Source organism: Physella acuta, unplaced genomic scaffold (assembly GCF_028476545.2).
Source record: "Physella acuta isolate Inbredline_101_S28 unplaced genomic scaffold, ASM2847654v3 ptg001703l, whole genome shotgun sequence".
Lineage (NCBI taxonomy): Eukaryota > Metazoa > Mollusca > Gastropoda > Physidae > Physella > Physella acuta.
Window position 1 is genome coordinate 36,819 of NW_026733216.1, and position 72,089 is coordinate 108,907.

The 72,089-nt window shown below is 34.4% G+C and overlaps 3 protein-coding genes across 3 annotated transcripts; all 3 read right to left on the bottom strand.

Moving 5' to 3' along the window:
* Positions 1-31,188: 31,188 nt before the first annotated feature.
* On the bottom strand, positions 31,189-35,573 carry LOC131930015 (metabotropic glutamate receptor 3-like). The gene is made up of 3 exons (XM_059286382.1): positions 33,429-35,573; positions 31,574-32,038; positions 31,189-31,308 (listed from the first exon to the last, which is right to left on the bottom strand). The coding sequence occupies exons 1-3, from the start codon at positions 35,571-35,573 to the stop codon at positions 31,189-31,191; spliced, it is 2,730 nt and encodes a 909-aa protein (XP_059142365.1).
* Positions 35,574-44,311: 8,738 nt separating this feature from the next.
* Positions 44,312-44,806, bottom strand: LOC131930014 (metabotropic glutamate receptor-like). Its single transcript, XM_059286381.1, has one exon. It carries the CDS (start codon positions 44,804-44,806, stop codon positions 44,318-44,320), a length of 489 nt encoding a protein of 162 aa, XP_059142364.1. The 3' UTR covers positions 44,312-44,317.
* A 454-nt stretch (positions 44,807-45,260) lies between these two features.
* Positions 45,261-47,492, bottom strand: LOC131930017 (metabotropic glutamate receptor 4-like). Its single transcript, XM_059286383.1, has one exon. The coding sequence runs from the start codon at positions 47,490-47,492 to the stop codon at positions 45,261-45,263; it is 2,232 nt and encodes a 743-aa protein (XP_059142366.1).
* Between the last annotated feature and the right edge of the window lie 24,597 nt (positions 47,493-72,089).

A 72,089-nucleotide genomic window follows, 5' to 3' on the forward strand; every position in this document is an offset into this window, starting at 1 on the left:
TTGTCTCCAAAACTAAGTTGTATGTGGTTCCGTTGACGAAAAATACCAACGTAAATGTTTCGCCGATAGTCGTGTACTGTATTGTAGTTTGAATCTGCAAGATAGTGTTATATTTTAACTCCAGCATATAACTTCGTAAATTTATATTAGTAGGTCCTATATATACACATATATATATATATATATATATATATATATATATATATATATATATATATATATATATATATATATGTATGTATATATATATATATATATATATATATATATATATATATATATAATATTGATTAAAACTATGTTCATGAATAAAATTAATACGCTTTATTCAAAATGACAATAATATTGAGCACGTAAATGCTGGTAAATACTAACCGTAGAACCGGTGGGTATGCCATTTACACCAATAACTCTATTTGATGATTGGTTCTGCACAATGGTCTTTCTGGGCAAGAACAGATAACTCGATGTATTAAACACGAAGCCAGTAGCTGTACTTGCCTCACACGAATAACAAGACTGATTAGCTCCACTGTATACATAAGAGATGCTGGAGTTATGTTCTAGAAATTTCCTTGCGCACCTCATCACTGGCGACACCTCTATATCTGATGAGTTTCCCAGACATCCGTCTAAGTGTACACCACGGCATTCTGGTAACTTTGTGTAACATTGGGTTGGAGGTTTGAAATTGCTACATGCTTTAATGTTAACGGTCGACGCTGCGGTATTTACAAGTAGACACAGGTAAAACAATTTTACATGCATTTCAGTGACACTATATATTTAACTTATTACCTAGAATATGTAAGCTTAGAAGATCCAAAATTTATAACCTATCCGAAAGGAGAAACCACGATTAATGAAAATGTTGATTGAACTTACAATCGCTAAAAGTAATCAATAAAATGTAAATGGAAAACATAAACAAGTTTCCCTCTACCATGGTTATATTTGTTACTGTCTGTTGACTTTGTCCCATTGCCGTGCCAATTCCTTTGATCACCTACATGTTCGTTCGTGTCCTATTATTCCAGGCTGTCAAATATGCATGTAATTAGCTCTGTTTGCCGCGGAAGAAATTTATTTGCATTTCTTCATTTGTTAAAAATATATTAACATTTATTAACTGAAAACAAAATTCCTTGGAAAATTCTAGACTGCAAAATCATCAAATAAAATGCAACTTAAGTATATTTTGATTATCTTTTGTATTTGACATCCGAACTTTATGTCAAGTAAATAAATACGGTTGAATTTCTTTTCTTTCAGCAACTTAAGTAATCATCATTTCAGTTATAAGAACAGGTTTGTCTAATTATATAAAATATGTTATATGATACAAGATTAAAATTAATGTTAAAAACAAAATATGCAATTGTCAAATATTGCTCACATAATCTTATTTCGTTTTGAAACGATTTTCCTACAATAACAGATTAAAATCCAGATGACTGCTTTAGTGCCATACACACTTGAACGACAGCATTAGCCAGTCACTATATGTTTATTATTAACATTTACCATTTGGAAACAAGAAAAAAATGTCTTTGTCATTTTATTTTAAACTGTTTTGACTGAAATAACATTGAAATCACAGATTACAAAGCCTGAAATATAATTTATTCCGTAGATAAAATTCTATTCTATCCAGTCTTTTTCTGCTTGATATATATTTTATTTGATTCAACAATTAAACAAAAATAATTAAGGCAAGGAAAGCAACTGGTGGGATCAAAGTTAACTTGACACTACTTTCTTTTTTTCTATTTGAGAACCATCCGTAGCATTTTAAATTGCACCGCCCAATTACCTCTCCCCCACCCCACCACACACACCAACCCAGATTATTTTAACTTTTTATCCAAGTCACTCTGCACACTCTATTCCCCACTCCTCAACCACCCCAATCTACCCCCCTCTAACACTCACCCACACTCACACAGACTCTTAGAATTCGCTCCTCCTAATACATCCCACGTCAAAACTTTTTAACGCTAAAATTGATTTTTCCTGTAATATCAGGATACTCAGCAGGTCGGAACAAATAATCCCCGCTACGATAAATTACACCCCACTCCCATCCCCCAAATATAATTTCAACATGTTATCGTATCACATGTTATAACATGAAAATAATCTCACCCAACCCATGACAACGCTCCTGTCCTAACAAAATCAATTAGTTTTAACTCTATCCCCAACCAAGAGCGGAGACTTCATATTAAAGACAGAACGATGAACACAACCTATGCAACAAACAGCTTAATCTATATACAAATTGCTTGCTGTCCTGAGTTACCACTATTAAAAACTGTGCCATACAATTGTTGTTCTCTACTTTTGAGCTACACATATAACACGATATAATAAATATATTATTATTGTAAAGTTATTTCACACATAAGTATACTTTCCACCCCCCCCCCCCCCTCACACCCCCACTCGCGCCTTGAAAAAACTATAATTTAACTTTTGAATATCTAAAAAGATACATTTTTATCTTATAGATTCCTTTGTTTCTCATGCGTAGCTAGCGGTAATCAATAACTTGACATATACGGTAACCATACAACTCCAGACTGGCGTTAAGAGTCTTATTATACCTGTAGCGGATTCGGAAAGTGTATTATTTCTATATTATTATCATACTTTTTTCAAAATTTTTGGTTTCATTAATAATTACTTTGAAACGTGAACTTTACAGATAGAAAGACTAGACGATTGCAACTATTTAGTGATAGTTTGTTTTTTTTCAGTATTTATTTTCTAGATATCAACTTTATTTTAAACAGGATCACTTTTTGAATAAGAAATAAAATATAAACTTCAGAGATTGATTCATATTTATGCTATTTAAACAGGAATTCCTTATTGAAAAGCAAATACAACATTTAGTTGTAAACGTAAAACTACTGATTCACAAAAATCAAAATGATAAAGTATGTACGATGTTAGCCTGTTAATGAAATAACCAATGAATTGTTCGGTACCGCAGTAACATAAGGAATAAATGTAAAATATGTATCAAGTCAAACACTGAAAGTGAAGATGTGCGAGGTTGTGTAAAGTGTGATTCTCGACATCAACGCCGTCGGCAGCTCGTGGTTGAAGTCGCAAAAAAACTTGCCATCGATGTAAATTAAAAGCTTGTCACCTCTGACGAAAATGTAGTGGCTGACCGTACGGTTGATGACGTTGGTGTCCAGGGTGCGCACTTTGTTTTGAAGACTCCACACGGAGTTGATTCTGTTGGTCAGCCCCACGGTTAAACCGCCGTTGCTGTTGACATTAGACTGCAGTTTCAGGTTGTAGGTGGTGGCGTTGATGTATAAGTACAGGATCAACTGATCCGTAGAACGGTATTCAACCTCAAGATGTACCTGGAAACGATTGTTATATTTTTAATATTAATTAGTAGTTTTATTCTTTGATTTAAATTATACTCATTGATACATCTAATCTCTAAATTACTGGTATTTTATAGGTAGGCTACGTAGAAAAAAAGTTCCTGCTCTGGTATATAATTACATCGTTGGTCGAGAAGTTAAGTCTAAGATCAGTTAAATATATATCTGTAGGACATACGTCAGATGAAAAACTGCTCATATGGATCATAGACTATTATATTTTGCCGCCTTTACTTTCCCAAACGTGAGTCGAATACCCATCAAAGCAAGGTAGAGTGTGCTTGCGAGTGGGAGGGTGGGTGTAGTCATAAATATCTCTACTTGTATCTGTCGGTTAAGAAAGTCGAGGTACCGCTTCCGTCGCTACCTCCGTTCTTGTACAGACATAACATATCCATACACTGTCGCGTACCAGTTCAGAGCTTGGGTATTAAAGTTAAATGACATTGGACATTTACTTTTGCTTTATTATCCCCTACCACTCCCCTCCACACTCAGAGGAAGAAAGCTGTGGACTGAATTTGAAAACAAGGAGCAAAGAATTTAACCGTTAATAATCTTTAATTTTCTAAATGTGTATGCACACAATGTAGTATTTTTTCATTGTGTCCAAGTAAAAAATTCTTACAAACAATGCTGAGCTGGACAGAACACATATACATCGGTAGAGTCACGTACAGTTATGATAGTGTAAAATATCTACTTACGTACTTACCACCGAACCAGTAGGCAAACCATTAACAAGAATGTATTGGCCTACATATGAAGAGATATTCTGTATTACCCTCTTTCTTGGAAGGAATAGATAACTCGATGTATTAAACACGATCCCAGTAGCAGTACTTGCATCACACGAATAACAAGACTGATTAGCTCCACTGAAGATATAAGAGATGTTAGAGTTCTGTGATAGAAATTTCCTGCCACAACTTAACACTGACGAAACCTTCTCTATTTCTGATGAGTTTCCCAGACATCCGTGTAAGTGTAGGCCAGGGAAGTCTTGTAACTTTGTGTAACATTGTGTAACAGGTTTCACATTGTTACAAGTTTGAATGTTGATAATAGCGGTTGAAATGTTTACAAGTACCCAAATGTAAAATACGTGTAAAAACATTTCTTGGGTCTGCACCACATTACCACTTTGAATAACCAGCCGATAAATGACTCAAATTAATACTTCCAGTTAATGAACTCCCTAATAAAAAGACTACACATAGCCGTATTGATTCCTGGTTCTTTAATTAAGAAGTTTTATTGAGCTGTAAAGTGATATAATCGATTATAAGCTCTTAATAAATGAATGCATTCAATGTTTCAAACGAAAATAACAATGAGCAAATTTTAACTCCAAAAATAAAAGAAAAAAAAATGTAAGACTAAATGTCAAAAGCAAATTTAAAAAATGATTTTTTTTTCTCTTAAAACATTTAGAGGAGCAAATGCGTTATTTCTCCAGCTTTTATTGAAATGGCTAGCAAGGAATTGGAAAAAAAATGTATTAGCAATGTTATACTCAAAAAGTCTTGAATATTGGATTCATTAAATTGTGTAATGAAAATACCACAACTTTATTAAGAAGATTTTAAAAAAATGTATGTATGTGTATCTAAGTTAGGGTACTTAGCGAAAAAGATTTCCATACATCGGAGAGTTGTGAAAATATAGTTGATATGGCAAAGTAGGCGAAATTTAAAAACTTGAAAAATACACTCTTTTATGTAGATCTCAATGTTTGAAAACTAACATATTCTAAACTAAACTGTTCATATTTTGGCCCATGTAAAATGCCATTAAATTTAACTGTCCATTTCAATTAATTTTGAAATTAACGAAATATTTCCAGTGTTTGTGTTATAAAACTAGTCATCGTGATTCTATTAGAGCTAGTATAAAGGAGGATCATTGATTATACGATGAATATATATGTAAGCGTTTGAACATTAAGACCTACAATGTTTTTTAAGATGTTTGTTTTTCAAGTTGTTTTTTAAGATGACCACATGGCAACCATAGTTTCAGAAGAGTCGCTGAAACATGTATATATTTTCTATTATTATAATTAAGTTGTATTTTACCGGTGCATAAACCCTTATAAGCGGTACTTTAGCCCGACGGAGAGGGCAATAGAAAACTTCTATTGTACTGGCTTATAAGCCAGGCTTCTCTAAAGAAGACATTGGCCAGCCCAATTGTCATTTAATTTTAAGTAAATCAAAGTAAATTATCAATTTAATATAACCACTGTACTTAAAACCCTAAATTCATAGAGCTCTCTTTATGTTATACGTTTCCAAAATCAATAATGTAGCCATTGTTTATGTTGAATGTTCGTCGTTGACGTTATTTTGTCTTCCGGTGATTGTCTCAAGGCCCATATTAAACAATAAAGCTCTAAGTTTAGCCAGGAAACACATAACGATCTGATTTAGGTGCTACTATTGTTGTTAGATAAAACATTTTTCTCTATGTATCCAAGTTATTCCGCTGTACTGAATGGTAACAAAGAAACGGCGAAACGGCGAATTTTTTTTACAAAGAACCAGAAAAATCTTTCCTAAGAATTATAATGGCAATTATAATATATTTTATGTTTAAACTTTAAATACTGTGCTTTTTCGTGAACTCATGCATTAGTACATTTATATTTTACCTGTAGTAAAATATTCTAATGCATATTAATATAAATGCATGTTTTAAATTTAATAAAATTATGAATTTCGTTTCTTAGATAACTAAGACTAATCTTATGCCCAAAATAAGCTGAAACTTTGTGTTTAATAAAAATGATTACGTTACTCAAAAAACATCAAAACCATGGCTTAATCTGTTTATTGAAGCAACTTTTTCACAAACTTCTTAGAAAATTAACGTATGAGCAGATAATTTATTTAGCAGCTGTGGAAACCATTTTGACGCATGAGTTAACAATTTCAAAAACATCATTTCAATACAATTACAGAAAAGTATACTTTAATTTTAATTGAAACATATTTCAGATGTTACATTTAAAATTTCTTTCATCTATGAAAACCGCAACATGTTTAAAACATTACGCTTTACTAATTTACTCTTTTAAGTAATACTCTGGTATTTAACCTAAGCATATTAGCTTTAAATAATTTAAGCTTTCGTATTCAGAAAAAATTATCGAAAAACTAAAAGTAGCAACATAGAATGCATGAATTATAAGCTACCAAAATAGTATTCCAATGTTCTTTTATATGAAAATTATGTCCCCATGTTAGCTTAAAACAATTTATTTATCTGTATACCGATAAAATAATCTAAAAACAAATGTAGCTTATTAACGTGAATAAATTATATGCTTCCAACTGATTATTATGTTCTTTAATGTGAAAATTGATGTCCGCATGTTAGCTTAAAACAATTAATGTATCTGTATGCCGATAAAATAATCTAAAAGCTAAATGTAACTACGTGCATCGAGGCCCAAAGTGTCATTCCCGTCGTTAGTGACGTAGACATCAGATGTTTGTATTCACAACAAAACTTGCCAGCAGTGTAAATTAAAAACTTGTCATCTCTCACTAGAATGTAGTGGCTGACCGTTCGGTTGATGACGTAAGTGTTCATGGTCAGAAAACTGTACTGAGGATTCCACACCGAGTTGATTCGTGTGGACAAATCGGCAATTAACCTTCCAGTGGGGTCAACCTTTGATTGAAATTTTAAGTTGTAGGTGGTAGAGTTCACGAGAAAGTACAAAGTAAACGAATCACCCGCACTGTAGTCTACTAGCAGATATACCTTGTGGATAAAGAGGTATATATTTACTGTTTAAAATTATATATATATATATATATATATATATATATATATATATATATATATATATATATATATATATATATATATAGAGAGAGAGAGAGAGAGAGAGAGAGAGAGAGAAAGAGAGAGAGATAAATAGATATATAAGTGTGTGGGATTGGTCCATTGAAACACACATAGCTGAAGCACGATTGATGTTATATATCGTCTTTTAGGATACTTAATTGCTAAGCATATGTTACTTTCATCATTATTACATTGTATTCATATTATTAAAAGTGCTTAACTCATGATTTTTTTGAAATCGGACTTCGTGAAAAAAGAGTTTATCTTCAATAGAAAACTGAATGCTGAAATATTTTACACAATCAATGTTTATAAGTATTTAAAAAAGTAAAGACTGATTGTCAATTTTAATAACCAAATCTTCACCTCAACGAGCGTTCTTTATGTCGAAATAATTTTGTGAGATTGTATCAACAATAAAACAACGTATTCATTATTAGAAAAATGAACTTATACTTTAATTAGTCAGCTGTGTATTCACTACCATATCTGAAAACGAAGGGAGCACGAGTTAACTAGCAATTATCAACATTTCGTTCTGTTGCTTGTGATAGCCTCTGCCTGCTGGAATGTTAAACCTCTCATTTTCAAATATATCCCAACCTATGTACCCTATGTTTCTTTTACCTCCGTCGTGGTTTCAAGACCAGTGGTGTTAATTGAGGTGCTATGCTCTCATTCTCATTGTTTACAGACAACCCAACCATCTCAAGTTTAGTGTGCCTGTATGAAGGTTCCTTTAATCGTATTGTTTTTGTCAGAAAATTCTAAATATTGGGAGCAAGCATATTTCTGGAATACTTTTGTCATTACCAACGAACCCGTTGTTTTCCGACATTCAAAACCTTACCAAAGGATATTAAGTACAACACATTTGAAAATACTTAATTTGGAATCTATGCTTATACTTTACAAAACAACTCTTAAAAGTCAAATGTGTCAGGGAGCATTTTTTTTAAATTTTGGTATGTGACATTCTTAATTCACAGTTTTAATAAAATTTCTTATGAGTGACGGGTTTGCCGGGTATTCATTACTTCACATGCGATACCAATGAACACAATAAAACTTTTTCAAAGCCAAGAAATACATGTTCAATGCACTGTTCTATCCTTATCAATGTTTCACGATCTGTATGTGACCCATTCCGAATCCGCAGTTGCGAAAACAGATCAGTTCTTGCCGCAATAGTAAACTGATAAATGTTAGGCACGAAAATCGAAGACTCGACAAGATATGGATGTCTAGTAATCCTGTATAAAATTGTGTGAGTACAGCTACTACTATATAATAAATATATAGGCCTATAATTGACGTGTAACGGGTACAGATAGTATGTATAAAATTAACAAAACACAGCAATAGATGTGGATTAAACCTTAGTTACTAGATTTGCCTCAAACGCAGAATCAAACTAATATTGGTAACCAAGTAAAAGCTTATTTAATTGTACTTACCACTGAGCCCACTTGTAAACCTTTTAAACTTACTCGTGCAACAGTTGAGAAGTTCTGCAACACCGCATTTCTTGGCAAGAACAGAAAACTCGATTTGTTAAATATTATACCAGTAGCAGTACCTGCCTCACACGAATAACATGTCTGATTGGCTCCACTGTAGATATAAGAGATGTTAGAGTTCTGTGATAGAAATTTCCTGCCACAACTTAACACCGACGAAACCTTCTCTATTTCTGATGAGTTTCCCAGACATCCGTCTAAGTGTAGCCAGGAAAGTCTTGTAACTTTGTGTAACATTGTGTTACAGGTTTCGTTTTGTTACATGATGTAATGATGACGGTAGCGACTGAGATGGTCACAAGTAGAAACACAAGAACCAAAGTTACACACATTTTTAGTCACTCTGTATATAGGACCTATTAGGAAATTATATATATATATATATATATATATATATATATAAATAAATAAATAAATAAATAAATAAATAAATAAATAAATATATATATATATATATATATATATATATATATATATATATATATATATATATATATATATATATATATATATGTATATATATATATATATGTATATATATATATATATATATATATATATATATATATATATATATATATATATGTATATTTATATATATATATTTATATATATATATATATATATATATATATATATATATATATATATATATATATATATATATATATATATATATATAATCGGTCCTGAGAACAAAATGAAGGTTCAAACGATGAGTTAATATCAAAATTACCAGATAAGTTGCATGCAGCAGATCCAAATATCAAATATCACGACTTTTTCCTAAAAGAGAAACAACGATAAAATGAAAATGTTAAATGATTTACAATCCTGACATTGAAATCAATGGAAAAGACAATCGACTGCCACTCTCTCTCTCTCTCTCTCTCTCTCTCTGCAATGATAAGGCGATTGTGGAACTAGTCGCAGAGCTAAGCTGGCCACGACTCTAGATCCTCCTGTATTTCCGCTATAGGGTACAGCATCCTGTGATTGAATACTTCAACAACAGAAAAGCGTTATTACATTTGCATTAGCATTAAGTAAATAGGTTGAATGAATTTGTTTTATAATCAACAGCATCATTTATTTTGGTCTAATATCTGAAATATGAACCGATATCTATAAATGCATTATTTAAATATGTAATCAGCATACATCTCTTATTTACTACGAATATATTATAATTTTTCCCAATAACTGTTTAATTTTTCCCAATAACTGTTTATACTTTGAATGAGCCTTATTAATCTTTTTGTCAACCGTCACATAAAATTATATTGAGAGAAAATATGTCCAAACTAACCGTCCACATTGTTTCACAGACATTGATAAAGAGTAGACAGAAACATTGTAAAAATCGAGCTTCACTAGCCCAATGAACGCTTTACTGAACGTTTGAAAAAACACAATAGCTTCGTCTTGTGTTTAATTTTGCATTACATTTTGCAAGCATCGATTTTATATATTATTGTATAGGGATCAATTGGAGCAACTTCAAGTTACACTATGCAATATTTCTTTTTCTATGCAGTCAGCCTTAAAACTGTTGATGTTTCTTTAACTTAACTGAATAATATTAAATTTAAAATATTGATTGTTCATATGTGATGCTATTATTTTCCTGAAGTTGTTAATTTTTTTATTGAAGTTGTAATAAATGTATAGTTTTCTAAGGCGCCTTTAATTATTAACAGTGCTTTCTTATATTTTACATGAACTGCAATATTCTCACAGAGGTTGCCAGAAAAGCGCAACGAAAAAATGCGCCAACATAAAAAATGCAAAAATACAAACTAATTATACTAATACAGATTGATTTTGTCATTTTTGTAGAAAATTTTTTGATCCTGCTACAATGTTAATGTGATCACTTTTTGTTAATATCTTGAAATACTCGATTTGAGTAAACTAAAATACTCTTGCGCAATATTTTATGTGCGCAGTTGTCCAATGTGCATTTTTTTATTTGCACACTTTTCCAGTCACCAAAAACAAATTTTCTAAATTTTCTAAATTTTTTAAAATGTCATTATGTCTTTTTTGAGTAAGAAAGTATATTAGAGATTTATTAATATACCACGAGTGTTCCTAAATATTGATATTCGATTATGAATGTATGAATCCTAGGTCTGTGATGATCAAAACAAGAACGCGTTTTAATGGTTAAGTTAAAGCAAAAGTTTATATGACAAAAGATAAAACGTTATTCAAGAAACTATTGGCCTCTATGTTTCAATACAATGCTTAGCCAAGTGAGTTGTGGTACTTAAATACATTTCTTTGTTTTCTCACTATGAAAGAAACACATTATTTCAACATAGCCATTATAAAAAGTTCTACAGTGTTCAGGTCTCAATAAGATCTAACCTTAGGGTATGAATACAGGAAAGTCCTGTGAAAAAGAAATCAATACTTCAGCTTCTCTTACTTTATGTGGTCTAATGATCCTGCTGTCTTGGCTATGTTACATTTATGCTTGAAAACGCGTGCAAATTGAAATGAGTATGTTAAATTAACATACCACATTCAAAATAACCGTTTTTTTAAATTTAAAGATTAACTGAAGAAAAACTTTTTATATTATTTTAAATTTGTTTTAATGTTAAAGATTAACGCAAGTAAAACATTTTACATTATTTTTAATTTGTTTTAATGAAAAGTAAAGAGTTTCCAATTGTGCAGAAAAAATTGGAATCATCTCAAAATAAAGAGAAAAGGACGAACATTGATTCCTACTTACAAACTATGAGTCGGGATTTTAGAAAATCACATAATTATAAGAACATTGTAACATTTATTCCAGTGAGTTTTCAATATAGTTAAAATATAGACATACATTTTGATCTTACTACTAAAAGTTTTTCAAACCACGTATAAATATTTGATATAAAGCATGCTAAGAATTTCATTGAAGAAATGAACAAGTCAGTGTATTTCAATTTAAATAAAAGGTGCTTTAAAATACATCAGTTGCTATAATATTTTTTACATACAGAAATATCAAATTAGATTTACTTCAGGTGAATACATTTTGTTTTTTACTTGTCGAACATATGAAAACAAAACAATCAAATTATTTATTCACCTATTGTGAATCTTCTTTACTCCAGGTTGTGTAGCATGGTAGCTTGGAAGAAAATGTTAAGTACTTTATAGTTAAACTTTTAGAATTCCTTTAAAACTGTAATGTTGTTACATTTTAATAGTTTGAAAAAACTAATTTAGCTTTAGAAAAATAAGTATTTATTAAGGAAAATATTTGACATTGATCTTTGTGAAAATTCATTTTCAACAAATGTCAAGTCGATAATTAATTGGAGTAATAAGACAATAATTATTTTATAAGTTTATATAGCACGAACAAAAAAAGTAGTAGAAAAAAAGAAAATGTATATTTGTTTCAAACATCTATGCATTGTGTCTAAGTGCATATACCCGCACAGACACACTCACAGAAATTAAATGTCTATATGCAAAGATGGACATTTGAGAAAATAACACATAAAACTCAAACTAAATCTAACTCTAACTTTAACCCTAACAACCACCAACCAAAACCAAAGCACAAAAACAAACGCATACGTAAACACATACCAGTTGTTCACACACAGATTATATATATATATATATATATATATATATATATATATATATATATATATATATATATATATATATATATATTCTAGACAGCAAACATAATGTGGTGAACTTGGTGCTACTTCTGCTGTTAGATAAACTATTATAATTTTTTCCAATATGCTTAAAGGTTACACGGACATTGCAAAATGTTTTTTTTAAAGTACAAGATAAATCTTTGATAACATGTTTAAATGCCTAAACTTATTATTTTTTATGTTTGAATTTTAAATTTAGTAAATGAAATATGCATTCAACCTTGGCATATTAGCTTTAATAAAATAATTTATGCTTTTGTATGCAGTGAAACTAAATTTAGAAACATAACATACAAAAATTATAAGCTACCAACTTACTATTCTGTTCTTTAATGTGAAAATTAATGTCAGCATGTTAGCTTAAAACAATTTATTTATCTCTGTACTGATACAATAATCTACAAACTAAATGTAACTACGTGCATCGAAGCCCACAGTGTGATTCCCGTCGTTAGTGACGTAGGCATCAGATGTTTGAATTCACAACAAAACTTGCCAGCAGTGTAAATTAAAAACTTGTCATCTCTCACTAGAATGTAGTGGCTGACCGTTCGGTTGATGACGTAAGTGTTCATGGTCAGAAAACTGTACTGAGGATTCCACACCGAGTTGATTTGTGTGGTTAAATCGGCAGTTAACCTTCCAGTGGGATCAACTTTTGATTGAAATTTCATGTTGAAGGTTGTGGTGTTCACGAGAAAGTACAAAGTAAACACATCACCCGCTCTGTAGTCTACTAGCAGATATACCTTGTGGATAAAGAGGAATATCATTGCAACATAAATATATATTTATAATTTTATATATATATATATATATATATATATATATATATATATATATATATATATATATATATATATACACATATATATATATACATATATATATATATATATATATATATATATATATATATATATATATATATATATATATATAAGTGTGCGTGTTTGTGTTACTGTGTGTGTGTGTGAATAGAAACGTAAAATGTCAAATATTGGTTCCCTGAAACACAAATACCTGAAGCAAGATTGTAATATATGGTCTTATTGGATAATTAATTAGTATTATATGGTAATCTCATCATTAATAAATTGCATTTATAGTTTTAACAGTGCTTAACAAATGCGATAAAATATTTTATCTTCAATTAACTATTGCATTGTCTTCGAAGAGGAAGGTATCTGGAAAAATAACAAATAACTGCAATAGAACTGGCTCAAAATTAAGTTACAGGATTTGCTACAAAAACAGAATGAAAGTAATATTGATAACCAAGTAAAAGCTTGTTAAAATTGTACTTACCACTGAGCCCACTTGTAACCCTTTTAAATGTACTCGTGCAACAGTTGAGAAGTTCTGCAATACAGTCGTTCTTGGCAAGAACAGATAACTCGATGTATTAAACACGATGCCAGCAGCAGTACTTGCCTCACACGAATAACAAGACTGATTAGCTCCACTGAAGATATAAGAGATGTTAGAATTCTGTGATAGAAATTTCCTGCCACAACTTAACACCGACGAAACCTTGTCTATTTCTGATGAGTTTCCCAGACATCCGTCTAAGTGTAGGCCAGGAAAGTCCTGTAACTTTGTGTAACATTGTGTTACAGGTTTTGCATTGTTGCAAGAGTTAATGTTTACGGTTGCGGCTGAGATGGTTACAAGTAGAAACACAAGAACCAAAGTTACACACATTTTTAGTCACTCTATACGGTGGACAAATTTAGAAATTTACCATATATATATATATATATATATATATATATATATATATATATATATATATATATATATATATATATATATAGTGTGTGAACAAGACGTAGATTTCAACGTGTGAGTTAATACCAAGATTACTAGATACGTTTCGTTTCGCAGATCCAAATATCACGACTTTTCCTAAAAGAGAAACAACGATAAAATGAAAATGTTATATAAATTTACAATCCTCACATTAAAATCAATTACAGTTTAATAAAAAAACACAATCAACTTCCTCTCTATGCACTGATGACTCCTGCTTCGACGCTTGTGGAACTAGTATAAGAGCTAGGCTACCCACGACTCTAGATACTCAACGTGTATTTCCTCTATACTGTACAGCATTCGGTTTAAAAATATCTTTTTCTCATAAAGATGGTATGAATTTCATATTAAAGCAATAATGTATTTTTTGTCATTAATTTACTGTGTCGGCCGTCAAAGATTGCATGGAGTAATTTGAATAGGCTCATAATTGCTCAGCTCCATGTGATGCCTATACAATTAAATTGATGTTTGCAAAATGCTTTTAAAGCACTTTTGTAACTTTAATATTAACGTTCAGTAAACCGTTCAATCGACTATTCAAGCTAGTTTTTTTTTACAATGTTTTGTTCTACTCTTTAATAATGTCTGTGAAACTAAATAATACTTCTCTTTCACGTAACAGTTTGTTTCAAATAGCTTTGTCGAAAAATCGTAAAGAAAATAAAAGAAGGTAGCTTAGAAAATTATGCTACGCTATTGCTCATGTCCAAAATTTTTTATTTGACTAATTTTCAAACAATACTAGTTGACCAATTTATTTTTAAAATTTAAACATAGATATAAGCTTTTGTCTACAAAGAACACACTTCAATTTATATAACCGTTTTACTTAACCTTTCGCATAATTCGTGCGAGGTTTGTTTAAATGTTACTTGGTGTCGCTATTTTTAATCTAACTTTTGTTCCGAATTTACAGATATTTCTATAGGTTTTATATTTTGTCATGTTTTTTTTTTGCATGTTTTCTCCTTTTCTATGTTAGTACAAGCAGCCTTTTTTTTACGGGTAGTATCCGGGGAAGTTCTATGAAATACACTGGGTACGTAATGTTATTCATATTGTTGTTTGTCAGAGCGTTACACTTCACACATCTTTTTATTTTAAGTTTGCTGAATAGTGTACGTCACTAGCTATATCTTTTGTTTCATGATGAAGAGCAACCACATTTTGTATTTTTTACATTTGACATTAATTAATAACTGAATAATATTTCATGTTATATGTTTTTTTATTATTTCGGATTTACGTTTTAATTTTCTCCATTCATAATATGATATTTTTTATGTTTATTATTAATTCAGATTAACTTTTAAACTTTGCCCATTCATTACTTAACTGAGTAATATTAAATTTAAAATGTTTATATTCAAGTCAAATTAAGGTTTAATTATGCAAATTAACTAATTATCTGAAATGTATTTAATGTTAAATGTTTATTTTATTGTTAATTCAAATCAACTTTCATTTGTTACCAATTATTAATAAACTTAACGATCTTCAGTAATAATTGTGTAATGTTAATTCATATTAATTAATTTTCTGCTTTGATGCAGATTATAAACTGACTTAAATTAGATGAATAATTTATTTCTGTTTCGTGAACATTAAAAATAAGAGAGACTGTGAGAACGAAAAAACTTGAGAAATAATGATAGTTATCCTCGGATAGTTTAAACAGTATTGTGTGTGATTTAAAAAAAAATGTTTCAATAAATAAATTTTTTTCTGAATTCCTACATGATTACGAATCACAATACTGAGACAACAAGCAGATATACGTATTAATTAATTGCAGCAACACCAGTCACTGTTTTACCATTCCGCTTTGTATTCTTCTTGCCCATTGATTATTCAGAAGTGATGCAATTATGTTACTGAAATTGTCATATTTTTATTGATATTGTAATAATGTATATAGTCTAATTTTCTTTGGGTCCTATATTTATTGACAGTGCTTCCTAATATTTTACATGAACTAGGATATTTACTAATATTCCCTGAAAAAAAACGCAAACAGAAAACTGCGCAACGGAAAATTGCTACAATTTAGGCCTACATGCGGTCACTTTTTGTTAATATCCATAAATGCTTGATTTGAGAAAACTAAAATACGCAAATTTTTTTTTGCGCAGTTGTCATATGCGCAGTTTTCCTTCGCGTATTTTTCCAGTCACTGTTTACTAATTTCCTAAAAGTAATTATATCTTGCTTATATAAGAAAGTATATTAAGGATTTACTAATATACCACGCGTGTCTATTAGTTCCTAAATATTGATATTTGGTTATGAATTTATGAATCGTAGGTCTGTAACGACCAAAACAACAACGCGTTATGGTGGTTAAAGTAAAGCAAAAGTTTATGACAAAGGATAAAATGTATTTATTAAAGAAACTTGACTTTGTTTTAACCCAATGCTTAGCGTAGAGAGTTGTGGTTATTAAATACATTTCTTTGTTGTCTCACTAGGAAAAAAAATACATTATTTTAACATAGGCATTGTAAAACTTTCTTCAATGTTCTGTTCAATACGATCTAATTTTAAGTTTTTATGAATGAAATTCACGCAACTATGTCCACCGTATGAATACAGCAAAGTACTGTAGAAAGAAATCAATACTTCAGCTTCTCTTACATTATATGGTCCAATGATCATGTTGGCGGCATAGACACCACTGCTTTCTTGGCTGTGTCATATTTATGCTTGAAACCGCGTGCTAATTGAAATGATCATGTTAAATTAACACATGACATTCAAATTACTGGATTTTTTAAAATTTAAAAATTAACTCTATTAAAACATTTTACATTAAATTAAGTTTGTAGTGTATTGTAAATTCACATTTAACTTATAAATAGAAATGTAATGTCAGTTATTTGTTATTTTTTGTAATGTCGACCAATAATGATATAAATATCTTATTCACGTCGAATATTCATCTCACTCTCACTCGTTTGTGTCATGGCAATTATAGATTTAGCCTTGTTAATAAATGTTTTGTGAGAATAGTCAGAAAAAATTATATATGGAATTTCGTCCCTTACCTTAACCCTAACTTAACCCTAACCCGAAACTCAACCCTAACCCTAACCCTAACCCTAACTCTGACCCTAACCCTGACCCTGACCCTGACCCTAAACCTAACCCTAACCCTAACCCTAACCCTAACCCTAACCCTAACCCTAACAATAACCCTAACCCTAACCCTAACCCTAATCCTAACCCTAACCCTAACCCTAACCCTAACCCTAACCCTAACCCTAACCCTAACCCTAACCCTAACCCTAACCCTAACCCTAACCCTAACTCTACTAGTCGCCACTATTTGATAGAGCTTACAGTTCTTTATATCCAAGCACATTCAAATCTTCAGACGGAATTCGTAAAAAATTGTTTAAATGTTTTGAAAAACGCTTCAAAAAACTTAGACCTGTTTATCAGAGTATGTTTACAACAGAACTTTTAAAAAAAATAACAATGATCGATTATTAAGCGAAGATATATTATAGCTCATTTGTAACAGTTGGAGCTAACGATTTATTGCAACGGTTGAGAAATAATATTCACGAAGAAGTCACGCGTCACATTAGAAATCAATAACACAGCAACACGTATGATTTAACACTACACAGTACTCACAATGTAACCACATTATTAGTTCACTCTCTAATGGGATATAAATAACTACACGGCATTTACTACTTTTATAAGTCGTTTTTATACTGTTTTAGTTAGTGGGTTTTCTAGCTAGTATACAAAGGTATACACCCATATTAATTCTAATACAAACTCATTGGTTTTACAAAGTTATCGCATACCCTGGATCTAAATTTTGTTTCTTAAACTTGTTTACAATCCCACAAAATCAAACAAGGAAGATATATCTTAGGGGTCGTCCATAAATGACGTCACACTCGTAGGGGGGAGGGGGGGCGGTAATTTTGTGACGATGTGGGGGGGGGGTGCAGATGGTGCGACGTCACACTTTTGCTTTATAGATAAGAAATGTTAGAAAACGAATTGTAGACGTTATTTAGCGTTTTGGAAAACAGTTTTAATAAATTATAATAGGAATTGACTAAAATACTCTATTTTGACATATGTCACACACGATTTTGGAAAAATATCGATGTTTAATTTTTAAAAATTTCAACAGCAATTTTGAGGGGGGTTGTAGGCTGAGGTATGACGTCATTTTGGGGGGGGTCTGGCTTTTTGTGACGAAGTGTGACGAACGGGAGGGGGGGGGGGGGAGGTAAAAATCGTCAAAAAAGCGTGACGTCATTAATGGATGACCCCTTACCACTTACACACTATTTATTTTCGAAATCCATAAGCGAAAAGACAGTAGGCCCATCCCATCGCTGCTACGTACTGAGTGCATGATCTTTTTGATAAAAGTTTTACTATAACAGCTAAATGGTTTTTTTATTATTTTACCATTGGTTACGATATTATAATTAATTTTACTGGAAAAGTTTTTAAGATTTGAAATATAATATATTTTATTAAAGCTAATACCCCTTTCTTATAAAATTTTATATAGAATCCATTTTCAATATATTCTGTATATTTCCGTAAATGGGTTTCGAGAAATCAAGTTTGATTTAGTATGTAAAATTTTAAAAGAATATAGATCAGCCTAGCGCCAATATAATTAGGAAGTGTTCATCTGATATTTTGATTACATTTAATTAAAATACGGCGTGAGAACACTTTAAAACGCATTCGGTTGACCCCAAAACATGTTATGAACACAGCCTTCGGGCTTGAGGAATATATTATGTTCAGAGTTTTGGACAATAAATTATTCCGAAATAGAACACAATGCAGTTCTAGCAATCAATATGTAATTTATAAGTCTGCAGGAAGCTTCTTTGAAATCCAGTAGGGGATTAAAGGATTTTGTTGCAGGCTTGAATTGCCTAAGTTTTGGTCGAGCGGTTTTTGGACGGTGGAGTGATTGTTCTGTTCTCTTGAGAGCTTTATGAAAAGTATCCATTTTTCAAATGGAAAAAAATACTGGTTAATTTATTACTATTGTTTCAAAGCTCTTTTTTTTACAATTTAGACTTTTTTTTAAAAAAGAAATGAACAGAAGCGATTTAATTTGAGACAGTTATGACAAGTTCGATTTTTATTATGTTGTTTGGTGTACAATAATGAGAAAAAAGAAATTCCATTTAGTACACCAATACAATTATTACTTTGACACACAAAAAACTGTTACCATCATTTACTACTGTTTTTATTTATTTTAACTCAAACAATACTGCCGTCAATTTCGTAGCTCTTTGAAGTTTAATTAGTAGTGGTTAACATTCGTTATCACAAAAATGTTATGGTTGTTATACAAATGGCTGACGTTGTTGTTCATTACAATGTTTAAAAAGAAATGGTAACTGAGAAAAAATTACATCGGAAAGCAATTTTCATATTTTAAAAAAGTGTAGTTTTTACGGAACATGGCCATGCATACGATCATAAACACAATCTTTCTTGTCTAAGAAAAGAAGAACCTTCAAATTAACTTCAATGTAGACATAAACACACATACATAAACAAAAACCCACACAGGGATAGAGAATTAAAGAACGGGGTTCGTTTTTAAAATTAGTTACTGCACTAAAGGTACTTTTCAACGTCTTGTTTTACTGCATGACTGTACAAAATTTTTTTTTAAAATTCCTACAAATCAAAACAAACTAACACCAATATTTTCAAACACTGAAAGTGATGACGCGCATAGTTGGGTAGAGTGTTAGTTTTGTCATCAGCGACGTGGGTATCACGTGGTTGAAGTCGCAACAAAACTTGCCGTCCACGTAAATTAGAAACTTGTCACCTCTGACAAAAATGTAGTGGCTGACCGACCTGTTGATGACGTAGGTGTCCAGGAGGACCTCTCTTGACTGAGAGCCCCAAACTGAGTTGACTTTTATGGACAGCCCGACTAGCAGCCTCCCTGTTGAGTGGACTTCCGTGTTGAGTTGCAAGTTGTAGGTAGTGGCGTTCACAAAGAAGAAAAAGGTAATTTTATCATTGGCTTGGTATGGAATCTCAAGATGCACCTGTGAAAAAACATTATTTTTCATTTGACAAGTTAGTTTTCATTAACATGGTTAATGTTAAATCAACAAGAAGGTTTGTTATTTACCATCTTGTTTTTATTTGCAGAAATGTCTGTGGTATACATAATATTACTTTATATAATAATATTCTTTTTTTTCTATAAACACTAAATTTACTGTATGTATATCAAATTGAATACCTGGTCCTTGTTATAATGCTAAAATGTATAAGAAATTTCCTGAGCAGCCATAGCAATAATTGAAAGGCAACTTTGTTGTATTTTTAATTTTTTGAATTTATTTAAGGATTTTATATTTGTTATATTTTTTAGTTTTTTTTTAGTAATTTGCTCTTTAAAACGTCGCTACATAATACGAGTAAAATAAAAAAAACAACAAAAAAAACGTGATCATTAGCTCGCGATCTCTGATGGTCCAATTATCTAATTCTTACGAATTTCGTGTGAAGATTCGAATGTGCTTGGATATGAAGAACTGTAAGCTATCAAATAGTTGCGACTAGCCAGCTTGTCCAGCGATCGCTAATAATTATTTTGTACATCTCCCTTTAGTCTCTACATAATTAATTACATTTTAATTCGTTATTGTATATTACATGAGATTATAAATTAATTATTTTTACATTGTCATCGAAATAGAACGTATCTGTGCAGTATAAGCGAAATAGAAAAAATTACCACTAACTAAATAAAAAACAAACGCTGTGAACGAAGTCAAATCTTACAGAAACTAGCCATCGGTACCCGTTTCACGTAAATTATAGGCCTATCTATATATATATAATTCTCTTCTGGGAGACGCTAGAAAACAAGCTGTAAGCGCGCTTCATACAAACCCCCACCCCTACATGGTCTGGTGAGCTGTGGTTCACGATAAATGTTTACAAACAGAGCCGGGTTTAATGACGACTATTAGGCATTAGGGGCAGATAATTTAGTTTGAAACGATTTTAAACGTAGGGGGCGGGTGGGAAGTGGAGAAAATAAAACAACTAAATAGCGGCGTATGATATGCCGCGGGTCGGCTCGTATATTTTAATTTTAAAATGTTGTACTTGTTTGAGAAAAATAATTTATGAAATAGTTATTGGTCAAAACGCAATATGCTTTACTACACAGTGAACGATATTAGTGACAAAACAAATAAATAACTAATTAGCTAAAAATTCGACACATTTAACATAACACAGGCACACACTGATTAAGTGACTTAAATGATTCGTGGTATTAAGTCGTACACTATCATCTAAGCTATTTAGGCACCTTATACACTATGGAGAATGAAAGACATTTAAAAAGTTAAACTTACGCGAATATGCCTATTCTTTCAAATTAATTTTTTTATCCCAAATTAGCAGGTTCCATAGTTAAACAAAGATTTCTATAAAATATGTTTACACCTTTGTCCGATAATGGAATTTTCTTTAAAAAAGGAGTGTTAGGTTACTGATAGTTAACTAACTACACACTTGGCTGGCTAATGTCAATGCTAACCGTCCCTAACCCAACCCTGGTCCTACCATTTGCCTAACCCTAATTTCTAACAATGAAATTAGTCGAGATTACAATACTACTAACAACCCAACACCCCTTTTTTAAAGAAGATTCCATTATTGGACACCGGTATCTATAATCATCCGAGTACTCTAAATCTAGATCTTAGCGACTTAGCGTCTACGTCTAGTTTTTGAGTAGATTTAGATCTAGTCTAGATGTAGAATCTCTAGATCTAGAATCCAAATAGATAAAATAATTTTTTTAAGTTTAGGTCGAAAAAATGGTATTGTTTACATTTCATAGCGTACGTAGATCTAGATGTAAATCAAATTTGGATGAAATAGTTCAATTCTTTTTATTCTAAACTCGGCAGATGACGTCATTAGTTAATGTATAAACATTAGTGACGTCATTGTTTCATAGGTTCTTTTTCACAACTATAAACGCTTTTCCTGTTGCATAATTAAAACTGTTTTTCTACATTCGAATTTGCCTTTTATTTTTTTTATTTTTCTTCTTTAAATAAACGTGTGGTTATACATTTAAAACATCTAACATATTATTTTCAACAACAGTCCGTATAAAGTTCTCTAAATATCGCTGCTGATTCTGATGTGATGTCCGGCGAAAATGTTTTGCGGACAGAGAGAGAGAGAGAGAGAGAGAGAGAGAGTGAGAGAGAAGTGCGCAATTGGGCTTTTATATATTAGGATATTTGTACGCTAAATATATGTTTAGGTTGAGATCTGTTGTTAACATTGGAAAAATAATGTATGTTATGACTAGTGCTATTTTGGCGCCATATAATACAATAGTCGAAATTACTGTAGTACAATAATAATACTTACCACTGATCCGGTAGGTAATCCGTTGACAAAAATGTATGCAGATGAAGTGACGTTCTGCAATACTGTCTTTCTTGGAAGGAACAGATAACTTGATGTATTAAACACGATACCAGTAGCAGTACTTGCCTCACACGAATAACAAGACTGATTAGCTCCACTGAAGATATAAGAGATGTTAGAGTTCTGTGATAGAAATTTCCTGCCACAACTTAACACTGACGAAACCTTCTCTATTTCTGATGAGTTTCCCAGACATCCGTCTAAGTGTAGGCCAGGAAAGTCTTGTAACTTTGTGTAACATTGTGTTACAGATTTTGTATTGTTACAAGTCTTTATGTTTATCGATGTAGCTTGTATTATTATTATAAGTAATAAAATATATGATTTTAACATTTTTATAAAATAACACTAAATCTTACTCAACATAAAGCTAGCTTTAATAATCAAAGAAATGACTTCGGTCTGTAGTTAAATCATGGGCAGAAGTTACAAGAGCATATTTTACTTTCTAAAGCTATACTATTGTGGATGTGTCAACTATTGATTTTATGTTTTAGAATGCAACCAATCCGACCAGACCCAGTAATGCTACACAATTAACACTACGTGCTCTTTTTTTTTTTAAAAAAAAAAAACGTTTTTTTTTTTTTTTTAGATTTTAATCCTAAAATTATTGATGGAAAGGTTCGTATCACGGTTGAATATGTTTTAAAACTTTTATTGAATGTTTAATTGAATGTTTACTTTCGTCTTTTCTTTAATGTTAATGTAAATATTACCCCCATGGAAGGTATTTTATTTTTACAGTCCTTTCATTCTCTACATTTACGCTCTCTAAAACCAACTCATTTAAGGCTATTTCTAAGCTCATAAAAATACGGCTTTCCCGGTTTATCTCATAAAAGATTTCAACCATGAAAGGTTTAGCTTTACACACACTCCTTTTCATGCCTATATGATTCCATATAGGCGCCATTTTCTGAAAGGTTTATGTTTTATGAATACGCTTATGTTTTAAATTGCGCTTGGTGATTTTTAACATTTCAATATCTCTCACAATAAAGGGTATTCGAATCATGGAGCGTATTTGCAGCCTTTTGGTTAATCTGCCTTGAACCGATACTATAAAACAGAATTTACATATGTGACTAATATTCGGACCTATTCTAGACAGTGCGGTTAAATATTAATTTTTAAAAGTAAGTTATGTATTTCGCTTGCCTTGATGATTCATCTCGAACGTCTTGCTATGCATAACATTTAATATAAACTACAATTCTAGCTCAAGTAGGTTTGGGATATCTATCTTACAGTTAAAACTTGATTATTTTGTTTTGGGGTCGTCCATAAATGATGTCACACTCGTAGTGGGGAGGGGGGGGGGGTCGGTAATTTTGTGACGATGTGTGTAAGGGGGGTTAGGGGGTTCAGATGGTGCGACGTCACACTTTTGCTTTATAGATAAGAAATGATAGAAAACGAATTTTAGACGTTATTTAGCGTTTTAGAAAACACTTTTAATAACTTAATAATAGGAATTTATTAAGATACTCTATTTTGACATATTTCAGACAAGATTTTGGAAAAATATCGATGTTTAAAAAAACAATTCAACTGCAATTTTGAGGGGGGTTGTAGGCTGAGGTGTGACGTCATTTTAGGGGGGTCTGGCTTTTTGTGACGACGTGTGATGGAGGGGAGGGGGGGAGGTAAAAATCGTCAAAAAAGCGTGACGTCATTTCTGGATGACCCCTTTTCCACTCTGATTCAGATTATACTGAGAGGAAGCAGACATCTGTTATATTTTGGCCCTCCAACTTCTCTGCTATTGTAAATAATGTTAGCGTACTCATTATTCTTTAATTTAACATCTTTTTGGTATACCTGGCTGTATAAAAAAAAATCAAAATTGTCATCCTACTTCTAACAAAATTATTATTATTTTCTAAATGTCCATATAAGGTAGAACTCGCTGGGCTTGTGCCATTTCTTTCTTTGTACTCTCTTTTGTCCCTTAAGATATTGCTCCCATCACAATGTTAAGACATGTTATTTTTTTTAAAGAGTGATGTGGTGTTTACTAACTTACGTGGGTGCTAAAAGACGCCCCTATTGTTGCTTGACAGAGCGTTACTCTCTAAAGGCCACACAAGTTGAAGCTGGCTGCACCTTTAGACTGACAGAGAAGCTGTTCATTTAACATTAACCAAGCGGAAGTGCATTCAGCAATTACAAAAAAAATATGAAACAAAATATCTCAGGACGACATATGTCCGTTAGTTATGTCTGACTAAATATATCTTGACAATTTATGTCCGTACTTATCTCCGACTTAATGTATCAGGACGACTTATGTTAATCAGTTATCTCAGACTTTAGACACATTTTAGGGGTCGGCGTGGTCGAGTCGGTAAGGCTCATGGTTGCTAAACCGAAAAGTCTCGAGTTCGAACCCTCGGGCAGATGAGGCTCGTTAGCTGGGGACAGGCACTCTTCTAGGAGAGACAACTCCAAAATCAAACGACTGCTGCTATGGAAGCAAAGCCAAAAAGAAAAGCTGGCTGAAATCGGAGTCAATGGCCTCAATGGCGCAAAACCAGTTGACACGTAATCCTTAACTGTGATGGAAGCATGGTCAAGTCGGCAAAGCTCATGGTTGATAAATTCGGAAAATAAATCTCGAATTCAAACCCTCTGGCAGATAAGGCTCGATCCCTCCCAACACTAAAAATGAAGAACGAAGAAGAAGAAGACACATTTTCTTAGTTAAAACGCCTCAGAATGTTTTAAAGTATTTATAAACAAAAACATAAGTCAACAAATAAGTATCAAGATGTATGTTTACTAGTTTTGTTAACTCTGATTATAAAAAAAAAAATGGCATGACTTTTGTATTAAGTTACGTGAAACTTACAAAATCAAAACACTCTAAGGCCAGATATAAATATAACTATGTATGTTCAAACAAACAAATACAGATTTATGGGGTCAATTAGATAACATATATGCTCAAAGAACGTAAAATACTTATAAGTTATTTTATCTTCTTTATTATTATCGTTGTTTTTGTGTCATTACCACTCAAATACGGACTAAAGCCGCATGTCGCTGTCCAGTCATGCTCCAGGCTAACGTTACTCTTGTTGTTTGACATACCACGACAATTGATTTAAAAGTATATTGCCAGCCATTGACGACATTGTTACAGCATAAAGTGAGTGCAACGTATTTTCATTTAGTGTCATTTGATATTTCTTTATCTCGATCTGTCCAAATGACGCGGTTGTAATATCTCACAATCAAAATAACCTAAACGTGTACACATGTAATGGTTTATAATGTAATGTAAAGTTGTGTATTTGAAATTATCGTTTTACTTCTACCTTGTTCTCAAATTTAAGACTGCCAGGGTTATTTATAACTGAACAAAGATTTATATAAAAAAAAACTGTCTCAAAATTCGTTTAATATTCTTTATTTGTGAGCAATGTGGAGGAATCAGAATTTACATTTGTCTTAGATTTGCCAGGCATTGTATTTCTTAACAAATCTATGTTTTCCTCACTCTCATTAGCGCACAAAAGTAGATCTCTTGCTTTAAAGATTCTGGTCTCGTTTAAATAATTCAGTAAGAGGTCAGCATTAAAACTGGAATTTGTTCGGCCCTAAATTTTCAACTACTTCTTGGAGTATATATTAGTTTACGAATCTCCATCAAAGTCATAACAGATGTACATTATCGAATACTGTAATTAGTGCGAACAGATTGTTTTTCTGCTTTTAATTTTTTTAATGTTTCAAATGTTAACAGTGCTGAAAGAAGAAGAATTTACAATACAGGGTTGACACAAAACTTATGCAAGGAAAAATAATTGTCAGAAGCCAATCATTTTTCGGACGTGTGGACTGCAGCTCAATTTCCACGAGTTGTAAGTTGAAAGATGTTTCTTGGATTAACCAAGTTAAACACTAAAGTCACTGACTTGCATGCTCGTTTCAAGAGAGATTAATGCCGTTAGTGACGTGGGGAACAAGCTGATGACGTCACAGCAAAACCTATCGTCGATGTAAATTAAAAACTTGTCAGCTCTCACGAGGATGTAGTGGCTGACTGTTCGGTTGATGACGTAAGTGTCAAAGGTCAACCGCTTACCCTCAGGGCTCCAGACGGTGTTGTTTTTGATGGCGAGAGACAGCCTCAATCTGCCGGAGACGTCGACAGCAGAGGTCATCTGTAAATTGTAGTTACTTTGGTTGATGATTAGGTACAATGTAAAGAAGTCACGTTCCCTGTATAGACCGGTCAGCTGTATCTGTTGAAAAACAAAGTTACTGTTTTATATTTTAAAATATTTTCTCTTTTTTTTTAAAGAGTTAAATCGCTGTTGAACATGTACCTGGTTATGTAAATGCAGATTATTCTAATATGTGTTGGGATGTGCAATGGAGTCTTGCAAAAATCTTTGACTAACCCAAAATATCAAGTTCCATTGTTCGGAGTTCGCTATACGTCACTCAGCCCACCTAAGGGTTACTAAATGGAGTTGGTAAAGCAATAGGTAGCTGGACATAGTATGGGCCTGACTAGCCCTTCTTATGATGAAGACGAAGTTCATATTTAACTCTTCTAATCGATCTACTCTAAACGGGTAAATTGGTTTCAATGGAAATCTGAGTTATTAAAGAATACCCAAAACTAATTGTCGATTACTGAACACATATTCGTATTTATTATTCATAGAATTGTTATTCCAATACAGTGTAATTTTAGCATATAAGATTATATACTTACCATTGTGCCAAGCGGTAAACCATTGACACTTACACGTGCAAGTGTTGAAAAACCCTGAAATACTTTTGTTCTGGGCATGAGAAGATAACTCGATGTATAAAACACGAGGCCAGTTGCTGTACTTGCCTCACACGAATAACAAGACTGATTAGCTCCACTGAAGATATAAGAGATGTTAGAGTTCTGTGATAGAAATTTCCTGCCACAACTTAACACTGACGAAACCTTCTCTATTTCTGATGAGTTTTCCAGACATCCGTCTAAGTGTAGGCCAGGAAAGTCTTGTACCTTTGTGTAACATTGTGTAACAGTTTTCATTTTGTTACACGATGTAATGTTGACGGTCGAGGTTGAAATTTTTACAAGTAACGTAAAGTAAAACAAGTATGCGCGCATTTCTATATTGTAATGTGCTGTGCACAATGAAATAAAGTAATTCAACTAACCCGATGCTAAGTTGTATCAAACTAAATATTTTCCCAACTCGACAACTCAATTATGGTCTTTCTTTCAGTGTTGCGTGTAACAATAACATTTTTAAATGCTGAATCGATATATTCGTTACAATCGATATTTCCCTTTTCATTAAAATATCAAACCGGACACGACGCAATGCATATGTAAACGCCAATCAAACACTGAAGTCCTCTGCATAGTATTTAAATTAAAAGGTTGTGCTACAGAAACATTTATAAGCTGTTTCATCACGGTTGAAAGACCTTACTCTGGTCATAGCCTACTCTTATGCGTTCTTTTCAAATGAATGATAAGTAATGATCTTTATACGTTTTAGTTTAATTTTATCAACTAACCTTTTAACAAAATATTTCATTTATGAAACATAGAGTCAATTGTATTTATATGCTTGTAAATCATTTTAAAATTTCATATTTTAAACTCATATTTTAAATTATTACAAACTTTTATGACATATTTTTATTGTTATGTTGATATACACAATTATAAAGAATTTTATATAGCTAATTGTTTTTTTTATCATTGAAAATTTTTAGTATTAGCAATGAACTCACGTTATTTAACACACTTAAAAACTGCACTGATAATTTTCGCGTGTTATGTAAGTTATACATATCTAACCATCAACCATTTTAGTAAAATTCAAACAAACGCCAAATGGAATCGTCGCTTCATAACATTTCTACAACATTTCTCATTTATCCGGCGATTATAAGCAGTCATTTCTTCTTTAAATAATTCATAAAAACCGTACATTTTTATCATAATAAATGGCAGCTAAAAATGCTGCGATATTATAATTAACTTACAGTAATGAATATTTAGAATAATAATGTAAATGCATGCTTTTTTATGTTTTACTTTGTATACAAGCTAATGAAAAAGTTATAAACTAAAAATGAAAAATCATTGAATACAAAACTAAGTCAATAAAACATGAAAATAAGGTATAGGTTTTCAAAATAATATAACGGCAAGCATGCGCTGGCTTTAATCACATCCAGTTTCAAATTGCAGAGGCGTAGCGACCCTTCCCGGCGCCCGGGGACAAACTTTTCGATTTGCACACCCCCCCCCCTCAAGATTTCGATTAGCACCCCCCCCCCCACTCAAACTTTCGATTTGCACCCCCCTAAACCTTTCAATTTATTTTTCCAACCCATTTTGGCGCCTCCTAAGGTCGGCGCCCGGGGATTTATGTCCCCCCCGCCCCCCCCCCCCCCCTCGCTACGCTACTGTCAAGTTGATTTACGCGTTGAAGCGCTCTTGTATACGCTGTTTCTTTTGAGGAAAAGCTTGTTAAATACTATTGATTCTTTTAATTGTTATGACGATACAAAAAAATTAGCAGCAGAATGTTCACTTTTGTGTTTAAAAAAGGGGAGAAAACCATTATTGTAAAATAAAATTTAGAAAATATAGAGTTAATTCCCTCTAATACACTCTATAAAAATCTTAAAAGTGAGTAAAAACCCTTGAGGCGTAAAAACAACTTTTAGCAAATTCTCAGTTTAAAATATTTTAGACTACTTATTGTGGTGATGTCATGTGTATGAAAGGCGTGCACGTGGGACGGATCACTGCGTGCGAATATGAGTAAAGTAGTGTTACGCAAGGTCGGGTGTGTTGACGTGTATGTTGTTGTACGGAGTGAACGAGGGTAACAAGGGAAGCGACTGGTGTACGTGGGACGGATCACTGCGTGCGAATGTGAGTAAAGTAGTGTTACGCAAGGTCGGGTGTGTTGACGTGTATGTTGTTGTACGGAGTGAACGAGGGTAACAAGGGAAGCGACTGGTCGAGTGACAGCGCAGTGTTGACGTGTATGTTGTTGTACGGAGTGAACGAGGGTAACAAGGGAAGCGACTGGTCGAGTGACAGCGTGTGTGTTGACGTGTATGTTGTTGTTGTACGGAGTGAACGAGGGTAACAAGGGAAGCGACTGGTCGAGTGACAGCGGGTGTGTTGACGTGTACGTTGTTGTACGGAGTGAACGAGGGTAACAAGGGAAGCGACTGGTCGAGTGACAGCGCTCTGTTGACGTGTATGTTGTTGTACGGAGTGAACGAGGGTAACAAGGGAAGCGACTGGTCGAGTGACAGCGTGTGTGTTGACGTGTATGTTGTTGTACGGAGTGAACGAGGGTAACAAGGGAAGCGACTGGTCGAGTGACAGCGGGTGTGTTGTGAGCGGGGAATAGAGGTGTATAGGGATGAACGGAGGGGGGCGAGTTAAAATCTGGAGTAGGAAGTGACAGTTGCTGTTTGAGGAGGACAAGATAAAGGAATAGGATTAAACCGTCTGTTGTTATCTAACTTCATAGAGTTCTGTTGTTCTTTATAAGCGGTGTGTGTAGGAGAGTCCTGAAGCCCTCTTGCGGATATATATATATATATATATATATATATATATATATATATATATATATATATATATATATATATATATATATATATGTATATTTATATATATATATATATATATTTATTTATTTATTTATTTATTTATTTCTGTAAGTAAAGAATTAACGAAGTATTGTAAAAAGGGCGTTACAGTGAAGTATTAAAAATGCATTCATGTACGTTTTTTTTTTATTTTCTGTTTTTTAGTCATGCCATTCTGTTATAATTAATTTTTTTTTCCTTTTAAAAAACTTTTTGGATTAATTTAGATGTTTTTCCACAAATAAAAAATTAGTTCATCTCATCTAACGGTCGGTTTAAAAATCATCAGGTAACAAGAATAGTAACACATTTTTGTTTTATTCGGTTAGCTTTCTAGGTAAATTAGACTTTTTGTTCCAGGTCTACTGCTCATGTAGATGCTGTTTGAAATTTTTTTGTAGAAGAATGAGATCCATATAAACGATCTCAAGGCTCTTTCTGCAAGACTTTATGGCTGCATGATATCCATAAAAAAAGTTCCGCAAAATCTCCTTTCCAAGGTCTTTACTTTATGGCTGTATGATATTCATAAAGGAGATGCTCAAGATCTTCTCTCCAATGCCCTTTACTTTGTTATAGTATTAGATAAATGTAAAAGATCTCAAAGATCTTCTGTCGCAGGCCTTTACTTTATAGCTGTATTAGATCCATAAAAACATCCGCAAGATCTTCTATCCAAGGCCTTTTACTTTGTAGTTGCATGAGATCCATATAAAAGATCTCAAAGATCTTCTGTCGCAGGCCTTTACTTTATAAAACTATGAGATCCATAGAAAAGTTCTCAAGGGTCTTCTCTCCAAGATTTTTAACTTGTAGCAGTATGAGATACATATGAAATATCTTAGAGACCATCTGTCCAAAGCCTTTACTCTGTAGAAGTAAGAGATGCATATTGAATCTTAGAAACCTTCTCTCTCCAACCGTAAGTTTATCGCATGCGCCATACTTCAGGATCGACCTAATGCCTCGTTAAAAAACATTTCAGAAAGCTGTTCCCATACTCTTTGACCGTATACAACCGTGAACTTCCAGCGCATGATCAAACGCCGAAAGGTTTACAGGACTGTATCAAGAGTTTGATCGAGTCAGGCGTTTATTGGATAACTTCTTGAGACGTGCTAGGATCGGAACTCACCGGCACAATTCTATTAGTGGCGAATGCTCGTGACGTCAGAGCTGTGTTGAAGCGTGTCACGGTGACACTTTCCTCCGGCAGGTAGACGGCGGCGAAGACCTTGGGCAGGAAGAGAAACACCAGCGCCACCGTGTGGTTGAGGATGAGCGAGACGGAGAGCAGCAGCACACGGACGTACTCACGTCCAGCCGTGAAGTAGGTGGGGATGAAGGCCAGCCAGATGACCAGCGTGGTGGACACGCACATCGAGATGAACCGGGACTCGTTGAAGTTGTCCGGAAGTTTCCGGGTCTTGAAGGCGAAGACGGAACAAAGGGAGACAAGGACGAGGTTGTAGGCCAGGAAGGACGATAACCCTGGGAGAGTCATGTCACAGTTGAGCTCCACGAATTTTTCTGTGGCGACGGGTTGGGTTTTCTTGGCCGTTGGTCGGTACACGACGTACATGTAGATACAGAGGCCAATCTGAAAAATAAATAGACTTAAAAGTGTTATATTTCTAAACCTATCCACAATTTAAGCATATTTTCTTAATGTATAGGTGTTGAGAATTAAGTAACGCAAGTAATTTCAAGAGATTAGAATGTTACAAAACTTAATATCTTTAAATATACTAATTACTAATACAAGCACACAAACCAAACATGCAGTATTGATATTCAACACAACTACGAGTTTTGCGCAATCAAATTAGCCTGCATTTTATCACACATGTACAATTTTCCATAAAATTTCAGCCAAGCACATTTTTCGACTCTATCAGCACAGCCATGTATTTATAGAAAATAACCGTCAATTGCGGCTAACCGTTTAAACCTGAGTTGACTTGATATAATTGTTATAACCATAATCGTCTCTTCGCTGGCCTGCCATTTACGACATCAATAAAAAATTTCCTGCGTTTCATGGGAGAAGGAAGAAATTTTTCAATGCTAATGATGTCGTAAAAACTAGAAGTGGATTCTACGTCGTAAAACACAGCGGGGTGGCAATGAATACAGAACGTCGCTAAACTGTTCGATACAGCAGTATCGAATTTTAAGCGTCCACAAAATGACTTCAGTTTCGTTAACCAAAAAAAATTTCAATATAAACTCGATTTCTCACATATTGCATCAAAATATTTGACTAGAGCAAGAATTGTCCGATTTTGTTTTCGTCAGCTGTAAAAATCTCACTGATATCTTGACGAGGAAGAGTTCGATTGAAAAATGCCATTTCGCTAACGGGTGTTAAAGGTCGAATGTCAAGTTGGTTTAATGCACACTCACGCACACTAATACACACTCACGCACACTAATGCGAACTCACGCACACTCATGCACACTAATGTACACTAATGCTCACTCACGCACACTTATACAAACTCACGCACGCTAATACACACTCACACACAATCACGCACGCTGATGATTATACACATTCGTTTTTTTTATTCTTTGCAGGCAGGGATAAGAGTTGTGATCGATTGAGTTTACCGGGCAGATAATTGAAAGATATATGTATATATGTATATATTGATTTGTAAATATAGTATCATGAAAATTAACTGTATTCAATACACAACTAATTTTATTTTTTTATTAAGAGGGTTTAATAATATGTACTTTATTTTATGTATGGTGATAGTTGAAATCAAATCCTGAAAAAAAGATTCGTACTTCTGACTAAATTGAAATGTTGGAAAAAAACAAAAAATATTTCAGAATACATCATGAATTTTTACTCTGTACGGTTAAACGGCCAATAGATATTCACATTAAACCATCGATTATACGTCTTGACCAATTCGATTTTAAACCGTAATTATGAAATAAAATGTGAAATATTAGCATAACCAAGACCATATATTTACCTGAATGAGAATCAAAACCATCGACATGATGATCTGAGACTGGGGACTAACGAACCTGGGTCTCTTGTTGGTTTTACTGCTGTGCTGGAAGATTCTGAAGATCCGAACGGCCTTGACCAACAGCGGCGCGTAAAGGGTTGCGAAGCTGAGACAGAACATGAAGTACAGGACACCGCAGGTGTTGGGGGTGGGGTAGCTCTGGAAACTTATGACTGTGACGTAGCCAGCGAATATGGCGAGAATCTGGATCAGGCTTAACTCCCTGCTTGCGGCCTTGATAACGCGGTTTTCGCGTAGATAAATATAAGATGCGGTGACGTAACACGTGACTAATAAAGCTACAACAGCAAAACTGATTTGAATAATTGATAAGGGGCTGGACATGCCAGGGTGACTTAAGGAAATGGGTACACATGTTGTGTAGTTGGTTTCCGGGTCTGGCCAGGTGAATGGCTCGCACTCCTGGCAAGCTGTGTTCTTGTTGATTATCCTCTCATTGTTACGACAAAACCTGCAGTCCCAGCAACAAGCAGGCGTTTTCTGGATCTTGTACTCACCCACAACACACGGCCGGCTACACACAGACTCGGGACGGTTGGGTGAGGGAGAGTTTATGTCTAGAGAAATTATTCTTTCCAGCACTTTAAGATGACTCCAAGAAATATCGCTGTCAGAGTATGTTATATTTCCTGACGACACGTCATAATAAGCCACATCTCTCATTATAATTCCAGCCTTCGCCGGCTCTTTAGGATTTCCGTAACCAAACGGCAACTCAACAGCATCGTACACCATCTGATGTATGACGTACTTCCCTATTGAGTCACCGTTAGGGTCAAAGTTGATAATCCCGCTGTAACCTTTGAACTGCTCCCCTTGTAAATATCTATACACCACATCACTTTTCACGCATTCACGAACGGCAACTCCTGTGGCATTGGGACATAAAGCTGAGATAACTCTGTGTGCTGCATAAGCAAGGGCAAGAACTGAGTCCATGCATAAAGTCGGAAGAGTTAGAAAATCAAATTTAGCCGCATGTAGTAAAATGACATTTCTATCACACGTACCTAAACTGAAGGAGCATCCAAGCAGGCTCTCCCATGTTGAATTAAACCAGGGATTTAAACTACTCAAGACAGACTGTCTCTCTATGTAGGAATAAAATTCTTTCACCAAAGGCGCGAAATAAGAGAAAACAAACGACCCGTTTACGACTTCCTTCACGGCCGTCAGCGTCTCCGTCGTTGCCACGGCAACGGCGTCGCTACATAACCAAATAAACTGCCCAGTACCGTTGAGCCTGTCCACCGCCAAAGCTAAATTAATGAAGGGTGCTATGTCGATAAACACGACGACAACACGCGCACGAGGGTAGGTGAGTAGATCCAGAGCTACGTCGTCCATGTTGTCGGTGTTCTTTATACGACGCCACGTCGCTAAGCAGATGTTGTAGTCCGGAGCTGCTGATTTGATCGTGTCGAACGCCCTCTCTCCGTACGTTCCTTCTGTGTAAACCACAGATATATACGACCAGCCGTTGTCAGAGATAAACTTTAATATGCCCACTGCTTGGTACTTATCAGGACTAACCACTCTAAAGAAATACGGATGATTGCTTTTATCACTAAACTCATCCGATGTTGTTGAATAACCAATGAGTGGTATTTTAGCAGCGGTGTAGAGGAAAGATATCGGAGCAGCAGAGACGCTCAGTACAGGAGAAATAACTCCAAAAACATCATAAGACGGAAGCGGACTCTGCGCTGTGTTTTGCGAAGACTGGTTCGCAATTTCATGTTTTTCGCAAGTACTCTCTAAACGAGGTAAAAACGCCAGCGACTGGGCTATGGCTGTAGATTTGGACGAGCAGTCGTTTAAAATATAAAAGCCCAGTGTGATGTTGGGCAGAAGGTTTTCTTGTTGGTTGATCATCTCGACGGCAAACGCCACGGATTCCGTCAGCTCTATCGTCCAGGATCCCGGAAACACGACGTCTGTGCATGCGTTGTCTGACGAGGATTGTGTCGCCATCATCAGGGCCCCTATGTTGATGTCGCCTGGTTTGGCATACACTCGTCTGTCCAGTCCGTAGAACAGAACATCACTGGTTGTAGGTTCTAATCCACACTGGCATCTAACCATGAATCTTAATGTAATCATCATTGTAAAACACACACAAATATAGATGCATCTATTTTCCATTGTCAACTGCTGTTCGTTAGGTTACTTATTATGAAAACTGGATTTCTTCCGAAACGTCCAAGTCAGTCAACAGTTCCTCCAACATCTTGATCTAAATTTCGTCTCTACAAGCTTATACTTTGCTCATGGCATTCGTAAGAGTATTGATTTCTTCTGAAAGTATAGAGGTGGGAAAATGACATTAATTAGCTACAACACTAAGCCTAATGTTTTTTTTAATCAACCTTGGATGTAATCTCCAATCAGCCTGTTATTATGAACTGGATTAACTTGTTAAATACCTTATTTAAAAAACAAAACCTGCTTCATATTTTTTTTATTATTCAAGAACTATTTCCACTCCTATGAGACTATAGAAATTCAAATTTTGTCATTGAAATGAACGCCCGTAAACCACGAAGTAATAAGTTCGGTGCCTGAGCTCAAGACTAAAGGTTGACCAAAATTCCTCAACCATCCATTCTTCAACTCCACCCCCAACCACCGAGAACGACCCATCTATATGTATAATGCTCTTCATGAGGAACATGCGAGACACTATGTAAACACACGCAGTTACTGACCCGCTCTCTAGGCATATAGCTACCACCCCCACCATCACCATACTGGTGAGCTAATGTTCACCCTGAATGTTTACAATCTTAGAGCAGGGTCGAATTAGTAACGGCTAGTATGGGGCAGATAATTAAGCTTTTAAACGATTTGAAACTAAGGAGAGGTAAGAAGTTCTGCTTGATCTTTTCATTGTCGTCCGTAAACTGTCGTCATGGACTGCTGCTTTCAAGCTGGCAGGAGGGGGGAGTTGGAAGAGAGGATAGTGTCGAATTCACACATTATGAATTACTGAAATGTAGGACAAAAATACTAAATAGCGGTGTATGATACGTCGCGGGTCAACTCGTTGCAAATATAAGACTCATGATCAAGAAAATATACTTTGGCGAATTCACATAGGTCATATCAGGCAACATCGGTCTAGTGGTAACATGGGTCTAGTGGTAACATGGGTCTAGTGGTAACATGGGTCTAGTGGTAACATGGGTCTAGTGGCTGGCAACATGGGTCTAGTGGTAACATGGGTCTAGTGGCTGGCAACATGGGTCTAGTGGTAACATGGTTCTAGTGGTAACATGGGTCTAGTGGCTGGCAACATGGGTCTAGTGGTAACATGGTTCTAGTGGTAACATGGTTCTAGTGGTAACATGGGTCTAGTGGTAACATGGGTCTAGTGGTAACATGGGTCTAGTGGCTGGCAACATTGGTCTAGTGGTAACATGGGTCTAGTGGCTGGCAACATTGGTCTAGTGGTAACATGGGTCTAGTGGTAACATGGGTCTAGTTGCAACATGGGTCTAGTGGTAACATGGGTCTAGTGGTAACATGGGTCTAGTGGCTGGCAACATTGGTCTAGTGGCTACATGGGTCTAATGGTAACATGGGTCTAATGGTAACATGGGTCTAGTGGTAACATGAGTCTAGTGGTAGCCTTGTTCTAATGGCTACAAATATGTTCTGGTTTAATTTTATATTAACACATATTTCTAGAATATTTATTACGTCTTAGTAAAAATATCGGAATATTGATTTTACCTATAACGTATTGTTACATACATTTTACATGCATAATAAAAGTAAATATCTGATAATTCTAACAGAAAACTCGCAAACTTTAAAATGAATTAGTTTTCATACCTCTGAATTTTTGGTACTGTGTTCAATGTTAAATTAAGGTATCCATTTTAACGTAGAAAATGTTCCAGTATTAAAGTACACAAAAAAACAACTCCGAATCAAAGCTACGAAAAAGACAACTAAACACAGCCTATTTAACGGAAATATTTTTTTTTTATTTCTTCAGCTTTACGACACAAGATGTTTGTACACGTCCCAAATTACGAATGTTAAAGCTTTATTCCTTCATATTTTTTAACACACTTCAGGCCTATAATATATGTTCCAAAGTATAACTACCGATTCTGTATCCTGATGAAAATGTATCTTAAAGTTTAGTACTTCATCGTTTAACGGAATAAAATATTGAACACAATCTACGACTGACTGATACGCATTGCCTGTACTCTTTTACTTTACTAACAGTAGAGTCACGATCAGCTATTTTTGAAAATAATTGGAAATTAGGAAATCGAGACTGGCATGACGCTTTACATCAATATCCAAGTTCCACACATTCGTTGTTTTTTGTAACAAACATGCAATTATTTTTATAAAAACATGATTCTTACAGGTTTGGCTTTATTGGTCATTAATATTTATTTAATTCAAAAGTAATGAGTCATTAATATTTATTTAATGAAATATAATGATTGTGTTAAAATGTTGAAACTTACGATTTTTCACGTCTTCTTGTACCATATTTAAAAAAAAAATTACATACAGTTTATTAAGGCTGTTTTGTTGTATTCCCATTGAATTAAGTTCACAGTATTTATAATTGTATCCATAATCTCAATATTATATCTAATGCATGCTATATTACTTACATTTACATTACTTTCAAAGTGTTAAAAGTTTTATAAAATTACCATCAGGCTATTGAAATAACACCTCGCGAATTGTAATGTGGGAAGTTACCATCACAACACACACCTTGCAATGTGAGTGTAAAATAAGCATGCAGTGCATTGACCGCTCTCACTGCGAATGAGAAAGAACATGAACAAAACTACTGTCATCACCTGCGCAGGTTGTGAATGGACCGCTCACCTTACCTATACTCACCCGTGTTTAATTATCACGGCTTATCAGATCGATGGTACTTAGCAACAATCATGGAGAAAATGGTAGAGAACTCGTGGCTGACAAGCATTGATTGTATGGGGCATGGGGATTGTTAAAGCAGTGTAAAAATTATCAAGTTATTCAACACGAGAGTTGTGTAAAGAGCAGCAGCTTTGTTATAGGTGTCAACTCAATCTTCTCCATGTTTGGCTAAATAGCTCACATCGAGTCACAAGGTATGACAGAGTTTTTTCACAACGAATACGCGAGACAAAGGTCAGATTAATGTAAGATGCAAGACAATAGGGGAGGGGTAATTAAACTATTTGCTTGTTGAATGTTGTTAATAATGTTGTTTAAGTAAATATATTAGTAAGGGGAGGGGTATGTGTTATAGGTAAGATAAAATATCGCTAATATTATAAAGAGCTGAAAGAAAACAAATGTTTTCTTTTCGTTGATAAATAAAAAATACAATAAAAACAATTATTTATAAAAAAATAATTTTCTAAAAATCTATGGGAAGAAATCAGTTTTTAAAAATGCATTACAATTTATTCTAGGAACTTTGACTAGTAATTCCGTGCGCTTTACAACTTTGAAAAAATAAATTAAAGACATACCTTGTATCTACACTATCTTACCTATCATAGACCTTGGTAGATGACAAAAATTAACACTAGGTTTGTCAAAATGTTAACTAATCCAAATCAGTTTAATCACTTCGGACTTAAAGACGTGCCGGTTATTAAAACTTCAAAATTCCCTATGTTAGTCTCGAGGTGTGCTACTGTAAAACAGATTCTATTTGATGTGCAGAAATATAAGAGAAAAATATTCCACTCCTTCACATTTTAAAATTATACAGTTCACAAAGACGTAATTTACAGAGTACTACAGTAGGAAAGAGTCCCTGTAAAGCAATTACAACTTAACCACGAACAATAAATATTAGATGAACCGCAAGCGCAATATTTAGATTTAATGAATTCAAATAGTGATGTTCTGCACTAATTCTACTCTCAAATCTAACGCTAAATGCACTTAACTTCCTTCAAGCTCAGAGGCAAATGTTGTTGCCTATATGTATACGTCTTCTTTCCAACTTTCTCTCTTCCTCTTATTTTTTTACCGTTCTTTAAAATATTCATCAATCGATTAAATTTTTACCTGAAGCCAGGAAACTGTATGTGTGTTGACAAGCGAATGATATATCTAGCTAATGGATTCATTGAATCTATACAACCGCCTGATGTACGCTGGCAATGAGCTGTTTGGTTCACCTCACTAAAACCTAATCATAGCCAATTTGTGCGAATGATATAAATTAATTTTATATTAGTCTTTCATTTATGAAAAAAATAAACCAGCTTGAAATAAAAATCATTTTGCGAGACCTATTCATCGAAATGGGTGATGTTTTAAAACGTTACTTCGAGTTAATGGAATCTGCATTGAAAATATTGCATATATTTTACTGTATTTTTATGCTCAATGTATTTCTTTTCATTTAAAAAAAAACCATCCAGCAATTTGATGTATAACTATCTTGTATGGTAGTCAGTATGTTGCTGAGTGTAAACTGCTTAGATAACTCCGCATCTTGTTAGAAGGTCGTTAGTAGAGGTGTACGTGTAAATATCGTGTTGCAAGTACACTTCTGTTTTCAGACCTAACGATCCACTTGGCCAATGAAGTATAGAATGTTGCTTGACCTTTGCAAGTGAATTAGAGTTCAACTGTTTGTGTGACCTCAGCACTATAACGTTATTTAGGTACCCGTCAGATGTGCGTAGACTCAGGGATGTTCTACTGACTCGAACACGGATTCGAACTCGAGTCTTTTGGGTTAGCAGTCTAGCGCTGTACCGCTAGACCATTTAAACTGTCAGGTTAGAAAAGAGAAGTTTACTTTACTACTACGGAGCTTGTCAGATGCACAGCCGCTCTTATATCCCCTAACGTGGTCAGGTACCCATCAGAGCTGAGTGAACTCAGCGACGGCTTGCAGACTCAAGCCCAAAACCGAGATCAGAACCATAAATCTGTTACTAGAGCAAAGTTGAAGTAACCTTCGATCTCCTTGGTTGGGATTTGTTATAGATAGACTAGCAGCTGGTCATAGATTACGGATTGGCCTTTTCGCACTAGATCAAGACTAAAGCAATGCGTCTTTTAGCTCAATTTTTATGATAAAACACGATAAGATAAACACTAGAACCATTCTAAAGTTAGCCATTGATCACATAATACCTAAGTTATCTTCAAATCTTTCCTGGCTTCGCCTTTGTGTTGCTAGTCATGTTTGAATGTTAAGATCGTGCCTTCAACCCTTCCGTACACTACGATTTTAGTTTAGACTACAATTTGTTTGAACAACGCAAGGAGAGTATAGATTTTTTTTAGATTATGACGAGAACGAACAAAAAAAATCGGATGATGAAATGATGTGTGGTTAAGTCTAATCGTAAGTTGTAGTTCAGTTCCTGATATGGCATGAGGGTTGGAGCGATAGTTTGTTTAATGCGATGTTCAGACGGTAATTACAATGAAGGTTACTGTGAGATCTAGTTTAATGCAGTGTTCATCCGGTAATAACAAAAATGCTACCGTGAGAATAAGTTTTAATGGGATGTTTACACAGTAATTACTTATTGAGAGCCATCGACATCTCTCAAACAAAATTAAACAGATATAAATCTATTAGTAATTATGATCAGTATTTATGAAAACAAGTTATACATGTAGGCCTATATTGGATTAAAAAGATTTTACAGTTTGAACCAAAAATGTTAATATGGCTATTTTCCCATCCCCTCCCATTCAGTATTTTCAAGGTTAAAACGAATTTCTATAGGAAATAGTAAAAAGCTTTGCAATATATGATCAAGCCTAAACTAAAACTACATTTTGGTAACATTTTAAATATTACAATTTTTAAATTTGACTTAGGGATATCATTCGATTGTACATTTTTTTAGACTGGAATTATTTTAAACTGCCTTCAGCCGATCCCCATTTTAGTATAAATAAGATCAGCTCATGTAAGTTTGTTATAATTTACCTAAAATTTATTCAAAATAACAATACATTTTACAAGCAACTGAAAGATCAGCTATATCGAAAACTTTGTACAATTCATAACTTATGCTTATATATATATATATATATATATATATATATATATATATATATATATATATATATATATATATATATATATATATATATATATATATACTAGCTGCAAACCCGTGCTCCGCCACGGTAAATCTTTGGAAAAGTGCCAACTTGGGAACAGAACAAAACGCAACACAACACAAACAAAAAAGAAATCACAAACACAACACAACCACAAAAGAAAACACAAACACAATGCAAACACAAACGAAAACACAATGGCAGCACACAAACACAAAAGAAAAAACAAACGCAAATAAAAACACAAATGAAAACACCAACACAATGCAAATACAAACGCAAAAAAACACAAAAGAAAAAACAAACACAACACTCATAACATAAACACAATTTAAATGCAAACATAAACGCATAGTGCTCACAGTTTAGCCCATGGCGCCAAATCGCACCCTGAACAAGCGCCGGCGGACGCGCCTGATTCAGTGAATGACTATAAAAATCCCAGCTTGTCCGCAAACGGAAAGTTAGATTAATAATAGTAAAGATTACGTTCAGTGTATAAAATAAATAAATGGCAGTATTTAAAATATCCCTTTTTTACCTACCACATTGCACTTAATCTATGCATGCATTTATTTTCAGAATTTTTTAAAAAAAATAACAATAGAATTACATGACTAAAACCATTTTTTGCACACTTAATGAACGTTATGACGCGTCTATAACAGTGCAGAATAGTTGATTAAAAATTATTTTTAGTGAACAGGACGTTTGGTGAATAAAATAAATAAAAGATAGCCTTTTATCAATCAATGCAAATTATAATATTCCAACAATAATGTCCTCTGCACATTTGCATTCATATTTTGCTAATTACATTATTGCAACAATAATTCCTTCTAGGAGGACCATAGATTTTGGAATCACATTTTTTTTCAATTTGCGTTAGTTGAATTTATTTTTAAATTACCTCCCTTGGAAAATTACAAAACAGTTTAATTCGTTTATTCGACCCTATCATTATTAAAATGTATCGACTTTTTCTAGGAATCTAAACGAAAATGATATTTGACATTGATCATTTTAATATGTTTTAGCAATGTGTGTGTATTTAATATTTTCTTTACGTTATGCAAAAGAGTAAAAACAGCGGCAACTATAAAATAAATTTATTTAAGTCGTTATATAAACAAACCCTACTCATTTACAATAAGTCAATGCAATGCACTGAAAAGCACTGCATGGTGCGATGTTTACTTTTATAGTTCAAAAATCTATAGCGATGGCAGACTGTCACACTACCTAGCCGCATATATTATAAAAGATATATGCAGCTATGTTAAAACTGTTCTTAAATGTACTACGTAATTGCACGTTGATGCATATATGCGACACATTTTTTAAATCAAATAACAGTTGTGTTTTTATGTAATGACTGCATTTTGAATGTATATTTAAGCTCGGAATAAGCTATATAGCATTATATAGGCCTACATGAATTATTATCTTTCGAAAAAAAACAATGTAGGTTGAACGGATACATTTTTTTGCAAATACCAGTGAACTATTAATTTATCATTGTAGAACTAACTGACAATTAAAAATATTAACATATTTTAGATGACAATAAATTGTGTATGTTCATATGTAAAAGCAACACAACTGCTTAGTATTTATAGGCAGCCTGCACAGATAAATCTAGAAATAGCACAATCGCAATGATGAAGGAAAGGACGGAAACTTGACAAGGGAAATAACTCCAGATTATCAAGTTGTTTATATTCATCAGTTTTTATTTCATCCAATTATGCCACAAACCCATGTTTTTTTAGAAGCACGTCAATAAAGCATCATTAAGATAATTAGTGCATTAACGAAATGTTTTTGCTTGACCGAGAAACCAAATTATGGTCAATGTTGTCTGTGAACATCGGCATACAGTGACATTACGTTTGATTACATGATATTTTTATAAGCTTGTCGCCGGTTGCAGAGTATACAGACAGCTAGTTAACTATTTCACAGGCGCTAATTAAGCATAAAATCTCATAATTATTATTTTATGAATTTCAGATCAGGTAAAACCGAACCAACATCCAATAAAAACAACGGACACCGGGATAAAAAACAACTACATGGGCCTACAACTTAATTTTTTTAAGAAAAAAAATATGTTAGTTTGCCTAATTCTTCGTTTGTGTTTGGTTTTTACAGTTGAAATAAATAACATGAACCAGAAAAGTATTAAAATTTACCACTTAACACAATGTTGATATAGTAAATGCATGTGATTCAACGATGGACAATTATTTGTCTGTTCACATAGAGGTAAATACATTTTTTTTTAAAAATAGCCTTAATTTTTGAATGATTTGTTCATATATGGGTAATTACATTTAAAAAAATTAATGCTTTTGATTTTCAAATTATTTGTTTGTATATAGGTAAATGCACGCTTAAAATATAATGATTATATGTTTCAATAACAATATTGTCTATGTTGTGACCCATATTATAATATATTATTCTTTATATCCATAGAGACTAGCATTGAATTAGCAACTTACCCTTCTAGATGACAATGATTATTTTATATTCCTTAATGTATTTCCTAAAATAATCTTTACAGATGTTAATGAACATGCGATTAAAATTTCAACTATATTACGATGATTGTTTTAAAACTTATGTTAAAAATATAATGTACAATGGCGTTTAGATAAACCTAATGTATTGATTTATAAATACTGAAAACGGTATCTAATATAATGCAGTGAAGAAAATAGTACAGGGTATAAACAATATTAAAATCCTTCAAGCGATGTACTAGGGTCAGAGTTCATGGGTGCTATCCGGTTGGTAGAGGTCAACGCTCGTGACGTCAGAGCTGTGTTGAAGCGGGTCACGGTGACACTTTCCTCCGGCAGGTAGACGGCGGCGAAGACCTTGGGCAGGAAGAGAAAGACCAGCGCCACCGTGTGGTTGAGGATGAGCGAGACAGAGAGCAGCAGCACACGGACGTACTCACGTCCAGCCGTGAAGTAGGTGGGGATGAAGGCCAGCCAGATGACCAGCGTGGTGGACACGCACATCGAGATGAACCGGGACTCGTTGAAGTTGTCCGGAAGTTTCCGGGTCTTGAAGGCGAAGACGGAACAAAGGGAGACAAGGACGAGGTTGTAGGCCAGGAAGGACGATAACCCTGGGAGAGTCATGTCACAGTTGAGCTCCACGAATTTTTCTGTGGCGACGGGTTGGGTTTTCTTGGCGGTTGGTCGGTACACGACGTACATGTAGATACAGAGGCCAATCTGAATCGAAAAAACATAAAATGTATAATTCATTGTTTCAAAAATTTCCATTTTATGCCATTAATTTGTTTTGCAAAAATATTTCCGAATAAATTCGATAGCTTTAATATCTTAAAAAACAAGAATGGATTAATATTTGATTGCATAAAGACAGTAAGATGCGTATTGCTTTTCATTATAATAAAAAGGAAAAATGTAAATCAAAATATGACTTGATTTTCTCGTAATCACTTGATATAATAATTTTTATGTTTATAATCATGAGAATGTTTTAATTATTCAATTTAGTAAATAAATTCATTAGTTTTGTATTCCATTTAGAATCAAACAATTTTTCAAGTGCTTTTCTCTGTAAGCTAGTTTGTGAAAACCTTTTTAAAACCTGATGTCAGCGTAAGCAAAATGTTTATATTGAATTAATAATTACATGTTCTGACTAAAAGTAAAATAAAGTTACCTGAATGAGGATTAAAACCAGCGACATGATGATCTGAGACTGTGGACTAACGAACCTGGGTCTCTTGTTGGTTTTACTGCTGTGCTGGAAGATTCTGAAGATCCGAACGGCCTTGACCAACAGCGGCGCGTAAAGGGTTGCGAAGCTGAGACAGAACATGAAGTACAGTACACCGCAGGTGTTGGGGGTGGGGTAGCTCTGGAAACTTATGACTGTGACGTAGCCAGCAAATATGGCGAGAATCTGAATCAGGCTTAGCTCTCTGCTTGCGGCCTTGATGACGCGGTTTTCGCGTAGATAAATATAAGACGCGGTGACGTAACACGTCACTAATAAAGCTACAACAGCAAAACTGATTTGAATAATTGATAAGGGGCTGGACATCCCAGGGTGGCTTAATGAAATGGGTACACATGTTGTGTAGTTGGTCTCCGGGTCTGGCCAGGTGAATGGCTCACACTCCTGGCAAGCTGTGTTCTTGTTGATTATCCTCTCATTGTTACGACAAAACCTGCAGTCCCAGCAACAAGCTGGCGTTTTCTGGATCTTGTACTCACCCACAACACACGGCCGGCTGCACACAGACTCGGGACGGTTGGGGAAGTTAGAATTTTTATCTAAAGAAATGATCCTCTCTACAACTTTCAGATGGTTCCATGAGATATTGTTTTGAGTGTAGGTTATATTTCCTGAAGACACGTCGTAGAAAGCCACTTCTCGTTTTATAACCCCAAGCACCGTTTCATTACCCGTAGATCCATAGCCAAAAGGTACCATAACTTTGTCATAAGACATTTGATACACTACATACTTTCCTATAGAATCCCCGTTTGAATTAAACTCTATTCGCCCGCTGTAGCCCTGGAACTTTTCCCCTCTCAGTCTCTGGTATAGGTCGTCACTTTTGACACAGTCGCGGACGTCAGTTCCTGTCGCGTTGGGACACAAAGCTGAGATAACTCTGTCTGCAGCTTGAGCAAGGGCGAGAACCGAGTCCATGCTTAGCGTAGCGAACGTTTGAAAATCAAACTTAGTCGAGTGTAGTAGGCTGATATTCGGATCGCACGTTCCCGCGTCAAACGAACAATGTTTTAAGCTTTCCCATGTGGGTTTGAACCAGGGATTCGAGCTTGTCAACACATTTTGTCTCTCAATGTACGAATAAAACTCCTGTATAAGCGGGGCGTAGAACGAAAACACAAAAGCACCAGAAAAATAATCTTTGATCGAAGCTAAACTTTCAGCAGTGGCAAACGCCATAGCGTCACTACACACCCACACAAACTGGCCCGTACCATTCAGACGGTCTAACGATACTAGTAAGTTTGACAATGGTTTCTCATCAATGAATGCCACTACTACTCTAGCTCGGGGATATGTGAGGAGTTCATAAGCCGTCTCGTCCATGTTTTCAGTGTAACTGATTCGATGCCACGTCGCCAGGCATATGCCAAACTTCTGAGCTAAAGTTTTAATAGTATCAAACGCTCGCTCTCCATAAGTCCCTTCTAAGTAAACAATAGACAAATACGACCAGCCATTGTCAGATATAAACTTCAGTATGGCTTCCACTTGATACTTATCAGGACTAATCACTCTAAAGAAATACGGATGATTACTTTTATCACTAAACTCATCCGACGTAGTCGAATACCCAATGAGTGGTATTTTAGCAGCGGTGTAGAGGAAAGATATCGGAGCAGCAGAGACGCTCATGATGGGCGACAGTATACCGATAACATCGTAAAAAGGTAGAGGCGATTGCTGGGAGTCACCTGACGTCGAGGTATTGAGCTCCAGCTTCTCACACTGACTCTCAGAACGAGGTAAGAACGCCAGCGACTGAGCTATGGCTGTAGATTTGGACGAGCAGTCGTTTAAAATATAAAAGCCTAGTGTGATGTTGGGCAGAAGGTTTTCTTGTTGGTTGACCATTTCGACGGCAAACGCCACGGACTCCGTGTATTCTATGGTCCAGGATCCAGGAAAAATGACGTCACTGCACAAGTTCTCCGAGTTTGGGAGTGTCGCCATCATCAGGGCGCCTATGTTGATGTCGCCTGGTTTGGCGTACACTCGTCTGTCCAGTCCGTAGAACAACACGTCGCCGGGTGCAGGTTCTAATCCACACTGGCATCTGACCAGGTTTTTGCTGGAGAATGTTAAAAAAATAAAACCGCACAACACCGAGACGATGAGCTTTATTTTCATGGCGATAAAAGCCAGTTGGTGTTGTCTAATTATTTGTTATCTGCATGCTTGCATTTTTCTTGTCGTCATACCATTGTAACTGATATTTCCAAATGTATTTTCCTTCATTAAATATTCATCACATTTTCTTGCCATAGATGTATTCAATCCCAATGTTCTAAAGGCTGCCAACATGTTTTCTCCCATAGTTCTGTAACGATAAAGAAAGTAACTATTACTTTTTACACCAAAGTCAACCATAAGTATTAAGATGAGAAATAAATCAGAACGTCTTAAAAAATCTAGCAGAAAACCAAATATTTTTTTATAAATACTGTACCATAAAATAATGTATTAAAGAGTTTTCAACCATGTCAATTGGATTCGATTTCTTACCAAAATTTTAACTAGACTTCACATTTAACAAATAAAATATTAATCTATAGACCATATACTAATAATTTGAATATGTGTAATTTATTTCGTTATATAACAGTGTATTTAAAGTAAAATATAAGTTTGAACACCCGAACGGATAATTTATCTAGAAAATTTAAGTTAACATTTAAGTATAATTAGCAATTTGTTGATGCACAGTTACGTAATTGAGTTTTAAAAACTCAAGAAAAATTAAGAAATAAAAAAATGTATTATAGAAAAATGTTTTTACTACCAATATTTTATGAGTGTTCATTTTGTTATAATTTAATAATAAATAATTTATTTCTTTTTTTCTGCTCTTGTTTTAAATTAATCTAATTAATAATGATTAAAATGTGCATAGTAAATAAAACCGTTGCAACTCTGAGCAAAACTGCAATGTTAAATTAAAAAAATATATAATATAAAAGATTTAAAACGTTGACAATTCTATCACAATTTAAATTAACATTAAAATAATATTTAAAAGGCGAATTCAATTTACTATGTAACAGCTATAATATAAGATGAAATATAAAATAAAAAGTTTCATAACATTCTATTTCCATAAAATGTAACTTCATTAACGTAGGTTCTTGATTGAAACAAATAAAAACAATAAAAAACATATTTTTATGTATCCTCTAGACAAATCAGTTGAAAAGCGTCTTATTCTAAGCTCTTTATATTTCTCGTCGACACATAATAGACTTTTGAAGCACTGGACCAGAAATCGTCTTCCTAGTGAAATAAAAATTGATCTTTTCTTGTCAAGTTTTGACATGATGTTATAGGAGAGAAAACTGCTGAGCGGATGGAGAGAGAATAGCGTAATCAAAAATTCTTGCGTATGAATAGAAGCTTTGTTACAATAATTTATTTCATGAAAATGCTTGATAAAAATTATTTCCTTTTTATTTCATAAAGCTTCGTTGTTTGTTTTTTTTTTAATTTTAAACATTTTATTTAAAAACAACGAAACATGTATCTAATTTTGTACATTTTTTTTCGATTAAAGTATTTGTAACATTTATTGGCGTATTGAAAATTAGCATAAAACATGATCAAGATTTTGTTGTACCTCAGATTTAACAATCCTTCCGAAAAAAATTGAAACAAAATTAAAATAGAAAAATCCATATTATCAAGCCAATAAACTTCAACTATCCTATAAAAAAAATTCGTAAGCGCGTAAATGATTTATTGAAGGGAACAGAGGATGACATTTAAATGTAGAGATAAATTGTGTACAGATATACAATTAATTAAACAATGAATTAGTAGACTAGTTTTATATATATATATATATATATATATATATATATATATATATATATATATATATATATATATATATATATATATATATATATATATATATACATATGTTTATATATACATATAAAATTCATAACCAGTCTCCATATGTTACCTTAATTATATGTGAAAATATCCCACCAATATTGCCAGCAATTTCGCATTACATCCAAACGAAGCTCGTTTTATCTGAATGTATTAAAGTCAATTTTCTAGAAAAAAAACTTAAGCATTTTTTATTGAAAACGTTTTAGGGTTGTTTTTTTTTCCTCTTTTTACTAACTTATTAAACATTTACCAAATCACAAAATATTTTATCCCTAAAGCATGGCATAACTCTAACATTTATTTTTTTGTGTCGCACATCCGCTTCAACAAAAAAAAATCAATTTAGACGCACGTGACATTAACGTCGTTGCGCTTCCCTACATGTTAAATGGAATTGAAAATCCAAGGGCTAATTGGATTCTTCCAGCATACGATTCCATTTTCTAAATATTTGAAGAGATATCCGCATCGGGGGATAATCTCCGAGATCAATTAACTCAGTCGGTCCCACCAGGGGTGCGTTTTAAAAGATTGCTGCTAAACTCAACGGAAGGATTAGTTCACTCCTCATTAGTTTGAATAGGGTAAATACGTTGGACTACAAGAATCTGATAATGATTAAATCGATTTTTAAGGTTTATTTCTGTTTTTCTATCACGATAAAGTGCTTGTGGGAGGAAATTAAACGTTTCAATAAGTAGGATAAAGATTTATTGAAGAATAGTTTACTGCGGAATAAAATATTAACTCATTACTTTGGCATGTTAGTACAAAATGAAAGAACGGTTACAAAAAGAATACGTTCAAAAGATATCCCTAATTATTTATATAGGCTATGTTTATTTTTAAAAATATTACCTAAGCACTTTAGAAGATCTTGCATTAAAAGCTGGTCAATATAAATCTATAAATCTATAATGCAAATACAAAATTAATATAAATTAATTTCTGCTAATTTATATACCCAGGTGATTGTAATTTTCGAAAAACATAATTACAAAATGTTTCCACTCTCCACAGACTCCCGTCGCTCTTTTTTACTTTTTCCCAATTATCCTTCGTATCTTTTCAACCTGCTCCACGTCGCCGTGTTTTCGTGGCTCGACCATAGCGTTGTTTGCCTTGGAGGTTCCATTCCAAAGTTTGTCTGGCTCTGATGCTGTGTCTATTCTGCTGCTTGTGTCTATTCTGCTGCTTGTGTCTATTCTGCTGCTTGTGTCTATTCTGCTGCTTGTGTCTATTCTGCTGTTGTGTCTATTCTGCTGCTGTGTCTATTCTGCTGCTTGTGTCTATTCTGCTGCTTGTGTCTATTCTGCTGCTTGTGTCTATTCTGCTGCTGTGTCTATTCTGCTGCTTGTGTCTATTCTGCTGCTTGTGTCTATTCTGCTGCTGTGTCTATTCTGCTGCTTTTGTCTATTCTGCTACTGTGTCTATTCTGCTGCTTGTGTCTATTCTGCTGCTTGTGTCTATTCTGCTGCTTGTGTCTATTCTGCTGCTTGTGTCTATTCTGCTGCTTGTGTCTATTCTGCTGCTGTGTCTATTCTGCTGCTATTCTGAGTCTATTGCCTCGCCAATCGCCATTTAATTTTCACGATTTACATTTTACTGGGTTTTTTGTCCACAAATCTCCCATAGTTTGTTGTTTTTAATCTTGTCGTGCCATTATATTTTTATTATGTCCCTTAGGCCTTTTTTTTTCAAATCTGGATTCGTTTTAGTTGTTGTCTCTTTTGTCCACGATGTCTAGGATCTGTAGACCAGTAATCCAGCATAAAATTAGCTTCTCTTTAATGCTACATCTTCTGTCATTTATTGTGTCTTATAAAATCTATTATGGACTTTCAATACAAACATCTATCAGCAGGACTGAGGTTGGGGAGGCGCAATGATTTATTGTTCCGATTTGTAGACGCAGTCATTTGATACGTTTTTTACTCGAGGCGCTGGTTCAACATGTTTAGAAAATCCGAATCGTAAACAACAATTGGTATTTCATCAAGACGGCAAATGGGATAAACTGCAGTCGTCTGCTTGTCTAATTGCAATTGTCGGCTTGTCTAACTGCTATCGTTATCTTATAATTTTGTTTTATTTCAACTCGTTCATCTAGCTCATAGACGTTATTACTGACGTCATTGAAAGAATTGCACAAATCTCAATGCGCTAAAGTATTGCACAAATCTCAATGCGCTAAAGTTTTGCACAAATCAGAATGCTATAAAGTATTGCACAAATCTCCAAGCGCTAAAGTATTGCACAAATCTCAATGCGCTAAAGTATTGCACAAATCTCAATGCGCTAAAGTATTGCACAAATCTCAAAGCGCCAAAGTATTGCACAAATCTCATTGGGTTAAAGTATTGCATAAATCTCAATGCGCTAAAATATTGCACAAATCACAATGAGCTAAAGTATTACACAAATCTCATTGCGTCAAAGTATTACACAAATCTCAATGCGCTTAAAGTATTGCACAAATCATACTGACACATAACAATCGAAGCCTTTTAAAGCAAGAAATTTGTGTACATGCGTAAAATTTGCTATTGAGCTTTGAAATTTATCTACTTTTATTTCTTTTTTAGATCTCTTGAGATCTACCTCACTCCAAAAGTGCGAAATTATTATAAACATAACAACTTGCTTGAAGTACACAACTTTAACCTTTAAATTCGCTTGAAGCAAGATTAACTTTTACATTAGATGCACTTTGCCTGATAACATTTTTCAGTGAATGGTTATCTCTCGAGGGAGTTGGACTGAAGACCGCGGAAAAACGTGTTTAAAATTAGTTTTAGGTTTGTTGTTTTTAAATGTCGTTAAAAAATTGACTTTTAGTACTCAAATTTGTACGCATTGCCCTCACCCCCCCCACATACACCCCCACATAACCCCACATTACTGCAAGTCAAAGAGACATGTCCATTGAGTAAGATATGTAACTGTTTCATTTACTGATATATATATATATATATATATATATATATATATATATATATATATATATATATATATATATGTGTGTGTGTGTGTGTGTGTGTGTGTGTGTGTATGTACATATATATGTATATATATGTATAAGTACATATATATATATATGTATATATATGTATATATACATATATATATATGTATATATATATATATATATATATATATATATATATATATATATATATATATATATATATATATATATATATATATATATATATATATATATATATATATAATATACATATAAATACGTAGCGAACTCCGTCTAACTGGCTTTAAAGAGACTGGTTTGATGCGCTACATGTTGGTCGCATTTACTTAACATTTACTAAACAATTACTAAACATTTACTAAGTTTAATCTAAAACAGCAAGTCACCGGGGAGAGGTATGGCATTTTAAACACAGCAGGGAATGGCGTCAACACAAATAAATTGGACATCTAATTGATCGGCTACCACGCGGTCATTTAATTTTAATGTTTTTAATTTATGACTCGTGACGTTTTACAAACAGTAGCAGGAGAGGAGGGAGAGTGTTGTGTAGGAGGTTGGACTAAAATAAAACAGTGAGTGGGATGTGGGGAAATGAGGGGGAGGGAACGGAGTATGTTGTGAAGGACTAAAATAAAACTGAGTAGAAATTGGGAGGGAAGGAGTGGAGAGTGCTAATAAGGAGGTAGGACTGAAACAAAACAGTGAGTAGGAGAGAAGGAGGGAAGGAGGAGGTGTGTTATGAAGATTGTAGGACTAAAATAAAACAGAGTGGAGAGGGGGGGGGGAAAGGAGGCGTGTGTGTTGTTAAGGAGGTTGGACTAAAATAAAACAGAGTAGGGGGGGGGAAGAAGGGGTGTGTGTTGTGAATATTATAGGACTAAAACAGAACAGTATTGCGAAACAACAAAAACATATACAATACTCCCATATCAAAAATGTCATAATTAATCACGTCCTGATTTTAGTTGCTTTTGTTAACTTACTTTTATATAGCATACACGTTTTTGACGGCGTTGTCGGATGGTAGAGCATAAGAGTGCTAACCATAAAATCTCGGGTTCGAATCCCGGTGTCAACAACCACCCAGCTCTGATGTGTACGTTAGGGTAAGTAAAGGCGGCTCGGCATACTGCTGACCACATTATCGCTTTCTGTGCCGAGGTCACAGAAACAAGTTAACCCTACTCCACCTGCCGCATGGACCGACAGTTTTGAAAAGGTACTTTAATTACTTGCTCATTAACACAGCTACTAAAATAGTATACTAGTACACATTTGTACTGAAATCTCATTTCCAGTTAAGCCTACTTCGTTCACGGTGTCTGAGTGTTATGTCCAAGCCTTGTAACACAATTTTGACTCACTTCAACCTTTCCAGAACAAATAATTTTCGATGACAACACAAAACTATACACCATTTATCTAATCCGATATTAATTGAATGGTTCAAGTACATTTCAAGATTACTCTATTCAATAACAAAAGCTGTACATGGGGTGGGATATTAATACAAAGTAACAGCGATCTCACGATCGGTGTAGAGCAGATAAGTGTTGTTTAGTGTTAAGATCCCAAACTACGGGTCGGGTTTTAAACTCAACTGTTTAGCCTTTTATTAAAACGAACGGAATTAAAAGAAAAAAAAATACTTTTAAATGTTTTTTAAAACTTAAGCACCGATTTAAAAATCGATTCCTAGTTGGATAAAAAATAATAATATCAAACATATTTGCAAGCTAAATGCACGAAATAAAAGCACTAAAATAAGAAAGTAATAGACATTTCTATTTTGTTGTTAAGTAAATGTTGTTCAATATATTATTTACAAATTTTAGCGACCAGCACAGCAACAATTATTTTATTATATTTCCCCCGTTTCATTGCATTTAAAAGGATTATAGTTTTCTTGTATTTATAATTGGAATGATTCAATTACCTATTTGTTGTTTATAAGCATACATTTCCCAGATAACTTATTCCCGAAACACAACAAGAATAAACTAGTTAGGCTGAAGCTTACCTGGAAACTTCTTGTAAAACTAACTTCTACACAAAACACAATGTAAATCAATGCAAGACGATTTGTTAGTCGTGAACTTTGAACACGCTAACATTTTCCCTATACACCGTACGAACTAGTCCGCACAACGCCCTGATTGAAATGAATCAGAACATGGCGACAATTTCCTTAAACGCCGTGAGAATCACGCTGGCTATGATTCTGGTTGATGATAAATGAACTTGGAACATGGGAACTTTCTTCCTAAACACCGTAATGACAGCTGAACGCCGTGCTTGCATGGATTGTGAAGTGCACATTAGAAATAATCAATAATCTGCGAACAAACAAAAGATTTTTTTCAACCAGAAATGTCAAACAGAAATCAGTAATAGCATATTGCAAGCTAATAAAAACAAACGCTTGGTTTAAGATATTAACAGTTTCTTAAATAGCCGGCAGTGAAGCGTGACGAATAAAATCTTAATAGGGTAGGGTAGCATTACAAGAGAGAGTGAGAGAGAGAGAGTGTGGCGTTGTACAGTAAAAGGGGATATGCAGTGCCGGCGCCAGGTTATTTAGCGCCCTAGACAAAAACTTATTAAAAACGCCCCCCCCCGCAATTTTCTTCGTGCCCCCGTATTATCAGTAGCGACACTTCCCTGCGCCCGGGGACAAACTTTCGAATTGCATCCCCTCCCCCTCAAAATTTCGATTTGCACCCCCCCCCCTCAAACTTTCAATTTGTTTTTCAACCCATTTGGCGCCCTTCTACCGCCTTGTTCGCCTTATAGGTAGCGCCGCCCTGGGGATATGGTGCAAATATCCTAGCTTACTAGTGTAAGTCTCAACAATAATGTAAATAGTAAACCATTACTTTGTGGTTTGAGAAAAATGAAATCTACTTAATTAATATAAAATCTGTTGCGCGCTAGACTTTTGACCTGAAAGGCTGTAGTTCAGATCTGACACATGCTAGGGGGAGGAAATGTTGCTGGGCTTAGTAGTGGCTACATTTTCTACTTACCTGCCCTTGTCGCAGAAACAGATGAAATCTACTTCACCTGCTTTATGTAGGTAGTTTTTACTCTGTATTGCATTTGGTTGTATAAAAAGAAAGATACATTTTTATATGCCATTGGCTTTAAATAGTTAATCTAGGCGGATATTATTTTAAAATAACAAAAGTAGCACCCTAAGTACTTCTAGATGCTAAGGAATAGGATAAAGAGGAGCAATAGTGTTATGTAACTGAAAATATTGCAAAATAGTTATATATATATATATATATATATATATATATATATATATATATATATATATATATATATATATATATATAAATAATTTTATATATATATATATATATAGATATATATATATATATATATATATATATATATATATATATATATATATATATATATATATATATATATATATATATATATATATATATATATATATATATATATATATATATATATAGTAAGAAGGAGCTTTCAACTTCGTCATAAGATGAAAATAAAATCATCTAAATCATTAAAAAATTTAAATTTTTTATAAAACTTCCCCGTTTACCTAAATATGTTTCATTCTATTTGTATTATTAACATATTTAGATCTAATTTTTTAATGAAATTAAAAAAATAATCTACTGCTCGACAATAAATAGAATGCAGTAAAAGAATTTCCTGGGAATTTTATCACGAGATTATACGCCAAAAGTATTCTCACATATAAACTTATTTGTTTCATGACTTATTCATACTGTAGCAACAACAACCTGTTCTTTTTATTGATGTTTCTGTAATAATCAGTAACCCCCTAATTTCTTACCGTCAGTGAAGACTACAGTAGTGTATCGACCAGGAAGAGAATCTACCTTTAGATGTTAAAGTTCAATACGAGGTCGTACGGAAGGTGGGGTTGTACCTGGCTAAACATCGATATAGTCACAGAGTTAAACACGGTGTTGAACTTTTGTTAAAAGTCAATATAGACACTGAGTTTAACACTTCCGTTAAACATTGGCTTTGAAACTTCTGCACCAAGAGCCTTACTATCGATAACAACGTTGTCATTATACATAATAATCATAGTTTTTAGAGTTGAAGCTAAAGTTCTTGTAACCTTCCATAGAAATATTACTGTTTCAATATTTGAAGATTGTGTTACATGTTTGCTTTTAAGGTTTTTGTTTGAAGTTGTGTGTGTCTAGAACGAAAATGGTTTTATAACGTTGTTTTATACTGGAGAGGTATGTGTATACCGTAGAAGGAAAGAGGCTTATATTCTAACAGTGATGAAACGCAAGATAGAGTGGATTTATTTCTACTCACTTTCCATCCTGGGGAGTAAAAACATAAACCAATAACATCAGTGATTAGTATGTTTCTGATTGTAATGGGGCATTAAACGTCATCTGATACAATCGGTGATTAGTACGATTCTAATTCCCGTGTAGGAATGCTGCGCTATGTAAAGTGTTTGCTGTAGACAAAACGGAGGCATTTAGATCTACATGATGGAGTTAACCAGTGGCGTAGCGAGGTCGGGTGTCACCCGGTGCGGCACTTAATGGTGTCAGCCCCCAGAGGCGTAGCGACCCTTCCCGGGGACAAACTTTCAAGTTTTCGATTTGCACCCCCCCCCTCAAGTTTTTCTCTATATATTTTGCTATTATTTGCCTTGGTGTCACCCCCCTAAATGGTGTCACCCGGTGCCCGCCCCCCTCGCTACGCCCCTGGAGTTAACAGCACAAAATCAGAACTACTACTACATTTTACATTTACTAATTCATATATATTTATATATATATATATATATATATATATATATATATATATATATATATATATATATATATATATATACGTAAGTCTGTCCGGCTAGTGAGTATTACTACAGCCAGCCAGAAACAACAAACAGCCTGTCTAATAAGTATTGCTGCAGCCAGCCAGCAATAACCGTATACTTACGAAAAAGAGATTTGTAGAGAATTCAATACATCATAGGTTGTGAAACGATGTTCTAAAAATACTTTTAAGCATTTGTCTATTAAAAATCGTTACTAGTATGTTTACTCAGTTGAACACGGTAGTGGGGGGGGGGGGGGGAAGGCATGCGTTCCTTGATCAAAGCAGTTTTGTGCATTCATCAGTAATCGATAGGTCGTTATGGGTAGAAAAAAACACATAGCAATCGGTTATAAGGTGCGCCATTTAAACAGATCAATACTAAATGAAATCACGTGCTGACTCAGCAATCAGTAATACAGGTATAGATGTTTTCGTGATTGCACATGGTGTAAGAGAGAATTTTCTCAATCAGATCTGGGAGTAGTCATATGGTTAATGGAAGAGTCATGCGTCATTAACAGCGTGAAGACTTTTTACGGATTAAAGATCATAATTAAAGTGGAATGATTGGTAAGATAATGACTTCGTTAACTTAATAATTGATAATTAGTGACTCGTCGTGTTAATGATAAAGGTCAATGGCTAAACATGTACGCAACATACATACAATAACCTTTAACGCAAAAAAATAAATTATCTGACATGTATAGATAAAGGTCTGATTTTTAAATATAAATTAGCAGCATGTATTAAGCTAATCATTCTGCTATCTATTTGAAATGTAATATTTGAAAGTTATGAAAATATAAGAAGAATGTGTAAGTGTCGGGGAAAGCCAATTTGTCGACTAACCTCGTAATACAAAATATGTTTTTAAACGTTCGCATTTTTTTTTTACAAATCTTCATGTTAATTCAGTCTGTTAATGCCAAACTTTAGCAAATAACAATTAATTTATATTTATTGCACGGTTACATAGTTTTATGGTTTTATTTAGATTCCTAATATAATTTTCATGTTTTTCTTTTATCTTATGAAATCTCGTCAATTATGATGTATTTGTTGAATGAGACCCTCATCAACACTATAGGAATCAATACACCTAGCCCAGATGGAACAGCTATCTACTGTTATGATTACATTTTCAATGTATTAATAGTAACATAATTGTATATGTAAAATACATTGTGTATTTCTTGGCATTATTAAAATAACACAATTAAATTATTTAATGCAGATAACTTGGTTTTAAAAAAATCGATTTTTTAAATTTGTTTTAGTTTTTAATAAATGAGTTAATTATTTTAATTTTAGGAAAACTTCAGTTACATTTTCGTTATATTTATTATTGTATTATAGCCAACGTGATTTTTATTATTTAACTATGTCGCCTATTTAATGTTAAGATTAGGGTGGTTATGAAAAAGGGAACAGTCAAGATTGATCTGCCGCTAAACGCTGAAACGCATTTAAAAAATAATTGCCGCTAGGGGAAATAACAAATAGTTTATCATCATCAGGGAGGCAATCAACATTTATCGTTCCTGGTGTGTCAATAAAGAATTTCTGACAATGGAGAAACGATGACAACAGACTGGGGATGGTAATATTTTTAATTTTGCCAGGCAATTTAGTATTTCCTGTTTGTTTATTTTTTCGTTGTCAGAGTAGAGCCGAACATCTCGACAATTTTAATTTTCTTTTCAATCGTCACGAGCAGGTAATTTTATAAGGAACGATTTAAAAAAAATAATTACAACGATGCTACTTAGCGGTTATGTACATTTACTTAAAATGAGATGTACATAACAGTTGCTATTTTAAAGAACATATCCATAAAACAAAGATAGATGTACATTTTTGTTTGCTCAGTCTTCACGATTTCATTCATTGTTTACAGTTACGTTTGTGACTTGATTATCAAAATGCCAAATTCAAATTGTCTACATGGTAATATAAAAAAAAAATTTCCGGGCAAGTGGATTTTTAGTATTTTTAGCATTCAGGCAAGTATTCATTCGGAAAACGTCCGTCTCCCCTGTACATACATACTACTAAGTGTAAACATTGTGCATGTTTTAAAAACATAGGCCATACAGCAATTTATATTTCGTAAAATTTAGTTTTAGTATTGTAAAAACATAGACCTTACAGCAATTCATATTTCGTAAAATTTAGTTTTCGTATTGTGAAAACATAGGCCATACAGCAATGCATAATTTTTTAAATTTAATTTTCTTATTACCACAAGAAACGAAATAGCAAAAGATAGTGGAAGCGATCTTTATTCAACGATACTGTATTGCTTCAAGCATTTGATTCGTAACATTTCTAAGCGAGGAGGCTCTGGAAATATCTATGGGGGAGGAGGAGAAGCGGACACTGGGTGAAACATTTAGTTCTATTTCTTTAGGGGGCGTGGGGCGTGCTCTGAAGAAATAAGGGGGTAGTGCTGCCTGGAAAGTTGCCTGATAAAAACACTGAATGTAGTAAGTCACAATATACCTTATGGACTGGAGTGACTTGAGGCTGATATAAAAATGTATTCTGAAAATGTTTTCGACCTTCAAAAGCAGTATCGATGCTGTCCGGTTGTTTTTTTTACATTAGATTTCTACATAGTCAAGGGTAAATTAGAGGTTTAATCAAGCTTTTACCAAAGAGAAAGAGAAAAGATACCATTATTTCGAAGGTTTACAAAACATTTCGCAATCACGTAATAATTTGAATGTAGCTTTGCTCAAAATGCAAAAAACCAGAATGGTTGTTTACCCTCCGGCTCCCCCCCCCCCCCCCCCCCCCCACACACACACACGCCTGACGCCACTTCTTATTGTTCTTATCCCGGGTTGTCCAGTTCGTCTACTCTAAAACAACTAAACAAAGTAATCTCGTGACGCAGTGTCACAAAAATTTAAAGATGTTATTCGCTGTAATTAAACAATTATCTAACCACAATAAAAGTGAAGCTTCAAAACGGCTACGCCTGTAAAATTTATGAGTGTTTTTTTTTACTTATAAAGACTTCCTTAATCATATAGGCCTAAACAATTATTTTTATGACGGAGAAAACTGAATAATCTAATGAACCAAAAACAAGGTTTCGTGTAATAAGAAGATCCAGACACAATTTTATTTTATAAAGAGCGCTCATAATAAACCCATCGATAATGTATTGGTAAATATTTAAACATCCATTATCGTGCTGAATACATGATCAAATAACCAAACGCTAAAAACCGTATTCTCTAAAGATTTGAAGAACATTTTTTTTATGCGGAGAGATGAAGTAAAAAACTTCTTTCATTTGATGAACAACGCCAAAAACATACGGGAATTTGTTTTTTTTAATGTGCTTACGTCACACACACGATTTGGTGTGTTAATTAATGTACTAACGTCAGAAACACGAGGGTTGTGTTCATTAATGAGGCATATCACAAGAACAGAATGATATTTTCTGGGAATGTTAAAAATAGTAAGCATGTGTAGGCACGGCAGTTGGTTATCTTTCTATTAAAGAGCGTGAACTCTTGATTTCAACTCGTATTTGGCCTTACCTACCATCCTTTTCTTACACGAACAAAATATTCACTGGCGTCTGATACTAACTGACACCAGCTAGATATTCATTGGCATTATACACCATATGACGCCAACAAGATATTTACTATCGTTTTACGCGCCAACAAGACAGCTGAAGGCATCACACACCAATACGACAGTTACATGTGTGCTTCCATAACAAGACAGTTGCAAGCATCCTCTAAAAGTAACAACAGAGCGTGACTCAGAAAGGGACAGATTCATCGAAAGGTCAAAACTTAAGACGATCACTCGTTTCAAACTAAACTTGGGAAGCCTTAGGAAGACAGACATAGAAACAGTGTTCCTTCCAGACTTTTTTCTGCGGGGGGCACTTGCTATTTTATTTTCGGGGGGGGGGGTGGACTAAATTTCCCGGGGGCGGACACTTGTAAAAGTATATATTTTCTATATAAATTCCATTGCATTAGGAGGGGGGGGCGAAGAGATGCCTTGAAGAAACTCTGCATAGAAAGACAACTTCAAAACTTCAACCTACCCAGCATACAACAAAGTTTGGTATTTCAAACGGCTCATTTCATTTTACAGTAGTCCTAACTTCAGCTCAGCTTAAGGTTTTTAATCCGTCATTATTCCTCATTATCCGTTTATAAAAGATAAGTTCTGCCTTATAAATGCATTGCTAAAGATATATGATATATGAACGGGTTTGAGAAAAATAAACTATTTTAATCCAAGGCTGAGAATAAGCTAGATATGTCTGACGTATATATCGAGCGATATTTTCTAATTTGGTGGCCTGTAATTTTCGTGATGTATGTAATTATTTGATTGCTAGTCTCGGATCACGAAGCTTGCGACTAATTGTCTATCTTTACTTTTATTTGTATCAATAGGACAGCCAGAGTATATAAAATTGACTCCGTTTTTTTTTCTGAGTTCATCATTGGTATTTTATTATATTAGCATTCTAGCCTTGAAATATTTTAATTGCCCGAATGGACACACTTTATTTTGTTCTTAAATGTAATACGTATGAAAAATTCCATTTAATATGCGCATAGATTTAAGAAAAAATAATTGGTAAGCGTTTTGGTTTTGATGGTTTTAAATATAGTTCACACACATATTTTTTGTCCGCCTTTCATATGTGCATACAATTATACTTGAGCTATCAAACAAATTTTCAATCCTTAATGAAGTGATTTTATATTTTCACTATGCAAATATACCGTTCATTTTTAACAAATCAACTTACTCTAATATGTGTTGCAGGTACTGTTGTATCACCAACCAGCAAATTTTGTTGTTAGTGATGTTGAATCAACAACCAGCATATTTGTTGTTATAGATGTTGTATGACCAACCAGCACATTTGTTGTTAGAAATGTTGTACCTCCAACTAGCACATTTGTTGTTAGAGATATTGTATCACCAACCAGCACATAGGCCTATTACATTTTGTGGCCAAGTTGAAATAACAGAACTAACCTACTATAGTTGGCCTGCTCGACTCAAGTCTCTTCTCTAGTTTTATAAATACAATTCTTTGTTTTCTAAAGGTTAGATCAATACTAGCATGCTGAGAGTTTCGTGACTGTTTGAGTAACCTTTCTGTATAGAATTTTGCTGATCTTTCTAGGCACTGAATACCATGCTTTCATTAAATATTTAAACTAATTCATTTCACGATACACAACTCGTTTCTTGAAATTCTATGCAACATGCATCTAGCACCTAATAATGTCAATGTTATACCAAAAGAACGTAATGTAAAGCTGATGGCCTCAATTAATTGTACCAATGCTGTTAACTCAACTGGACATTTAAATCAGAGAAAAAAGAATTTGTACCTTAATGATGTAACGTCTTGTTTTAGTATTTCAGAAGGAAAAAAGATTTAATTTGAAATAAATACATTATGTAATCTGGATGGATTTAATTAATTTTCAACAAGCATTTTAGATAAAGCAGAGTTATCAGAATTGATCTGAGGTCTCGATAAAACGCCAGTTCATTTAAAGTTAAAAAAACCATTTCGTCAGTGCGAAAAGGTAGCTGCAGAGCTTAATCAATAAAAGGATATAAAAACAAATTGATGTCTTCTCTATGATTTTCGTAATTAAATGTAAATTTGTTGTTTTATCTTGCTATTTCAGATAAAGGTTAAAGGTTACCCTTTAGGAACTAGCTATGTATGGGGCAGACAAAATAGAGTTCGTCTTTTTCTGTGCTCATAGCATATGAAGAGGTAGTGCGGTCAGAACTGTTTCTAGTGGCCTTTATTTTCCCTTCAGAGTAGGGCTAACAGTCATACGCACCAACCACCCTCTGACGCCGCTGTTTATCTAGTGAAAGCATCATCAATTTTTTCCCGTTCGTGCCCAAGACACACGGGGCAGAAGTAGAGTTCATCTGTTTCAGTGACCTCGGCATTTGAAGGGATAGTGTGATCAGCACTATGCCCAGCTAGCTTGAAAAGATTTCACTTGATATTTTAATAGTTCTCTACTAAACTTAATCATGTAAACCTAAAAGTTAAAATGTCTTGAAGTTTCATGCCTTTTTTTTAAAAGTTGCAATTATTACATCCTATAAATATACCTATAATAAACGACACAGCAAAAAATAACTCTTACATCCCCTTGCTACTTTAAAATTGTTATTCCAAGCAATCTTGATATTACTATTCTTACAATAAAGACCAATTTCATTCTCAAGAAATAAAAAATTAAAAAGCCATCTTCGCGGAACAAATTTAAATAATCTTGAACAGGTTAAGTAAAGTGTTCATGAAATTAAATTTCGACGGATAATCTGGAAAAAAAAATGTGTTGAAATCGGTGTTGTATTTGAGAATGATTTAAAATGTTTGCCTACTCAAATAACAATCTGCGAACTTATTTTTATATTTTATTTTAAAAACTCATTAAAAATATTACTTTAAGATTGAAATTAAATAAGACGTAATATATATGTATGTAATTACAGCAACGACACCAACAAATTGCATTTGATTTTAATATTAAAATCTGAGTAAGTTGACAACAAATGTTGCAATAACGAAGAAATAATCTGTGTTTAACCGTAACATTTTCATTAAACATTGATTGTAAAATAACTTGAGTTAGATAGAATACTTGTATTGAGAATTCCACGATTTGTTCCAAGTAAAAAGAATTACACAAGAATGTTAAATAAACCGGGAGTGATCTCCCCTAAACTTTCTCGAATATTCTTATATAAAATAACAGGGGATGGAAACTCGGGCTATAGACATGATTTTTAATCCATTTTAAATACTTAAAGTTTTAAAAATAGAATAAAATCTCGTAGACAAATTAATTGCACACCAAGTGAACGCAAATAAAAAAAGCGCATAATAGTGCGCAATATTATTAGTACTTTTAAAATTTACATTAGTTTTTTGAGAAATCGGAAGTAGCGTAAAGTACTACTTCCAGTCAACGGAAATTACTCAAAATTTAACAGAAGGTAGAGAATTAGATCTTTTACTTACATGTGAAATTTCATTTATCTATCTGAAATAGTACTCAAGTTATAGGCTTTTGAAAAATTCAAAGTAGGAAAAGTACCACTTCCGGTTATCGGAAATCGCTCAAAAGTTGATACGGATCTACGATTTTGATAAAATACTTATATATGAAATTTCATCAACCTAGCTGTAACGGTACTCAAGTTATCGTGTTTACACACGGACAGACACACACACAGACACACACACACACACAGACATACGGACAAGATTGCAAAATTATGTTTTTCCGTATCAGTGAGGTGTAAAACGTCGAGATTTGTAAAAATCTCGATTTTTTTTTTTTTGCACGATTACAATACTTTCTCTATACTACGTATATACGAGAAAGTAAACAAGTTAATTAAAAAAGTCTAGTGACATTTATGCGCAATTTCCTTATGTTATCTAAAAATAGCTCTGACGTATAATGCTGGGATGCGTTCAAGCTAGAAGAACAATCGGTTTGTAGGTGTTTTTGTAATTTTAAAATTTGTGACCAAACGAGAGGATAATTTTGAAAACTTTCTTCGGCAATATTGCTCTAAATTATGGCAGGAATCGATTGGTACATGTTTCAAGTCGCTAAGTGGTCTGGTTGACGAGATATGGGCCAAAAACTGCATTTTTTCGAGGTTTTTTGGCTTTTACGGGAAATACATGAAAGAAACCCGGAATTTTTATGGCCTATGCTCATTCTTGTAACTTGCTTAACATAATTGCTTTTGGAACTAGTCATCGATATTGCTTCGTTGAGGAGGAGATACGACTTAAAGCCCGGACACACATTCATCCATACATTCATCCATCCATCCATCCATCCAGAAATGACGCGTTAATAAACGCAATTCTCCAGAATGGAAATTGCGCTAAAAAATATAGACATAAATTCAGACTAAAGATTTTTGTCGTTGTGGTTATTTTCCTAGCAATTGTAATTGCAGATTGATCGAACACAAACACACACGCACACATGGATACACAGAGATACACATACACAGACACTCACACACACACAGACAATACACACACACCTGCTATAATAAACACCGGGACGTACATTTAGACGATGAATCTAAGTAAGTCATTCATTGACACAACATAGGTGTACTCACTCTTAACCGCCAACTCATCTGTGATCACGTGATCTAGCAGAAAACACAGAGTTTTGTTTTATCACAAACTTTCTCAGAAATGGAAGTCGTATGAACAATTCAAGACCAATGGGGGAAACCAATAATGGAAAAATGCCATCTAATACCGCTAAATGATTAAATCAATAGAATGCCTATCAGCGGTTTATTGTTTTTAGAAATAATAAAAATGACATTTTATTCACTCGAACGCACAGCGTTTATAAATTTAGATTATCTGGACCGTAGAAAAGGGAGATAACGATCTTAACATTTTATATTTAAATTATCTCCCTTGAAGCAGGGGGAAGTTAACGATCAAACAACTTTCAGGAAGCGTATCTCATCATTTTTGTAAAATTAGCCCGTGAAAAATCTATAACTGTGTGGGTGTGTATGTTACTTATTCCAGTAAATGTAAGTTGTAACAGGTCAAAGCATTGGTTCTAGATTCAGGAACATGTATGTGTATGTAAGTCGGTATGAACTAAAAGAAAAAGAAATGTCAGGAAACCAAAGTCAGTAAAGTGAGTGGGTTTATTGTTCGGGGCTTGAGTGGGCTGGAGTTTCTGTAAGCTTGATGTGGGTGGGTTGGCGTGTGTTTGTAGTTGATGTCAGCTAAAGTGTCCTAATTTTAAAAACTGAACAGAAGTATGTTCTATGAAGAAGGCTTTTTTAAAGTAAGGACAACGTTATTTTATCGTCAATATACCGTTAGAGTATTAAAAGTACATTATTTGTACAACGCCAATACAACGTTATGGCAATGCCAGTACAAGCCAATACGACACTATTCAACGCCAGTAAACTCAAATACAACGCCATTGCAATGCCAGTACAGTGCCAGTAAACGCCAGTATAACAGAAATTGTCTAGCTGGCTACAAACTCACAAACATCAAATTTTGGATTCGTTTAGCCAACTCGGCGCGCTCTTATGCCACGGATTATATCCAGCTCTAACACGTACCTGGTATTGCGTGGCTTAGAAGTAGATCGCTAGACTGCTGACACGAAAGTCTCGAGTTCAAATCCGGGATCCAATCAGTGAGTCCACCCAGCTCTGATGGGTACCTAACTCAAGTTAGAGAAAGCTAGAACGGCTGGTCTCTACTTCATCCGCCCCATGTTCCCTCGTATCCGAAAGGTAACATTTACACAAATTACTAGATGGGATCTTGATTTAATCCCGTTATCTTCTTAGATTTCCAATTTGAATAAATCAATTAATTTTGTCTATCTCCCTTATGCCGCCTTATGAATAACACAAGACAAATTTAAAATATGTTTATATTAATGCTCTCTTTCAACCATCAAATGTTGAGATCGCATGTTGGCTTGTAAAATCAATGGTAACAACGCTGCCTTTGTGATTTATCTGCTGACAGATCCATATCTGTCCTTACGTACTAGAGAAGCTTGTCATAATATTGACTAAATTCTACAGCGTATAGAAGACCAACAGGAAAATAATACTCTCGCACGGTTTGAATGTTTCTCTACCTACTTCCTGTTTGTTGAAAAATTGAGAAAATGGAGGCTGGTATTTAGAACTCTTGTCTGGTGTGTTAAATGTAAAAGAAATAAAATTCAGAAAGTTGTATTGAAACGCCTTTTATTGAAACATATAATGAAAAACTTATTTAAAAAGGAATTTCATAATTAGTTTAAAAAGTAAAATTAAAAATCTTTTCATCAACATATGTTGCACATTAAAAATTGATAACAAAAAGTACTGACTGTAGTTCTCGTTAACTGAGTTTACGAAAACTAATTAACAACCTATGACATGTGATGTTTACTTAACAATCATTTAGTTCTATTGTGTACTCTAGTTACCGACATATTTGACCCTTTTTAAAGACTTTTGTTAGTAAGACTTTATTTTGAAACAAGAGATAATAAGGACATTAATAACATCTAACGAACGGAGTGGTTGAATGGTAGAGCTCAGGGCTGCTAACCAGAAGGTATCGAGTTCGCATCAGGAGCTCGAGTCTGTAGTACGTCGTTGATATCACCCATCTCTGACAGTCGCCAGACTCGTGTTAATTGAAGTAAGGGCGGCTGGCCATACTGCTGAGCATACTACACCTTCGTATTCACAGAAACAGGTTACTCTACTTCATCTTCTAAATGAACCGTAAGGTCCGAAAGGGTAACTACACTTACTTAAAGAAAGTTTAGAATTTTTTTTTAAAATGTGGGTACATGTGCAATGAGGGACGGCGTAGCTTAAGCGGTAGAGCCCTAGGCTGCCAACCCTAAAGTCTCGAGCTCGAATCCGGGTCCAAGTAAGTATAACGTCGCTGAGTCCACCCAGCTCTGTTAGGCTGGGCAAAGTGCTGACCACACCTTCCCTTCATATGCCTAAGTCAAGAAACATAAGAACTCTACTTCATCTGCCCAATGGAACGCTAGGTCTAAAGATAATTCTTTACATGTACCATGCAACCAACATATTCCTAATCATGATTAGAAAAATTGACAGCAGAAAAAACAACTTACATAAGTTCCACTGGTGTAGCAAAAACAACTCACGCCAAAACTTCAACATGTCTAAAATCTAGAAATACGTCTAACATACAACACTGTGACACAGTAATACACCACACAGCACAATTAATTTCGTTATTTCTTTTCTCGGGAAATGAATATTGAAAGTAGTAAAGCTGTTGAAATTACTAAGTTATCATTATTCTAAGCGATTCCCCCAGTGGGGGGGGGGGGGGTATTTCCTAAGCCAGTTTTTAAGCGCGGGGAGCTGGGATTATTCCGTTAAGGGGAGGGGGGGGGTTATACTGACAAGTTGAAATGTTCATGGGTAACTGACTGAGGGGTGGTGGTTATGTTCTGATTTTACAGCAAAGGTGTTTTATTTATTTTTTAATTAATTCTTCGTTGAAATATGCACACATAGTTTTGTTTTTTCTGTGATATAAAAGATTCACGATCTCGCTAAACTGTCCATTGCAGCATCATTTCCATTAGAGAGACCGAGTGTGTTCAACGAGCACAACGCCGCGTACAGCCTCGGTATGAAGAGGAACACCAGCGCCACCGTGTGGTTGAGCAGCAGGGTCAAGGCCATGAGCCCGACCCGCATGTACTCACGTCCAGCCGTGAAGTAGGTGGGGATGAAGGCCAGCCAGACGACCAGCGAGGTGGACACGCACATGGAGGTGTGCTTGACCTGCTTCTGGCTGTCCTCGTGCTTGCGGCTGGCGAAGGTCAAGGCCGCTGTCGCCGTGAGCAGGGTCAGGTTGTAGGCGAGGAAGGAGGTGAGGCCCGGCAGGGTGACGTCACAGACCAGCTCGACGAATTTCTCCCGCAGGACGGGCTGGAGCTTGCTGGCCCGTGGGGTGTTGGCGATATAAATAGTAACACACACCACCAGCTAGGGAACAGAAAAAACACACTCAAGTTACCGTCAAAGTTAACCAACAACAAAAATCAATTAATGAAACAAAGGTACATTTGAATCAGTTAGACAACCAAGATTAGTTAAATAACACAGAAATAAAAAAAAATAATATTAAACATCTAAACATATAAAAAATTGTAGGCTATGTCAATTAAAAAAATATTCACTATTAAAACTGAAGTTTTTATCTAGTAAATAAAAAAATCCAGCACATGAATACTGCATAGTGAACCAATTTTACCATTCGTTCCGATGAAGAGAAAAGACCATTCACAACAAACTGCCGGTGAATAGTGGCCACAGAAAAATGTTTATTTAATCAATAATTAATAGCGGACTCTAAGCATTTTTTAAATCACCTTGAACTAATTTTCTTTGATAATGTTTCCTAATTTAATAATATAAAAAATAATGTATGGCATTTTGGAATTATTTTCAGATTGAGGTTAGAAATAGGCAGTGGCGTAGCGAGGTCGGGTGTCACCCGGTGCGGCACTTAATGGTGTCACCCCTCAGAGGCGTAGCGACTCTTCCCAGGGACAAACTTTCAATTTTCGATTTGCACCCCCCTCCTCGAACTTTCAATTTGAACCCCCCACCTCGAACTTTCGATTTGCCTCCCCCTCAAACTTTCGATTTGAACACCCACCCTCAAAATTTTCTCCATACATTTAACTATTTTTGCCTTGGTGTCACCCCCCTAAATGGTGTCACCCGAAGCGGTCCGTACCCCCGCCCCCCCCCCCCACCCCCACCCTCGCTACGCCTCTGGAAATAGGCAACAACTATATGGTGACTAAAATAGAAAAGTAAAGTTGGAACGAATCAAGCGGGTATAAAGTAAAACAATAGTATAACCACAGTTGCTTGATGTTTCAATACAAAACATTTGAAGTATTTAACAAGCAATAATTATTCTGGTGGAGTATTACAAGAATATAGTGTAAGTTAATATTTTTAATATTTCAATGTGTGGCATAGAAAATTATTGAATGCTAGTTTAATGATTTATTTTTATTAGTTCAAAGTTTACGCATTATTTAATGAATCAAATAATTAATTTAAGATTAACATAATGGGCTGTATAAAACAATAATAAATACACGTCCACAATCTTTAATTTTTGTAAATCAAATTGGATTTGTGTTAATGTGTTTATATCATAGTAAGTCATTTTATTATGTGTAATGTCAGTACTTACATACGTTCTTTAATTTTTGTATATTAAAATAGTTTTGCGTTATTGTGTTTATATATTAGAAAATGTACCAAGCAAAAATAATACGTTTCTGCTAAAATAACGAAGAGAACACGATGAGTTGGATATTGTTAGGTAAATGTAGTCACCCACCTGGATAGAAATCAGTGAGACGGCCAATACAATCTGCGACAGTGGGCTGACATATCGAGGTATCTTCTTAGCTTTTACGTCTCGCATCATCCTATAAATAGTCACGACCTCGACCAATATGGCGGAGTACAGCGAGGTGAAGCTCAAACAGAGGAAGAAATACAACACAGCACACGTGATCTGAGTGGGGTAAGTCTGTAGGATGACCGCCGTGACGTAACCAGCTAGGATGGAGGTCAGTTTTAAACTGGTCAGATATTTGTTCGTAGAAATAAAGACTGGGTTGTTTCGGAAATAGAACAAAAGGGAGGTTACAATTATCGTGAGGATGATTCCTAAAGCCGCAAAGCATATTTGAAGAACGGACAACGGTCCGGATACGTCTTGGCTTGTGACGGGTATTGGCACGCATGACGTATTTCCGGTACTGGGGTCTGGCCAGGTGAATATCTCGCACTCCGAACAGCTAGAATTTTCCAGAACAACGATCTCGTTCTCACGGCATCGCCTGCACTCCCAGCAACAAGCAACGGTACTCGGGGACTTGAACTCACCAACTCCGCATGGATAGCTGCAAACAGAATCAGGTCTATACGCCTGACTTTCCGTCTCTTCTAATTTTTCCGACCATCGGAATTCTCTCAGATGAGCCCACGAGATAACACCTGTGTGTTGTAACTCGTCTGTCCTTGTATCGTAAATCGCTACAGGTTTTGTCAAAATCCCAACCCTAACCTCGTTCTGAACCCCGTATTTCAACGCGGGTTCAATGACCCCATACCTCATTTGACTGACCAAATACCGTCCGTGTATATCCCCGTTTTCGTCAAACTCGATTCGACTGTTATAACCTCTAAAAGAAACTTTACTAAGATAATTAAATAATTTATCTTTCTGTAAACAATTTTTCACATTTCCGCTAGCTACTTCCGGACACAAATCCTGTATCATGTCATGCGCGCCATGCGCAAACGCCAAAACAGCGTCCATTAACAGTGACGTAAAAGGAATGAAATCGAACTTAATTTTACCTTTGAGATTTACATTTTCATCACACGTTCCTTCATTAAACGAACATATGTCCATCTTCTCTATTAGCTTCTTAAACCACGGGTTCGTTATGTTGTGAATGTCTTGGTTTTCAATATACTCGTAAAGCTCTGGTACCAATTGTGAGAAAAATGTAAAAATAAAAGTCCCTACGAAAAGATGTTTATGTATTATGAAATCATCCATGTTAGAGAAAGCTATGGAGTCACTCGCCAGCCAAATAAAGTGGCCTGTCATGTTCAGTTTTTCAACAGAAAGTAGAAGATTCGTTATCGGGGTTTCGTCTGCGAAAAGTATTACTACACGAGCTCTAGGGTAGTTGAGAAGGTCTTCAGCGATGGCATCGGTGTTGTCGTCGTCTGCGACGCGGTGGGAGACGGCGATGCAGATGTTGAAGAGCGGAGCCGCGGACTGAATGACGCTGAAAGCCTTCTCGCCGTACGGGCCCTGGGAGTAGATCACCGAGATGAAGGACCAGCCGCTCTTGGCGATGAAGCTCAGCATGGCTGAGGCTTGAAACTTGTCAGGGGAAATGACTCTCATATAAAACGGGTGATCGCTCTTGTTGCTGAGTTCGTCGGTGGTCGGGGTGTACCCGACTAAGGGAACCTTGGCTGCTGAATACAGAACCGACACCGGCACTGCGTCGGTACTTCTCATGGGGGATAAAACCCCTATGACGTCATAACCCGGAACTGGTTTTTCTAAATTTGAATCGAGTTTATCATAAGAACATAACATCCGGTTGTTATCGTACATTGACCTTGGCAGGAAGGCGACAGACTGGGCCAAGCTAATAGACTTGTCGTAACAGTCGTTTAATATATAAAAACCCAAGGTTAGATTTCCCAACAAGTTTGGGTTGCGATTGACGTTATCGACAGCTAATGCCATGGCTTCAGTGAACTCCACAGCCCATGAGTCGGAAATCATTTCATCCGTG

Coding starts and splice junctions, on each gene's coding strand:
- LOC131930014 (XM_059286381.1), bottom strand. CDS start 44,806: ATGTACGTCGTGTACCGACCAACCGCCAAGAAAACCCAACCCGTCGCC.
- LOC131930015 (XM_059286382.1), bottom strand. CDS start 35,573: ATGGTTAGATGCCAGTGTGGATTAGAACCTACAACCAGTGATGTTCTG. Junction 32,039..33,428: donor TGGTTTTGATTCTCATTCAG/GTAAATATATGG, acceptor TTTATTTTTCAG/ATTGGCCTCTGTATCTACAT. Junction 31,309..31,573: donor CCACTAATAGAATTGTGCCG/GTGAGTTCCGAT, acceptor TTACTTCTACAG/AGTAAAGGCTTTGGACAGAT.
- LOC131930017 (XM_059286383.1), bottom strand. CDS start 47,492: ATGAAAATAAAGCTCATCGTCTCGGTGTTGTGCGGTTTTATTTTTTTA.